Source organism: Cydia pomonella, chromosome 2 (assembly GCF_033807575.1).
Source record: "Cydia pomonella isolate Wapato2018A chromosome 2, ilCydPomo1, whole genome shotgun sequence".
Taxonomy (NCBI): Eukaryota; Metazoa; Arthropoda; class Insecta; order Lepidoptera; family Tortricidae; genus Cydia; species Cydia pomonella.
In genome coordinates, this window is record NC_084704.1 from 20611746 (window position 1) to 20683834 (window position 72089).

At 36.1% G+C, this 72089-nt stretch overlaps 3 protein-coding genes across 3 annotated transcripts; 1 reads left to right on the forward strand and 2 right to left on the reverse strand.

The window, feature by feature from the left end:
• Window positions 1–16428: 16428 nt before the first annotated feature.
• On the reverse strand, window positions 16429–37166 carry LOC133530543 (histone-lysine N-methyltransferase SETMAR-like). The gene is made up of 2 exons (XM_061868491.1): window positions 37140–37166; window positions 16429–16893 (listed from the first exon to the last, which is right to left on the reverse strand). Exons 1-2 carry the CDS (start codon window positions 37164–37166, stop codon window positions 16429–16431), a joined length of 492 nt encoding a protein of 163 aa, XP_061724475.1.
• A 6569-nt stretch (window positions 37167–43735) lies between these two features.
• Window positions 43736–48623, forward strand: LOC133530549 (ecdysone oxidase-like). Its single transcript, XM_061868503.1, has 3 exons — window positions 43736–44372; window positions 44686–44838; window positions 46963–48623. Exons 1-3 carry the CDS (start codon window positions 44201–44203, stop codon window positions 48555–48557), a joined length of 1920 nt encoding a protein of 639 aa, XP_061724487.1. The 5' UTR covers window positions 43736–44200; the 3' UTR covers window positions 48558–48623.
• A 1632-nt stretch (window positions 48624–50255) lies between these two features.
• LOC133530556 (uncharacterized) lies at window positions 50256–50915 on the reverse strand. Its single transcript, XM_061868511.1, has one exon. The coding sequence runs from the start codon at window positions 50913–50915 to the stop codon at window positions 50256–50258; it is 660 nt and encodes a 219-aa protein (XP_061724495.1).
• Window positions 50916–72089: the final 21174 nt, after the last annotated feature.

Genomic DNA, 72089 nt, shown 5'->3' on the forward strand with positions numbered 1-72089 from the left:
TATTAAGAATAAAGTAGGTAAATACAATTTAGTATCTCCAAGAAAAATCAAGTTCAAAACTGAAGCGGCTTCTAATACATACTGTACATTCTAACAAGACATTTAATGACGTACACAAACTTCTGATTTCTAATTTTTTTTTTTTGTTTTAATCTATTTCTAAATTAGTTTTCTTATCAATCCTTACCTCCCGGCCTGCTTCTCCGCACCACGCCCTCTGACGCCTTATCCACTTGGCAACCACAGTCTTACTCTTTTTATGACTTACATTTAAATCTCCGAACTTAATACAATTACAAAATTATGAAATGAAGTTTGTAATAAAAATAAAGTACGAAATTATTTTTGTCAATAGTACTACATAATTGTATGTGTGACGTTATTTAACCGTCGCCGACGGCCAACTTGATGCGAACGAGAAGTAAATTGCAACATGTAGTTAGAGATGTCTATTAGAGTACAATAAGTAACACCTACGTCAAATAATGTTTTACGTATATTTTATACGTGTATAATATAAATAAAGGTATGCGTGATTTCTAAGGCATTCCCATATTCTTCGCACAGATTCATTAAACCCCAATGAATACAGTTATCGCTCTCATTGGAAGATAATGCTGAAAGCATCAAAGAGTAATCAAGCTTCCAAATGATTTAATAATTTGACGATGGCGTATTATTTGAAGACACATACGCGCTCTTATAATGAGTTAAGCTACCTTATGTATTTATGTATTATGATTTGAACCTATTTAAAATAATTTAACTTGAGATCGAAATAGGGCTGATTTAACGTGCCGTGAGCTTCAAAAATATTAAATATTAACACATTCGCTACCAACGTTTTCGTAGCGCTACGCTCGTAGCCGATACCAGTGTCATCCCGCTTTGTAGAGGACAGCGACTACGAACAGAGAACCCGCCGAGCGGGTTCCTGGTACTCAATGTGTTGATAATGTGTTGTTAGGCCAACCAACAGCTCCCAATTTTGTCAACCTTCTCAAATGTCAAACCAATAGAAACTATAGAACTGATCAAGCATATAGCTTTTACATTTTCTAAAAAAGGAAATTAAACATATAAAATAAATAACTAAATATTTGGGGAAACTCTTACACAGATCGACCTAGCCACAAACTAAGCAAAGCATTATAGCACCAGTGAACAACTTTTGTGACTTAAGGGCTGGAATGCTGCATTTTTAAATATATTTTAAATATTATCCTGTTGTATTACTTAATCATTCCTAATTATTAGATTTTTATTAATGAATGCCGAAGGACATGTTTTTAGTGCTTAAAACCAATTTAACCTATATCCCCTTCAAAAGCAATGTAAGTATTTTTTATTGAAATTGTAATACCTACAAGGCTTAGTTGCTATTGGATGAGTGAGTTTTAAACTTTATATTTCAACCATGTTATTATTTTTGTTTAGCTATACATTTTTTTGAGAAGCCACAACATAACCTCGTTTAAATAGTTATTTTGTAATAAGTCGATTGCTTTTTGTTTTATTTGGCTATATTTACTTACTCTCACTGAAATACCAAAAATTCTTAAAACTAATTTCGCAAGGGTGGGTAAATTATATTAAGCCGTAACAATAAAGAGTTTTGTTAGAGGGTATTGAGATTGGTGCCATAGGCAATGAATCTCTCAATACATTCCAAAAGTGCCCTCGATTTTGTGAAGGTGCGTAGGCACCTAATGCACGCTTGACAGTGAAGAGTGGGGTAAAAGAAGGGTGAGTAAGGACTTAAATATTGCAATCCCTTATCGAGTACGGGCAAATTATAACATTAACGTGAACCGTTGTATACTTTCCACCATAGCTAAGCAGCTCCATTGTGTCAGTATACAAATTAGCAGGCCATTCATGTATTATGTTGGATGCATGGCAGTGCAGTTTAACTGTGACTAAAGATCTTAGTTTTAGACATATCATTTGAAGAAGCAGATATTACGGAGATTGAATGCAAGAACAATTAAAACTTTCGCGATTTGAACACATATTAAAACATATTTGAAACCGGATCTATGCCAGTTTACTTTGTTAGCACGACCAGTGAAACGTGTGTCGAGACGTCGAAAATAAAGGTACTTAACAAAGTAAATTCGCTATAAATATGTTCGAGTGTAATGTTACATTGGCTTGAGCTCCGACTCGCCTGGGTCCAGTTTATGTAGGGAATAGGAATATTCAGGCATTCAAGATTACGGATTGAAGGGTCCTGGATCGCTTTTATACCTACACAAGAGGTTAAATAATCCTACGAGATTATAATAGGAATAACGTATGTAATTATATGTCTTTTGATAGGTAACAAAGCTCATTCTTTTTATTCTAGCGTACTTCCAATATTAAATAATAATTATTTATACAGTCTTATTTCAGATTAAGTCTACAGCCATTAAAAAAAGTATATTCAGGTTTCGGGCATTAATACATGGAAATCATACCAAAAAAGAGGTGTGCCTTACATCAAATGAGGTAATTCTGTTTTATATATATATTGGTAGTGATGAAATAGCAATGACAAATCCAAGTTTTCCACCTCGAAAGCCCTTCGGATCACTGTGTATACACAGTACAGCGAGGGAAATTGTTATAACTTGTATATCTTTGATGAATCAGGTTGCATGGTCCTCTGAATCCACAGCACTCCGTTTGTGTGTTAGAGGTGGAAGGCCTTCTCATACTGTTCCCGGGTGCCCGTATTCCCCAAGTTCCGGAGGAATACGGGCACCCGGTTATAATATGCTTTGTTGAGGTGTTATCTGTTCTTAAAAGTTGGAAATAAGTACGCATTCATTGTGTTTTGTATACATTGTAATATACGAAAGTAGCTTCTTTTTTAGCGAGCTATAGTTCGTCTTCGTACTTTGTATATAGAGGAAGGAAAATATACCGATAATACTTTTAAAAATCAGGAACCGTAACAACTTATTGAATGACGAGATGCCATTTTGCAGTCGTCTATATGTAGTTTTGAAATATTTGGTGAAACAGTTTACTGTTGAAATTAGAGAGGACTATTTCCTGCCTAATTGTTTTTATTTGAGGCAAATTATTTATTTTTTGTAATTTAAATTTCAAAATTATATATATATTTAAAAACAAAAAGAAAGGATAAGATACTTAAAACTTTTACGATATTTACACATTATTAATTACAAGACGGGACTTAATCGCGTATAATTAAGTTTTAAGATTTTCCTCTGTCGTTTCGAGGACAGCGTTGTCCCCATGGTCCCGAAGAAAGACTGGTTATGGCTAAATTTACATCCTTAATCTGTACGAGTTTTCGAACTACCCGCTTTTGGTCTTGCTGTGTGATGATTTCAATAGGTTCCTGCTCTTTTATAAACCTAATATTTGACGTAAGTATCTTAAAGTTCGAATCGGACTGATAGTGTTTTAGTTTAATTTTAGGGGTTGATCGGAAGAGATCCCTTATAGGGATACGTTCGCCTTTGTGCATTGTATGTATTTTGTACTGTTGTGTCTTAACCTGCCTTATGTGCCTTATTATATACATACACATCCAAATCACTTAATATAAAATATCAACGAAAACATTCAAACATCTCATGAGGTCCTTAAATTAAATATACTGAAAATGTCTACCTATTTCAATATACTTACGCAAAATAAAACTCTTATGGGCGATATTGAATACATGTAGAGTCGGATCAAGATAACTTTGCATTTGCAATAACAAAGTATGGCAACGTCATCATTAATGTTAAATTTCTATAAAAATATGACGTTTATAATGACACTCCATCACTTTGTTCTATTCAAATCGGTGCAAAGTTAGCTTAGACAGGCTTTATTTTACATATACTTTGTAATGCCTTTCCAGTTCACGTACAATTGTTTCTTGAGAGTCATCATGATGGCGGGTTGACCTAAACAAAAATAAACAAAAAACATACCATATTTTTGTAGGTACCTAATTTGTACTATCCTTTAAAAATAATTGTACGTCCCATCACTTATTACCAAAAACAGTACACCCGCCATTCTGACTGTTAAGGATAAAGGAGGTACTAAATAGAACAAATTAGGTACATAAATATATTATGTTTTATTTATTTATTTTTATTTAGGTACACCCGCAATCGTGACTCTCACACTTTCTATAGTTGTTTTTGAATACTTACTCGCAGTACAATTACCTATAGATTTCCTCTCATACCAAGAAACGTCATAAAAATATTTTTCTGTGGTATTAATACATTTATTAATTATAATCAAAATTATTTGACTTATTTTTTATTGGGGGATATTTAAACAGGATTCATTTATAGGTAGACAGTATCGACTTATAATATCTGATGCAGGGCCACAATAAAATAAATGGCATTTTTTAAATGTATTATACCTACCTACCTATAAATTATGCTGAGTTTCTATGTCTACCTATAAATGAATCCTGTTTAAATATCCCCCAACAAAAAATAATATGTCAAATTATTTTTATTATAATTAATAAATGTATTTTAATAATTTATAGGTAGGTAGGTATAATACATTTAAAAAATGCCATTTATTTTATTGTGGCCCTGCATCAGTAGTCGATAAAATACACCCTACTTGATTTTTTCCTATAAAAAAGAATGTACCTATGTATGTATTTCTCTCAAAATATGTATAAATATCTGTCACCCGCGTCATACACTTTCCCTGACGAAACAGCCCCTCCTGCGTAAGATAAAGATAATATAAAGGGTAAGGAACGTTAGTAAAGTTTAAACTATACACTTAAATTTATCTTGCCTCATTAGTTTCAAAACGTTAATAATTTGTTTTACCTCTCCAAATATTCAATATACCTTTACCGAATAGAGGCTTTACAGACGTTAATTAACGAAGGTTTACAAACAATATGAAAACAATACAAGTCATCTCCCAACCCTGCAATCTATTTAGTCCCGTGTCCTAGGGAACGCGTTATCGAACACCCTGGGGCTTCACCGTTTGTTTACTTATATCACGAGTTGTATTGACAGCGATAGTTTATCGTTCAACTTGTGTTTTGCCTATAGTGATATATTGTTTGCTTTTACATCTTATCGGGAAATATTTATGATAAAATAAAATAAAACCGGTTAAGTGCGAGTTCGTTTAAGCCGCGCAACGAGGGTTCCGTACAAACTTTTTGATCATGTAAAAAAGTTATCATTTTTCCTGCAATATTTATAAAAAATCGATAAGTTAAATAGATTTTGAAATTGCCCCTCGTCGTAATGGGCATTTTCCATAGTTAGCGCTGGTGGCCGATTGGATATGACGTCCGACTTTCAATCCGGAGGTCGTGGGCTCAAATCCTGGCTCGTACCAATGAGTTTTTCGAAACTTATATACGAAATATCATTTGATATTTACCACTAGCTTTTCGTTGAAGGAAAATGTGAGGAAACCTGCGTACAATCGCGAAGAAATTTAAAGGTGTATGTGAAGTCCCCAATTGCCCTTGGTGTGGGACACATACCAGATCATTAACTCGGCTTCAGGGAAGATAGATTTATATTCTCTACCTTCAACTGAAGTAATTCCTGACCGGCGCGTCCCAGTCGCGGGGGTGGGCACCTTTCTCTTCAGTAGGCCGGAGTGAACAGGTGGCTTAGTTCGGTCAGGAACCCAGGCTCGCGGGGTATAACGCGAAACCCTTACCCAGGGAGACGGGCGAAGACCTCAACGGAGACTGCGAAGGCGGAGGTGGAATCCACTGGTACGGCAGAGCAGGCGGAAGGGGCAAAATCCCATCAGTAAGCTGCCCTCACATATCCGGGGTAACAGGTTTTGTTGGAGCTACGTCACCAGGCGGGGTGATGTAGTAGGGTTGACGGCAGATGAGAAATACAACTTTCTAACGGCGGCACCTAAACCCTTCAGAAGAGCTACCGTCTTGGCGTCAGGCGGCAGCCGGCCGTAAAATCTAAAGCCACGTTTATTTTCGTTGTCCAAATATGAAAGTAAAAAGAAAGAGAGTAAGCACAAATACTAGGGCGTCCCCCTCAAGCGACGGTCGATGCAACAGATGCGATTCACTGCGATTGGCTATATGGAATCTCGGATCCATGACTGGTAAAAGTACAGAACTGTGTGCAAGAAACCAGGTGGAAGGGGTCAAAATCTAGACATCAAATCGGCAACGGCTATAAACTGATTTATCATGGTACGACCAGCGGTAAAAACGGCGTCGGGATAGTGCTATCAGAGAAACTGACTCAAAGATTAGTTGGCGTAGAAAGAGTAACTGATCGACTTATGTTAGTAAAAATAGCCCTAGAAAACCAGCCTGTGCTAAACATTATATGCGCATATGCCCCACAAACAAATAGTTATGCGGATGATGAAGATGCTTTCTGGGATAACTTATTTCTCCTGACAAACAACATCCCCAAAGACGAGAACATTCACCTAGGTGCAGACCTGAATGGCCATGTTGGTAGATCAAATAATGAAGTTGAAGGTGTGCACCGATACAACGGGTATGGCACTCGGAACCTAGATGGGGACAGAATCATTCACTATGCAACCAGCTGCAATCTAGTAATCATTAACACTTATTTCAAAAAGAAAGACTTCAATTTAGTTACATATTTTAGCGGAGGTCATTCAACACAAATCGACTACGGGTTGCGGGCAAATAGAAAACAGCTCGGAAAATACAATGATAGTAAAGTTATACCCGATGAAGCATGAAGTCCATGGCAACGAGTAATTTAACAGCTAACGAGATGTGGAATGATTTCGAACCGACCTGTAGAACTATTGCCGAAAAACACCTACGTAGAACTAGAAATAAAAAAGGCCCATTCAAAGAGACGGAATAGTGGAATATAGAAGTTTAAGAAGCTGTTCACGCTAAAAAGATAGCGTTTAAGAAATGGCAGAGCACAGGAAAAGACTCGAGACGAATACAGAACAGTGAAATCCTTCGCAAAACGCATTGTCGCAATTCATAGAGCAAAATCGAACTCAAAGCTCTACGATGACCTTGAATCTGCTCAGACTGATATAGACGTCCACAGGATTGCAAGAACTCGAATTAAAAATAGTAAGGATGTTGACACTGTGAAGTACATTAAAGATGAGCACAACACCTTGTTAACTGCCGATAGCGACATCAAAAACAGATGACTGAATACTACAAGCAACTGCTAAATAAATCCAACCCCAGAGAAGGAAATAACACCAACCTACCCCATGTTTCTGGTCCAAACCCTGAAGTTACGATCGATGAAGTCCAAAAGGCAATAAAGCTTATGAAGAACAACAAAGCCCAGGGTCCCGATGAAATTCCAGTTGAGGTATGGAAGTTTTTGGGTATCGAAGGTGTTCGTTGGTTACAAGACCTATTCAACAAATTAATTAGTGGGCAGTCAATACCGGACCAATGGTGTAAAAGTCACTTAATCCCCTTTTACAAAGGAAATGGCGATGTTCGTGACTGCGGTAACTACCGAGCAATTAAACTCATGGCCCATACGTTAAAAAACTGGGAACGAATTTTAAATAGCAGAATAAATAGCATGGTGGAACTAACACCAAACCAATGCGGATTTGTACAGGGTAAGAGTACGTCTGATGCGATACAAGCCATTAGGGTTCTTCTGGAAAAAGCTAAAGCTAATAAATCCAACTTACATATGGTTTTCAACGACCTAGAGAAAGCCTTTGATCATGTACCCAGGGACCTAATATGGGAGGCACTTAGAGCGCAATCTATTCCAGGGTATTACATAGACGTGATCAAGGACATGTACAAAGACGTCACAACACAAGTAGTTTGTCCAGCAGGAACGTCCAGAAACTTTCCACTAAAAGTTGGCGTGCACCAAGGCTCAACCTTAAGTCCACTTCTATTTAATTTAACGATAGACTATCTTACTAAGAAATATCAACAGCCCGTCCCTTGGAACGTTGTATATGCAGACGATGTTTCCCTTATTTCCGACTCTAGTGAAGGCCTCTAAAACAGCTTAAATTGTTGGGTGCACGCACTGGAGCAAAACGGCTTTAAAATTAGCCGGAAAATTATGAGTGCCATTATGTGTGACAAAAAAATGCCCCTGAAGGTAAAAGGCAAAATATATAAAACCGCCATAAGACCCGCAATGCTTTACGGTTCTGAGTGCTGTAGGCTACAAGTAAATGCCATCTAAACAAGCTACACACTACAGAGATGCGCATGCTACGCTGGTTAGCAGGCGTAACCCTTCTAGACAAGATCAGGAACCAGTACATCAGGGGCAGTTTCAAAGTCGCACCGATCACAGACAAGCTGGTCGAGAAACGCCTACGGTGGTTCGGACACGTACAAAGGCGACCTTTAGACTGATCACATGGTCAAAATAGCATTGGCGATTCCAACGACAAAGCGGGGACACGGGAGACCACCGGACACCTGGTCGACAAGAACTACAGCTAGACCCAAATCTAGCACAGAACCGTGCTTAATGGAGGAAAAGGACAGCGAAGGCCGACCCCAAATAAATTGGATAAGGTCGAAGATGATGGTGATGATGTGAAGTCCGCAATCCTCATTGGGCTAGCGTGGGGACTATAGCCCAAGCACTCGCGCATAAGGGGAAACCTGTGCCCAGCAATGGCACTTATATAGGCTAAATTATTATTATTAATAAAATAACACTTGTGACACAATGTGTCTGGGTTAGGGTTGTTCATAAGCTATTCCAAATTTCAAATTTGGAAATTAGTGTAAATTAAATTAAATTATCATTTATAATTCCTTTAATACTAACTTTAATTTCCTTTAGTGTAAGAAGTACGCATACAAAAAAATCCCTTAGGAACTGCGGGTCATAAATTTTGTTTGACCTCTAGTATGCTTGTACCAAATGGCTAAACTGTACATCGATTTGAGATTTTTCTTTGAATTTTAGGCTCGTACGGCCTCAACTAAATGTGTCAGACAGACGGACGGACGGACAGAAGCGCACCATAGGGGTCCCTTTTGCATCTTTTTGGTACGGAACCCTAAAAATGAGGCAAAGAAACTATTGTCTCAAAATAAAATGTGAATATAAAATAGGTACGGGAAGTTTTTACTTTTTTTCTCTAACCTAAACTATACTATTATTTATTGATAATGATCATAATCTTATGTAATTGAACTGTACCCCTAGTGTAAATTTATTCGATAGCGAAACGTGACGTACGTGTTTGCGTTAAGTCTCATTTAGTATGGGATTTAGAAACAGCGCGCCAAGCGGAACGTTTTCGAAACTCAAAATCCCATACAAAATGAGACTTAACCCAAACGCGTACGTCACGTTACGCCATCCAATAAATTTACACTAGGGGTACAGGTTTCTGTAACGTTGACATGTAATTATAATAGTGTAAGTGTGACATAACATATATAATAATTTATCAGCGCCTTGGCTTATTAGACTGTTAGCTTTTTTCGTCAGGTGACAAGAAAAACTCACTAATTACAAAAAATAATTCAACAAAAATCAGCCTTATTTAAGTAGTAATATGGTTAATTATTGCTATAAACTTGTGGTATAAATGAGTTTTGCTTGTCACCTGACGATTTGTGTATAAATTGATTAAAAATATATTTTTATAAACGAATATTATGTATTTTCTTTATACCTAGACCTACCTATAGAGAAACAAGTTACTCTCTTATATCCTCAAGATTATCCATTACATTAATCAAACAAAAGGTCTAATTTATGTATCACCTCCGAAAACTCGAGTCGTATAATAAAAAAACGTGTCAGGTATGATATACAGCAGTTAACAGTTCGGAACGCCGTGCAAACTGCCGTCCGAGGTGCCCTTAGGCAAAACTTCACGGTATAAATACAGCAAACAACATTTACATCGGCCGTTAGTATTCCGACAGTGTTGCTAACTTCAGCAACATTTCACTGAGTAAGACACTTCTCAGACTTAATCATACGCCGTTGGGAGCGGTCACTTGCCAAAGAACGCAGAACGTGATTGTAACTTTTAGTCTTGATAATATTATACGCATGTGATGCGTTTTGCTATAGATAAACAATATTTTACAGTACGTATTGCATAAAATTAAAGTAATTGTAAAAACTATAGAATCATTGTCTTGCTCATACCTGAATAGACCACATTAATATTTAGGTACACATAGGTAAAATAGGTAATTCAATCAATAAATAATTCTAGCCTGATTTTTATTTATTTCATTTTAATGAAATATTTACAGGTAATACATATATGCAGAAATTTTACTAAAATTCCATTTGGAAATATGTAATTAGGTTACAATAAACTGTGAGAGAAACATGTGTCACACATTATAAATTTATTGATTAGTTGAAATTTATAAAATAATTCCAGAAATGTTCATATTTTTGCCACGTTGAGCGCATATAATTATAACACATAGTTATAGTTACGTCACTACGCCAACTCGGTTTTATAGTATTTTTCACATAGATTGGGTACGGTAACAGCTGTCATCTCAATGTATATTTTGCGTTTTAAAACATAAGGTTATAAATTGTATAGAGGTTACAGCAGTCACCGTACCCAAGCTATGTGAAAAATACAATAGAACTAACTCAATAGTTACTATTTTCAGAAAATATTTTAATTTGTTTTTATCTCAAGTAGAAACACTACTATTTAAATTATAAACTGAAATAAATGTCATATACTAAGAAAGAGTGACCAAGGCCTCTAGTGCCCCAGGCTGGAATCGAACCAGCGTCCTCTGCTATCGCGGCAGGTGCCTGAGCCACTCGGCCACCGGGGTCACGGCAGCATTGGTCGAATTTTTCCAAGTACCTATGTGCATTTCTTACTGAACGCTTACGGCGCCCCCTAGCCATCTCTAAGGTAGAACAGTATGGTTCATACCTTCTAACTAGATCAACTCAGGTGAAACCGAGCTAGCGAGAGAGATGGCGCTGCCAATCAATACTATTAGAAGTATTAGAACAAATTAAACTATTTTTATTTTTATTTGTTTTTATTTCAAGTAGACACTACTACTTAAATTATAAACTGAAATAAATGTCATATACTAAGAAAAAGTGACCAAGGCATCCAGTGCCCCAGGCTGAAATCGAACCAGCGTTCTCTGCTATCGCGGCAGGTGCCTGATTTTCAGAAAAAGTTCAAGTCTTTACAAATTTTTAAAATGCGTGTATGACCTATGTCAGTGTTTTCTTTCTATCGAGCGAAAGTCAACAAATTTAGATTCGAATCGCTAAGTCACTAGAGAAAAATTCTCAATATTGCTTATTACATTTTTGGAAATTGTATTGTGATAAAATCGTTTTTTTTAAACTCCGCTGTCTGAACCTACGGCACCATAAAAAAACAGTAATTAGTGCTCATGACCATTCTTTATTTCATATTTCTTGGATCCATGGTTCAAGAATTAGAGGCGGAGGCACATATTAGTTTTCTTTAGTAGTTTTTATTTTGCCGTTCTGTCGCAAAGCATGTTTGAGTAAGGTTGCCAGAGCTCAACGAGGGTGCGGAGTGTTAGGGTCGGCAATGCGCATGTAACACCTCTGGAGTTGCAGGCGTACATAGGCTACGGAGACTGCTTACCATCAGGCGGTCGTAAGCTTATTTGCCACAGACGCAGCATAAAAAAATACACAACTATTCAATCTGGTCGAGTGTAAGACGAGCAGTTTTTACAATAGCATAATGCTAACTCTGACTACAGGGTAACTCAATTTTCCGGTTACAAGGTGTCCCGCAGTCCCGCATTGTGTTGATTTTGTTACCACAACATGGATATATTATGTATACTTTAGTTGGTGGTCAATGGCATTGCTAGACATATTCTATATAGTTAACTAAGTAGACACTGTAAGTTTCAAACAAAGAAAAGATTAAAATGAATTATAGTGTAATTTCCGAAAATTTTAGTACAAATATGGTAGTTTAAGAAATATAATTATTTAAATGGGAATTTTTAATTAAGTTAATTATAATTTATTTACATAGTTTAATTATTAAACATATTATATTTTCTTATTTTGTAATTTGAGATTCCGAACATTGACCCGCCACAGGAGCCCTTTATGCTTTTATGGATGAAGAGCCTACGTAAGGAGGTAGAAAGCGCAACGCCTCTTGTAATGCGGGCCCTTCTGAAGAGCTACTTTCTAGGGAAGATACTTTTAAGAATACAAAATTGGTTATAATATACCGAATAAGCTGTATAGCTTGTTAAATAAAATGAGTAAGCACGAGATGAATTTGTTTTTATTTAAATTCCAGAAATAGCCATTTGATTTTAAATAGTATATTATTATGTTGATGACGGCCTTTTTAGGACTATTCTATATTTTACGCGTCATCATTTTATACTAGCTTTTATGTAACTTGTAACTATGCATGTTTTCACCACACCACCTGGCAAAGGCCTTCCACGATTTTTTTCATATTTTTGAACCTATGGTTCAAAAGTTAGAGGGGGGACACATTTTTCTTTCTTTCGGAGCTATTATCTCCGAATATATTCACTTTATCAAGAAATGATTGTTGAAGACCCCTATTAGTTTTGAAAGACCTTTCCAACGATATGCCACACTGTAGGGTTGAGGCAAAAAAAACGTGTAGGGGAGTTACCCTAAAAAAAAATTGATTTTATTGTACGACTTTGTCGGCTTTATTGATTTATATATCCAAGCCAAATTTCAGCTTCCTAGCACTAACAATCACGGAGCAAAGCCTCGGACAAACAGACAGACAGACGGACATGGCGAAACAATAAGGGTTCCTCGTTGACTACGGAACCCTAAAAAGTGTCTAAATCTTTGCCCTGCCACTATAGATACTGAAATGCTTATACTAACTATTAAAAGTAGTTCCTGTCAACATTTACGGACCGAACGACTTGCTTAGTACGACTGCATTTTAGGACGACAGAGGCCCTACCGCAAACACCGAGATTCGTAAAATGGCCCTCAGGTTTTTAGTCTTGTTACTCATCGCAGAGCTGGCAGCGCGCGCCGGCCTTGCCGGCAGCAGCAAGATCACGCACGTATGCGCCGCCGAAAAACGACGTGCTTGAGCGGTGAAACAACATATAGTGGTAGAAGGCATGAGATAAATGTAGCTTCCAACAATTAGGTGCATCTGTACAAAATGTTAAATTAGTAGACTGCGACAAGTATGAGCATTTGAAAAACTTTCTTTTGCTAAGATTTCCAAGCCAGAGTTGCTAATAGGTATATACATCTCGTGTATCTGTAAAGTTTTTACATGTGTCACGCTCGTCATACGCCAACTGAAAAGCCACTGCGGGTTGATGACCTCGTGTTTGTCGATATCGTTCTTTTTCCCTGAGTCGCCTCGAATTGCTCGGAACATATGGCCACGAGGTACGCCTCATGAAAGAGTGTCTTGTCTGGAAAAGATGGCCGCATTAGAGTAGTGAAAATCCGCCCATTTGTGGTGCGCGTGGTTTTTGTTCCCTTAGCTGATTAGTGCTAAATTGCGCACTATGGTGGGGACTGTAGATGTTGGCCATTTTAGGATAGCATTTTACTTTTCTACATTTTACATGTTATGATTTTTTTCTACAGGTCATAGTGTCACAGTTTATAGCACAACGGTCTCAAAAAAGACCACCTTATAACATCATCTTTTTGTATTTTTTTTCTTGTACATAATCTTTACGACGAGGTTGGCGATGAAGCTTGAATTGAGAATTTTTTTTTTTAGTATTGCTTGTTAAAAAGTTGCACATATTTTTGTAATACTTTTACGTTTTTGTTACAGAGCATGCTTCAACAACAACAGTAGGTAAATTAGTCTCATACTCGTATAATTCGGTCAAATTATGTTTTATGAAAAACAAATTATATCTAAATTGAAACTAATGCAGTATTTTACTTTTGGGTATAGTACTTTACACCACACTAGCGTCCCTTCCCCTCCCCATGACGCAACTCCCCCTTTTCGCATGAAATATTTATTATTAATATTTTGAATTTATTCAAAATTATTAATAATGTTGTAGATGCCCCCGACTTATTACATAAAATTGGTTTCCGTGTCCCCCGTAGGAATGAACGTAGTTGTCGCAGTAAGGCATTATTTAGCATTCCTAACAGGAGAACGAAATACGCACAGCATTCATATATTGGGCGCGCATGTAAGCAGTACAGTCAGCATCAAAAGTAGCGGATGAAACAACGCGCCAAAAGTATCTGATATTCCGGATAACTTTTCCAAATATAGATAAATTGTTAAAATTCGCGCTCACAAGTATATCTTTTACAGTCTGAGTTATTCTATATTAATGACATCACTTTTTGGTAAGCTGTTACAGAATGGTAGATACTTATGAAACGTTATTTGATCCGCTACTTTTCATGCTGACTGTACAATGAAAAATGTATGGACGCAGATTTGTTTTGCAATAGGGTTGTTTTCATCTACAAATCTTAGGGCAGAATTGTATCCCAATAAATTCTTAAGGATTATAAGAACATGTTAAATTACTTTTAGGGGACCTGTAATGACCATATTTTTGTAAATATTGAATTTAAAATATCTTTTGACACACGTCACGTGACCAAACTCGAAACGTAATTGAAGATTCTGATGACGTCACAACTCTCGGATTGACACTGTTGACAGTTAGGCGATAAGCAACAAATGACAAATGTCAGTTGACAGTTCGTATCTTCTACGTGCGTATGTAGTTATGTGTCAAACCGTAAACTGTGACGTCACACAATTTTCAAAGAGCGTTTTGGGCGCGAAAGCATCTGTCAAAATATATTTTGTTAATTTAACATATTTAAAGCCGTTTTTAGTATAAAAGTTGAAATATAGGGCAACTTTTAGTTAATATAGAACGTAATACGAGCATTTCAAAAAATTGGAAACAACCCTATTCATTAGGCCTTTTTAAAAGAACCGTATATTCTTTTCTAAAATAACGGTTAAAAGTTGCAGCAACCTGATAGTAGGTACCTGTTATTTAAGTATTTTCTCAGTTCTCTATTATTATTATTTTTTTATACATTTACGCTTTTGTTATGTACACTATAAAGTTTACACTATTATTATTTTTTTCAATTGTACATCGAAATTTAAAATTAGGAAACTATAGGGCTATAACGAAATCAATGTGTAGCTATTAGCTAAGTTGCTGATATGTTTATTTTAAGACTGTTTATTTCTCAATAAATTAAAATATATATATATATCCCGGTCGACAATTTTTTTTATTTTTTAGGGTAAAGCATAAATTTTAGGAATAAAGTATCAATTAAAGAAATAACCCTTATTAAATTCCTAACGCTAGTATGCGTAAAGCATCATACGCAAAGGTATCATACTACATTTGTTTCAATAATTTATTTGTCTTCTCCATACGTTAGAACATAACTTGACGTATTTTTCGCAAAACGAAAATTACAACGTTCCATATACTATTCAGCGTCGCGCACCTCATTTTATGCTTATATTTGTGGAAGTTAGTCACTAAGGGGTAGAGTTTCATGTGAATTCAGTTTTATTCGGCGAAAATTACATTTATCAAATAAAATACAGTAGCAAAGTGACTGAATTCCCTTACAGGAAGAAACCAAAGCGAAAAAGCGTTTCCGCTAACTTTCGAATACTTCTTTTAAAATATGCGGCGAAGAAAGACCAAAGCGAAAATACTTTTGAACAGATAAAGATATAATGGACTATATTACCATAAAAACATAGTTTGAATCGGAAAGCGACTGTAAAATTTGAATAAGATGTTAAATATCTATTTTCTTATTGTTATATTTATGTTGTGAAGATACTGGAGCATTTATATATAAAAACGAGTTCGTCACCTTAGCTTTTGTCATATTAACTTATAAGAGACACAGTCTTTACAGTCAATACGAGATCACAGGGTTATATTTTTAGACACGGCGTAAGTTTAAGAGTATTATATAGGGTTGTTGTATAATCATTTTCCCACTTTGAAATAAAGCTATTTTTTTGCAATATTTATTTATTAAAACAATCAATCGACAATATAATCACCATCATTATCTAGAATATGTAACCATCTGCTAGGCAAAATCTCAATATCCATGGCCCAGAATGAAAGTGGCTGAGAGGCAAAGAAGTTGGCAAGATAATGTTTTAGGTCGCCAGAATTTTCGTTTCTTTTTTACGAAGATGCTGTTTCAAAGCCCAAAAAAGATGATAGTCGGAAGGTGCTAGATCAGGGCTATAAGGTGGGTGAGGTATTGTTGTCCAACCGAGCTCTTCTAGAAATTTACGGGTTATTTTCGCCGTATGTGGTTGTGCATTATCATGAAGTAATGATACTTCAAGACGTTTTGGCCTTTTTTCTCTAACAGCGTTCACCAACTTTTGTAGTTGATTCACGTAGGCTTTGGCAATGATAGTCCGATGGTCCTCCAGTAACTACCACAGCAACATTCCTTGCGAATCCCAGAAAACTGACAGGAGAAGTTTCTGGCCATGCGGACTGCTTTTCGGCTGTGTTGGTGGCCGTTTATCGGAAGGCATCCAAAAGGCTTTTCGTGTAACGTTCTCGTACAAGACCCAGGACTCGTCTCCAGTGATGATTGACTCCAGGAAGCTCTTTCTTTGGGGGCGCAGCAGCAGACTTTCACAAATGTTGACACGTAATGCATGTTGAGCATCGGTCAAAGCATGATGCGTCCATCTTGACAAAACTTGACGGTAACCCATCGACTGCAGATGGCGATCTATGGTACTGTAGTGATAGTTCAGAGTTTTCTCTAAATCTCTGGTGGTGGAATCCGGATGCAACTCAAGCTCGCGCTGCAATGCTTCTTCGTCAAAAGTGACGGGGCGACCAGTATGAGGAATGTCTTTTAGACTTGTGTCTCCTTCATTAAAGCGCTGGAACCAATTTCGTACTGTGCGATCGGTAGTAGTGTTTGAGATAAAGGCAGTGTTAATCTTATTTGCGTTTCCCTCGAACTGGTTCCCAATTTGTGTTCATATAAGTAAATCGCTCAAAGATGTTTTTGGTCTATTTTTTCGAATTTAACTAAATCTCTGTAATAAGACCACTCTTATATACCCTACGTGAAAGATTCGAGAACATTCTACTACATACTAGATTTATTCTAGAATATTCCCGAGACTACTAAAAATATCAAGAAAATTTAGAAGTGGGAAAAAAATTATGCAACAACCCAATATAACAAAGAAAAGGATACGCAAAGTTTAACATACATTATCAATACACTTGCTCAAAACGGCGTTTTTATTCCACCGATTTTTGGCTCATAATCCTAGATATTAAACACTCGTGCTTTTTGATTATATTATCCGACTGAGTTAAGAAGGTAACTGAAACTGATTGCTAATAATATGCATGGTAACGGAGCCTTCTTAATTTGGTCGAGTAATACATTTTTTTTAACCAACTGTTAGGTGTTTCAAATGTTAGTTCAAAGAGGTTTTAACACCAAACATAATTTATAGATTAAATTATCTCGTAAATTTCATTAATGAATAAACATAACATTTTATCGATTTGGTCTCCATCCGTCGAATAGAAATACGAATATATATATATTTTTTTATTGGCTGTTTGTCGATTTCGTTCGCGCCTTTGCCTTGCGCGCGCATTGGAATCGTGCGTAAAAAAATAATGCGCCGGCCATTTCCCGTATTTGTCATAAAATTTGAATAGTTTTGCATGTTTTTTGTTTATATATTGACGAAAATGTAACAGATGAAGAACGAATGTGTGAAGAACACATAAAGTTGACGCTGCCAGTAATAATAATAGAGGCAAGAGCCAAGAACGATAGACTTTTACCATCAATATCGGGTGAAAAATAATTGGCGGCATATGAAACTTTTGTTCAATGGAAAATCAGCAAAAACGCGCAGTATTTCTTGGAAAACGTGTTGGTAGCTTACTTTAATGAACTGGTGAATAAGTGCCTACAAGCCCAGCTCGCTTTGGTGCAATTATTCGATGTTAAAACTGTAAGTCATTTTGACAAAATAAATCTAATTTATGTTTTATTTTTTCCTCGCAAGTGGACGTAGTTAAAGGAAAAGGATCCAATCCACAAAAATACCAAAACATGAGTTAAGTATACCAAGCAGGCCTTTAATGTGTATATTTTCATTCAGCAAAAAAGCAGTGAGCTCACATAGCGTTTTCATATTTTAATCGACATCGGATACCATCCCCCATGTATGAAAGATTAAAAATGATATTCACCAATAAGTATTCAATACTCTTGGTACCTTGTTGTAAAATTAGGTTAGTGACAGGACTGGTTTATATAAATTTCAACAAGAAAAATCCAAACTGCTTGGAATCTTTTTGAGAAAATGCAATGAATACTTTTCGTCCTAAATATATATCAACAAAACTGATCCAACCCATTTGGATCGTTTTTGAGAAACTAATTTGACGATGTGTAAATACTTTAGCTAAACAACAAAAACGATTCAGCAAACTTGGATCACATTTGTGGAATTCTTGTTATTCCAGCATTGGTGTATCAGTAAACAACAAAAACGATTCATGTTAAATATATTAACTTTAGGCTGACTTTTTAAATTTAAACAACTTTATACTTAACCTAAAAGGCAGTTTTACTGCTATGATAGGCTAATTTTGAATTTTTTACTATATATGTCGACTTGGATCGTAATTCATAAACAAACTAAATAGATGAGGAAAAATAACAGAAATCATTCAAACTGTTTGAATCATTTTTGCAGGTTTAAATTAACTTGTTCTTATATTCAGCGTCAAAAATCAAAGTCGATTTAAGTTAATTGGATCTTTTTTGATAATTTACTCCAGGTATAGTTTCATAGTGGCAAATTAATCAACGGAAAAGATCCAGTTTACATGAATACGTTATAGGGATTTTTTTATATTTAAAATGGCAATACAATGCTAAATTTTAATAACGATCCATGTTAATTATATTGTTCATAAAAAAATTGCTTTTAGTATTAATTTCGTTTATACGTTGCTGGTATTAATAATGTTATAGTAATTATAATTTTGAAACTTTACCTATCATTTTTGTAACTAAAAAAACTGATTTTGCTATTGCGTCATGCTGTGCATTGTCGCGAAAGACAGGCCTGTGGATTTGTAACGACAAAAATGGTGAGTAAAAGCTATTTTGGTTGAGTCCATCAAAACTTCTTCCGACTTATAAGATAAATTATTAAAGTTCTGTTCTAATATGTGTATGTTATTATTTAGCTGAGAATAGCGATCCTAAATTTTTTGCAAGGAAGGCATGGCGGGACCTTGCTCAGCACAGGGGGGATTGGAAAGCTAGAGGGGAGGCCTTTGCCCAGCAGTGGGACACACAAATAGGCTACTAAAAAAACCGATTAGTGATTATAAGAGGCTTTTATTATCGTTAAACAGAAGTGATCTCAATTTTGTTAACACTCAATACTTTGATAAGCTATTACATTGTTTTTTTAATAAAGTTTTTTTATCTTTTCTTGGTGATTTTTTCGTTTTTTTTCCAATTTATTGCCTATTTAAAATGAAAAAGGTTACATGGAAAAAGTATTTTCTCAAAATGGATCCAACCCCACATTTAGTTAATATATCTCAAGAAATACGACATTAAACTAAATCGTTTATGTACAGAATCTTAAAACACATCAAAACTCATGTTTCATCCAAATAAGTATTATGGGAAAAGTGAATCAGTAATGAGGAATACCATTTCTAACTTTAAACCTCCATAACTTTTGCTCATCTCGCTGTGGATTGAATCCTTTTCCTTTAACTACGTCCAAGTGTGTTGAAAAACGTCGTATGAGACACGTGTGCTATGGTCATTAAACACATCGGCTTTCTTATTGCACGCTCGCTTGCAGCTAGCGCGCACAATATCGCCTCGTGTGACCAACTTAGCACACTTGTATCATAATCAGACCTCGGACAGAGTGAGCCATTTTTACGTCATTAATGTCAAGTGTAGATGTTAATATAGATATGCCTCAAGATGAAATATTAAAAAGAATTCATGAATAATAATTAAACAAAAATGACAGTGCATTATGTACAAAACGAGTAAGTATTATTTATTTATTCAAATTTTTCTTTGTTATTGGTTATTGTAATAAAGAACTATAATTTTTTCTAGATTTTCAATTTTCAACGCACTTCTTCTTGAGTTTAATATCCACTTATAGATGGAAAAAGACCTTTCTACTTCCACTGAAGTGAGCGGAGTGAAGTTGTACATTAAAATACCGTCCACATCTGTTCCTTCCGAAATTTTTTCAGCATAGTCCCTAACCAGATCTAAGTCTGGGTTTCTAGCTATGACGTCTTCTAATTTCTGACTGACAGAAGCAGACGAAGACCAGCTTATAAAATAATATGCTTATCATTTAAAGAGGCTTGCTATACAATTAATTTGTTTTGCTAGTTATGTAAAGATCTAAATAGAATAATTTAATTCGTTATTCAATTACATCACATCTGCCATTGAATGACTACGTAGGTATGTCCATATTATGCAAACTCTTAAAACAGCTCACCCTGTCCGAGGTCTGATCATAATGTACTATATGTAAATAAATGTGTAAAATCAGTTTGTAAATACAGGCGTCTCCAATAATGTCCAAATAGTTTCACGTTATTGGAACCAAATTGCAAAACCCTTAGTCGTCTAGTACCCATAACACAAGTCTTACTGAGCGAGCTTACTGTGAGAACTGTGTAAAAAATGTCCTATAATATTTATTTACGATTTACTATTAATCGACATTTGAAGGAGAATTAAATAGTATCTTTACACTTATTGATTTTTCCTGAATTTTCGAGCGTTGTCTTCCTTACTTATTGTATCTACTTAGTTCCATTAATTCTTACTTCACCCTTCCCAACCATGCCAATTTATGTCGTATCAGGAATATTAAGAAGTTCTATGTTTATATATTTCTGCGATCTTGTTTGAGTCACAGCTGTAAAAGGGTAGTGTGCACTGTGCCTTTGATCCAAATATCGTCAAATAGAGCGTGCCGAAATAATGACGTAGCTGACGTAACGTACGGTTATGGAGAGTTTACACTGTTGAACACTGCAGAATATATATAAAAATCGGACGCCGCTCAAACATGAAGTCTCCGCTAGTCAAATGGTTACAGTTTTCAGGAAATAATATTTTAAGTTATTTTTTAGAGACTTAAAAAAAATCATAAAAATACACTTTTATATTTTATGAATACGTGCCTGTATCAACTTTTGCGTTTATATGTAAAACGTTTTATTTTTTCTGGCAGATAAATGAACTGAGAAATTAGAAATTTAGTATTCAAAGCACTTTATTGTTTTTTTATATAACTCCACAGGAATGCGGAATTGATAAAGTTACCAAGTATCATATTGCCAAAAAAATGCATTTTACCATTACAAAAAGGGTAGGTATAAGAAACGTGACGCGTTAACAACCATCATTTTCATGATGGGACATTATATTGGGACAAACCCAACCTGAAAGTGAAACGTATTGACCTTTCGAGAAGCTAAAAACTTAGGGTTTCTACAACGACCACATGATTTAACAATTGCAACGAGAGTTAAAATAGTTGATTAACTTCTAGGATTTGAGATGTCACCCTGATCAAATGCAGATTTCCGTTGTAATACGTTTGATCTTATTCTGTCATTTTAATTGAACGAAGCGTCAGCGAAGGTCTCCGTTTTAACTCGGGCATTGTTCTTTGGTACATAGGTACATTTTCTAAGCTTAACGCGAGGTCTACTGCTCACAGAGCCACTAGTATTTATATTTGTTAGGTGTAAAGGTGTTTGTTTCTACCACAACTTGGATGGACACACACTAGGGTACTCGTAGTACGGAAATAATGTTAGTATCTAAATATGACTGCACAAAATGCCTGTGTACCCTACAATGTGTATGTTTGAAGATAGTTACTTTTTGGTTGAAGAAATGATGTTAAATAAGCCTCCGTGCCTCGTGCGAAAACAGACTAACCATCCCTTTACAGTTGAAACAGAAAAAATATGGGTAGTCACTTACCTATATAGCCCGTAGGATACTGTCAAAACGCACTCGTGCTAAGCCTGCAGTGGTCCCAACCTACTCTCCACTGACAGCTGCCTAAAAATATTTAAATAGCTCCAGATATAGAAGGAGGTTGCATTGTAGACCAACACAAACATGCTACATACATTATGCGTGTACATACAGAGCTCAATCCGATACTTTTCCCCGCATTTACAAAAAGCGACCTGGGAAACGGGCGGCAGTAAAAAATACGGCAAACAAACATCAAACAAAATAAAGATGAGTTCTTAGTTTTAATGAACGCTTCGAACTTCAACACGTGCTGTGAACATCGTTATTTTAGGATGTTTTGAATGTAATATGATGAGAAACGTGTATGAAAAAGTCGTGTATTTTTAACTTCGGGGTTTATGGTGGTGATGCTCGTAATTTAAAATACCCATGTTTATGTTTAATTTCAACTTTTAATTAATATACGTTCCAGGCATAAACAATATTTTTCCAAGTTCGTTGAGAAAAACTAGTTTCACCCACTGGTATAATTTGACTTTATCGTTAAGTATATTATTTTGGCAAATTTTTTTGTGCGAGGGATTTGGAACTTCGTCGAAATTCACAATATTAGCAAAAAAAAGATTTCAATGTTTTTAAACAATCATCTCCAAAGAGGATGAAGGGGTTGAAAGTTTGTATCTGGTACAAATATTTTTTTGAATGAGGGGTTTGAAAGTTCGCAGAAAGGCGACAGAAACATATTACGTGTTGTAAAATTATTTAAAAAATATATTTACCCAACTTTTATTTTCTAATTGTACGTAAAGTCGCGAGCAACGGCTAGTATATAACATGATATATGAAACTTATCGTAAAAACAAAACGATTTTCTTCAACATGGACCGAAATGAATAATATCTTAGACGCTCCTGGTATTTTTAGGGTTCCGTAGCCAAATGGCATAAAACGGAACCCTTATAGATAGATAGATAGATAGATAGATAATAGTTTATTCATCACACATGGTAATAGGTACATTTAAAATATACATCATGTACATAATATCTATACTACTAACAAGTGCGACTAGTCAGGCATTTTAAAACTAAAGTGCATGCATGTCATAATTTGTAACATTTACACTTCATTAAATTCATTAATGTTATACAAAGTCTTGTTTAATAATAGGTTTTTCACTTTAGCACGAAACACTGTCAGTCTTGGTTCTTTTTTGAGATGTTGGGGTAATTTGTTATACAGTTTACGACCAATAACTCCTGGCATTTTTTTTGACATAGCGAGTTTGTGGGGGCTTAAACAGAGGTCGTTTGGGTAACGATTCGGGCGCTCAGATGCTCCTTTCTTTCGAAACATGTGTATATTCTCCCGAACAAACATAATAGTTTCAAATATGTATTGAGCCACTGACGTCATGATTTTCAGGGTTTTGAAAAATTCTCGGCATGTGTCTTTGTATCCGGCATTCATGATCACTCTTATAGCCTGCTTTTGCATTTTCAGTACTCTCTCATGGTCTGATGAGCTTCCCCATGTATAGTTTCGCCATGTCCGTCTGTCTGTCTGTCTGTCTGTCTGTCTGTCTATGTCTGTCCGAGGCTTTGCTCCGTGGTCGTTAGTGCTAGAAAGCTGAAATTTGGCATGGATATATGAATCAATAAAGCCGACAAAGTCGTACAATAAAATCTAAAAATTTTTTTTTTTAGGGTACCTCCCCTACACGTAAAGTGGGGGTGAAATTTTTTTTTCACTTCAACCCTAGAGTGTGGGGTACCGTTGGAAAGGTCTTTAAACGAATAGGGGTTTTCAAGAAACATTTTTTGATAAAGTGAATATATTCGGAGATAATCGCTCCGAAAGAAAAAAAAAATGTCCCCCCCTCTAACTTTTGAACCATAGGTCCAAAAAATATGAAAAAAATCGTGGAAGTAGAGCTTAAGAAAGACATTAAATGAAAACTATAGCAGACATGATCAGTTTAGCTGTTTTTGAGTTATTACAAAAAGTTTTCCCTTCATAGTAAAAAGACTTACTTTAATTAGGTACTGATTATGCAAATTTGCCTATTTGTTTAACTCGGCTGAAAGGTACCGTTTCATCCCTTGGTTAACAATTTACTATACTTTAAGCTCCAGTTTAGCTTATTGTGACGGAAGAGTAACTACGGAACCCTACACTGAGCGTGGCCCGACATGCTCTTGGCCGGTTATTATTTCTGTCTAGTTTGGCTATAATTATATATTTAATCCTTAGTTTATCTACGAGTATATAGATTTTTTTACTTCTTTGACCTACTATAAACAATAAAATAATAAATAAATATTGAACATTCATACACAAATCGACTAAGCCCCACAGCAAGCTCAAGAAGGCTTGTGTTGTGGGTACTTAGACAACGATATATGTAATATATAAATACTTATATACATAGAAAACCCCCATGACTCAGGAACAAATATCTGTGGTCTTCACACAAACAAATGCCCTTACCGGGATTCGATCCCAGGACCACCGACTTCATAGGCAGAATCACTATCCACTAGGCCAGACCGGTCGTCAAACTATGAACTATGAATTGTGGTGTCATGACAATGAATTCAAATTTATTACAAATATCTTGTTTATCTTTACCAAGTGAATAGTGCGAGTTATTTTTTTTTAATAGGTACTACTACCTTTGTGGATTGTGGCAAACTATCGCTTTATGTTAAATTAATACCGTAGGTATTGGCCGCCTATTAATTATAAAAGATATTTACTTAATTATTGGAGTTTTCACCGTAACATTGGGTTAAGGGGCCAATGCAAGTTTCTCGCAAGAAACACAGTTTCAAGTCGGAAGTTCTGGCATCAAATAAGCTAGGCCAGCCAGTGTTTCTATCGACATAAAAACAGTAAAAATAATAATATATAATAATTTAGCCTATATACGTCCCACTGCTGGGCACAGGCCTCCTCTCATGTGCGAGAGGGCTCGGGCTATAAGTTCCCACGCTAGCCCAATGCGGACTTCACATACACCTTTGAATTTCTTCGCAGATGTATGCAGGTTTCCTTACGATGTTTTCCTTCGCCGAAAAGCTAGTGGTAAATATCAAATGATATTTCGTACATATGTTCCGAAAAACTCATTGGTACGAGCCAGGATTTGAACCCGCGACCTCCGGATTGAAAGTCGGACGTCATATCCACTCGGCCACCACCGCTTCAAAAAACACGCACGCGTAAAAATAAAAAGCTTTAAATCACTGGTTTCGTCTGAAGATATTTCACTATAGCCATCACTGCTCTATGATTGTCGCTTGTAATAATATTGACTTTGACATTAAGAAATCTATTTCCCCACGTCTACGCCGTGTAAATGATTTTCAAATTCGGTAGTCACTATATATAGTATATCTTATACCTTTAAACGAGCAATTCTTGTATATATATATATATATGTGATCTCGGAAACGGTTCTAACGATTTCGCTGAAATCTGGTATATGGGGGTTTTTGGGGGTATACAATTTATCTAGATTAGTCTTATGTTTGGGAAAACGCGTGTTTTCGAGTTTTCATGCGTTTTTCTTTCGACGCAGAATATGGTCGCTAATTTCGTATTGCCGGCCACTGTCAGGCTGGTCCAGCGGGTTAAGACGCAGACTGCTAAACGAGTGTTACGGGTTCGAATTTCGCCCGGTGACTAACTTTTTTTTTTATATGTTCAAGTTTATATATAATTTTTTAATTTTTATTGTTTTAGACAAGTTTAATTTAGTAAAAAAATGACCTATGTAATAAAAGAAATTGACAACAGATGGCGTTACTATGTGACAAGTGCTGTTAGGTTAAAATCGATTGTAAATAATAATAATTGTCAGTTCACATTTTACTTTTTAAGTTTATGTAGATTATCACCTATACACCACCATATTACAATAAATAGTTATAACCGAGCAAAGCTCGGTCGCCCAGGTACTATATATGTATATTGCAAGGAGTCAGAATCAGAAAACTTGGAATGAAGTAGGTAATTATACACTTAATTTAATCGGGTTCTCTTATTATAACGCAAATCACATAATGTAAAGAAGCCTAAAAGCGATATAATAAGCACCATGTTACGACTAATGTGTTCAAAAATATTTTGCTACATAAACAAACCTCAGTATCTTGTTGCAGTCAGAACTCTACAATGGTTTCCTTCCGGCCGTGTTCGTGCTCGCTGAGCTACGCGACTTGACAAACATGGAAACACTAGGACAATTTGCTACTACAATTTTATTTAAGGTTGCATAAAAAGACATTTGCACCAAATAATATTTGTTTTTTGTTGTGTGAACGGCAGATAACAACCAATTTTAGATGGAATTTTATTAAATCTAAATGAAAAAAAGAACTTCATGCGAGATTCATCGTTAAAATTGCATCGGAAACTAACATCAAAATCCAGAGTAGGTACCTACCTAAGTAGGTCAATGCGATGCGATTTAAATAAAACTGATGTTTAATTACCTATTTCATAATAGTTTTTTTATCACAGCCTTATTTTTTTAGCATCTCGTTCAGTCATTGTTGCCAAAAGCTTTGTTTTTTTTTTGTAAAAGACTTCGTATTCGAAGCATGTTGCGCAAGAAAATCTAGATTTTCCTCCTGTCTTTAAGAAGCCAATCCGGGGACGTAACATGTCAGTAGATAGTACACAAGCTGCACTGAACTACTTCCTTCCGTTACAATGTTGTGTGAAGCATGAACCTACCTATAAATCAACTCAATCGAGGTTGTTTACAACGCCATATAACCACCACGCCTATTTATGAGATAAAAAGAACTCCAATTAAAATATTTATAAAAAAACGTTCATTTTCAGCCGGATATCGAACCATCGTATAAATCAGTAAAAAATGGATATCGTTTTATGTCGGATATTTTTTACTTTGGGTTAGACTAACTAAATAAAAAATATTTGTTATATGGAATTATGTTTCTCCGACCAAAAAACTGCAAAATATCACCGTATTGTTTACCATAATGACACTTCAACGCGACTGCGCGATAGACTGAACCTTTTCATACAAATAAAAGTGTCATTCTTTTGAATAGTTACGTTTTTTTTTTTCAATATCTTGACTCCTAGATTAAATTAACAAATTCACTGCCAGCGCGAACTACGCACTATGAGTTTAGCCGATAAAACGGATTTTCCCGTATGTAGTAAAAAGCACCTAGCCAGTTGCTAGCAGTGATTGTGTTAAGCTACATACATATATAGCCTAGTTTCTGATTTTACCTTACTGCCACATATGGATGGAGAGTATTTTGTAATTGGTACACAGGTGTATCAGGCTGGTAAGGTATATTCGACTATATCAGTGCACGTTCGAACTGGCCTTTAAGTCGACCGTGGCTACATTTATTTTAGATTTAAAGTAGGTATTTTGTACATTCAATAAAAAATGGGTGTAATATTTGGACTACTGTATTTAGGGAGGCAAGCGAGGCAACAGATAAAATAAAAAAAAACCGGTCAAGTGAGAGTTCGTTTTACTCGCGCACCGAGGGTTCCGTACAAACTTTGAATTATCTTGCGTCACTATAAAGGCGAAAGAATTTTGATCAGAAGTACCTATACTAAGTATAATTGTGTACAGCGCCATCTATCGGCAAATTGTCTAACTAATTTGCGCGATGTACGTATGTTGGTTTTTTGAGGATAATTCTCTATCATGTGAACCAATTCCAAACTTATTTTTTTATTTGAGAAAAGGTGTATTTAATGTAATCTCATAGAAATTTTAGGTGTAATAAACACACGTTAAGTTGGTTAAATTACTACAAACTGAATTCGGAAAGGTTTTTTAATTAAAAAGAAGTTACCAAGATAGAGGTCTGATTATATTTTCCTGTAAAATTTATAGAAATGTTAATATTAAGTAAAAATTTCATAATTTCTCGTCGGTAAACTTCTGAGATAAGGGGGGGGGGGGCGGTATTTTTTTTCACATTTTCCTTCATAAATCAATTTTTTTCCTCTACGAAAAAATCACTGTTTTGGAATGTACAATTTAAGCTCTTTCACATCGCGCAAATTAAACAATTTGCCGATAGATGGCGCTGTACACAAATATTCTTAGTGTAGATATTTCTGATCAAAAGTCTTTCGCCTCAAAACAAAATGTAATACGTTACGTCACATTATTGGATATTATTATTACATGGTCTGTGATCAGCGACGCAGGTTTCGTCAATTGAAAATAAATAGAAATTAGCTACAGATTTGTTATTATCAGATAGTAGGCACTTATTTAACAAAAAAAGTGATTTATTGTCAGTTTAAAGAAATTTAGAAATTTCCAAATCTTACCAAAATAACATACTTACCTCAATTTTTTTTTCAACAACTATCATTTTACTCTAGTGTTAGTATAGAGTTTAAATAGCCTAAGAGCATTGCAATAAAGTTTACCCACATAAAATAAAAAAAATATGTAAGTCACCGAAACCATAAAATTAAAACGCGAAAGAAGAAATCATAGTTCAATTCTTCATGTTGCTAAATAATTCACAACTCACCGATGCACTGTTCAGCTAGGGATTGTATATTTTTATTTATTACCAAACAAGTTTACTATTCAAGCAGCATTCAGTGTTTAAGGAATATTTCTTGGATATTAAAATTTCTGCTCTGAAAGTAGAATACATGTGTTTTAGCGCCGCGATTTTGCATTTAAGTGTTGAAATAGACGACAAGACGTCTTTTTAGGGTTCCGTACCAAAAAGGTACGAAAGGAACTCTTATGGTGCGACTCTGTCCGTCTGTCCGTCTGTCAAACCGCTAAATATCTCGAGAACCACTTAAGCTATTGATTTGAAATTTGGAGTAGTTATGAACAACGCTAACCCAGACACATTGAAGGTATTATTTTGTTATTTTATTTTTAATAACTAGTTAGTTTCTCAGGGCCTTTCTGCAACTCGACATCCATTGTGCCTATTTTGCGTGAAAAAAAAAAGAGGTAGCGCTACTCTAGCCACCTCAGCTCCACTGTTTTCAGGTTGTTAAACACCTCTTTCAGTGTGTTCGACGTTCGTAGGTATTTGTTCCTGTATACTTCTACCTATTTGCATTCTAGAAGAATATTTTTTGCTGTTTCCTCCTCCTCCATGCACCCTCTGCACATGGGGCTGTCTGTCCTACCTATGTTATGCAGGTGTTTGTTTAGTATGTTATGTCCTGTAATTAATCCTACTATTTTGCATAGTTGTTGTCTGGATGTTTTCAGTAGTGTTTTGGTGAGCTTGTAGTTCAGTTCCGGGAGAGTTTCTGGGAATAGCTATGAGATTACATTAAAGACTTTTTTCAAATAAAAAAATAATTTTGAAATTGGTTCACATGATAGAGAATTATCCTCAAAAAACCAACATACGTACATCGCGCAAATTAGTTAGACAATTTGCCGATCGATACACTGTACTGTACACAATTATACTTAGTATAGGTACTTCTGATCAAACTTCTTTCGCCTTTATAGTTACGCAAGATAATTCAAAGTTTGTACGGAACCCTTGGTGCGCGAGTAAAACGAACATGCACTTGACCGGTTTTTTTTATTTTATCTGTTGGCTTGCAATATCGGACAGATTCCAATTTTCCGGAACTGGTTTTTCGATATTGGGTCTCAATTCAGGAATTCCGGAACTGGTTCCGGAATTAGGGTTCATCATATTTTTATTTGATTTTTTAATATAAAAAAACCACAAAAAATGTGAAATTCTGATACTTTACGTATATTAAAGGCAGTATTGTTTTAGTGAAAATTAATTTGAAGTATTACCTATCAATCGAGAAATATCAATAAATTGAGTACTGCCGTCTTTGCACTTCTTATTGCAGCACCTTATTACTATCGTCACTTTTATTGACTTGAATGATACGGCGTATTTATTTGGGGTAACTACAGATGTTTGTCAACCATTTGATGCCCAATTTTATACAATGTCTAAACGGCTTTGTAGCCTAGTAGGTAGTGGCTCTGTTTACGAAGATGAAGGTCTTGGGGTGAGTGGGGTTCCGATGTCGGTAAGGGCATTTATTGTGTTTATAATGATTATTTGTTCCTGAGCTAAGGATGTGTTATATGTGTTAAAGTATAGCAGCAGCTGTACCTATTACTTTTATGTATTGCTGACTAGTGCCTAAAACGCAAGCCTTATTGAGATTAAACCAAATAGGAAAAACGATTAAAATTATTTTATTAGTGTTTCATTTCATTACAGCCGGATGAGAAAAAGAAACCCGGATTGCTTTTTATGAAGTGTAAAATAATAATGCAAAACATACTTAAACGTTAAGCTTTCCAAATTTGTTCCTTTTGTACCTTTTTGGTACCGAACCTTACAAAACCAGCCGACCCTTATTCAATGCAAGGTGGAATTAAGCAATTAAAAGGTTTAACTTAGTATTACAAAACGTTCAAAAACCAAACACGTTTGCAGTGCCTAATTTAATTCGTTATCAAAACTGTCGTGTCTATCAATAAAATAAATATAATAATCGAAAATCACAGTCACTGCTGTAAAAATTCAATGCAAATTGAAATTAATTGCCACCCTACTTATTACTTCGTTTGTCTTGTACGGGATAATGAAGCAGGAAACAATTTCACAAGACTGAATAATTATTTGAATTAATTAACTGGGCAAGCTGGGCAACAAACAAGTGTCAGATGGTTCAGGCAGGGCCCGAAGGGTTGCTTGCAAATTGAAGAACGCATACGCGAGAAATCAAGCCAAGTTGACCCTTTTGTGGACTGTTTAAGTATTCCGTCATTCGCAAATTTATGGTGGTCACGAATGTCACGATGTACTAAAAGGATACTTAACGTAATTTACTTATGTAATTTATATTTAATTGAGAATCGTACTCTAGGTACTGGGACATCTATTAATAATTGTAGGAAAATAAAAATATTTTAACCACACCCGTTTGTAAAGGACCCCTTTATTATTTAAATAACTTATTCGAAAGTAGTTTTTTAACCACAAGAGTGGGAAAATTAGTTTGACGCAAATTTTGAGTTGTTTTCTCATGTTAGCTGGTTGAATTGACTTTTAAGTGGTAGAAAAATGTAATGATAAATATTGAATAGCAATTTGGATTTCATTTGTAATATTTTAGAGTTCGGATTTTCCTCGCGTTGGTGTGGTTAAAAATGTTGTGTTTGACAAACTCTGTAGTAACCCTCGTACCTTGAAACCCTCGCAACGCTCATGATTCCACTTTTAGAACAATTTTGGAATATTTTGCTTACTCGTTTATCAAAATTTGTACGTGGACTTCAACAATAAATTTGCCCCTGAGCGTTTAAAACTTGACAATTTCAGAAATGTTTCATGATGTATAGGTACATCTGTAATAGTGTCATATTGCAGTGCAAATTTCTAAGCAGGGTAGAAAATATTATTTTCCTACTCCTCTACTGTTATCTGTCATTTATGCATTCATTAACACGAATATAAGAACATACATAAAAGATTTCAAGAAAAGTCTATATTGTCTATTCCTCATAAACGCTCTTGTGCTTTTATAAGCTATAATGTTACTGCGATTAATGGCTACCAACCTAACAAAACCAAAACGAATACAGTTTTAAACTAAGTGCATTGCTGCCAACTTACAAAATATTCATTTGGTTGCATAGTAAAAATAATTACTTCATAAGTCAGAAACACGCATGTGACACCCGTAATATAGCAACACCCATAGACTACGAAGACCGCTTAGCGTTGCTTGTTAGTCTCCGTAGGCTACGGTGGCCAAAATTGAGAAAAAACTGTCCAAAAAATTAATTTAGCAAGTAGCAAGTACCAGGGCCTCATGAGTTACGAGGAGGTGTCGCCGACCGGCCGGCCGCGGCCCGGGGCGGGCCGGGCGCGTAACAAGGTATGCTCGCGCATCTTGGCTATATACTTTTGCTGTAATTTGTTTACCTAAATTAAGATTTATTTTTGTTGACTCGTAGGAAAAATATTGTATGCAACGTTGTATAAGTAGGTCAAAAAATTCTCGTGGCGTATTCCTTTACAATGTTCGCCTACGCCTTCGGCTCCGGCTCACATTGTAACTCACGCCACTCGCCTTTTTTGACCCTTCTTATACAACTGATGCATAAAATACTATTATAAAGCGTTATTAATTATAGATATTCCAATATGAAAATAATCATATATTAAAATGAGTCTAGATAGGTCATCAACATAACAAACTGAGACATATCTACGTACCTACTAACTAGATATAATTTTATTGATATTATGTCTTACCCGTCAACTCGCCTCACGGCATTCAAGATTCTATCCGACTAAATTACGACTAAATTAATCTAAACAAAGTTGTTTAGCTTTATCCTTAGTCGTTAATAACTTATTTACCCAACAGAATTTAAAACAAAGGGCTTTCTTCATAAAATGTAACTGATAAATAGATAATATAAAATATGAGAAGATTTTATTACGATATTAGAGGCAGTTTAATGGTACTCCGCTTGCATGTCACGTCTCGTCTAACCTTTAAGGCTTTAAGGGTTCCTTTGTAACAAAATATGTAGTACCCATAATTCAAATTTACACAATAAAAGCTCACTTAGCAACTCTTTTTTAACCACAGTGCGATATTAATGTTGCGTAACATTAGTTACTTATATTTTAGCATTTAGAACAAAGAAAATCTTACAACGGCACTCGATTTGGTGATTTAGGTTTGTGTACTGTGGCTGCATCACTTTCATTTGTCAGGTAAAGGAAAAAGATGTTACACAAATGTTTGGATTGATCCTAACCACGAAATGAAGTGGCAACATCAGTAGAACCTGCTTCAGATCCCAACCTCTATTATAAAATTATATATCACTTCCATATATTTGCCATTATTCAAAGCGAAATGAGACTAAAAGACTTAAGACGAGACTGTTAATAAAGGATTGCGACATGTTATTACTCTTATTACATTATTAACACATATTTTAGTGTTACCTATCCATTGACTGTCCTACTTAAGGGAAGTAATTAAGGTAAATGTCTCTTTGTATATTGATTAGGGTTAAGTGCGAGATTTTATATTTTCTACTTGAATAAAGTAAACAAGACTTAAGTGTAGGTACGGCTCTAAAGCTATTTAAGCGGACACCGCAGTCCTTCAACTTTGGCGAAATAACAAGCAATTGCCGTCGATTAATAGGCATAGTTACTTTAGGTTTGACTACATTCCTTCTTATCTTCGTTTTTTTTTCAATCGCTTGTAGCAATCTAATCACAATTTCCAAATTCGAACCGAAAGTACCAAATTAATGCAAGTGGCCACTCCAAAACCTGGCTCCTACATGCCACTTTCACCCTATTAATAACCACAGTGATTAAACATTTCTGTCATGCTAGTTAATTTAATTTTAAGATTTTTAGTACGAATGTTTACCAAGGTACTGAATATACTAAATTCAAAAGTCATAACGTATTCATTCATTCATTCATAACATGACGGTATGAATTTAAATTGAAAATTATCCATTCGCGTTAATTTGTACTAAGGAGAGTCAAAGACAACAACAGGAGACGGGCACAGTTGTGTGATGAATTAGGAGGCAAGCATTTTGAACAAAGTATGTATGAAATTAGCGTTAATTTTAAAATAAACTACGATTAAGAACCAATAAGTGTGTTTGCATTAAATGTACAGTGTAGGTTTCTGAAATAGGTACACATGATGATCTTGTTTGATAACGTAAGTAGGCTCAATAAATGAGATAAAATAATTCTATGTTGTCATGTTACTATGACTAAGTCTAATTTTAACTTCGCTGGACATATAACAAAGAAACCTGTATAATTAGGCCAACGACTTGTAAGTAACCATAATTGCAATTTACAGATGCACCCGTACCTTATCCTGATTCAAGCAATCTAAGCGCGATTGGAGCGTGCCACACAAATTTAGATCACGTAAAAATTGATCGTTCCTAACGGGATCTAAAATCTAAATACGTGTGGTATGTTTCGTTTCGATAGCGTTTGGATCGCTTGGATCAGGCTCAGGTGCGGACGCATCTGTACATTGCAATTATGGTTACTTGTAAGTAAATCCCATCTTACTGAATTCCATGAATTATTCTATAGATTTGTAATTTCTAGTAAAATACTACTGAAAATAAGAGTGCTGGTTTTATTGTTACCAAGCAAACTATTGTAAATTTTAGTAAAGCAATTAGTAAAACCAAGAAACAATACACTAGATAAAACTTGTCGGCTTAATAAATTCCATGACTTTTATTTATAATTCCTAGTAACAGGTATAATAAAACCCATAAAAAAATACTAGAAAAAAAAACTATTCTTGTCTAATATTAAAAACAAGTACATATGTTTCATTATTAAATTCAAATAATAGTTTGCTTGTTTTTAGTAAACAGTATTGTTTTTTCCAAAACGGACAATTTTTTTGGTGTTAATAAATCCTATTAGTAAAACTGGTTTATAACCGTTAGCATAGGTAAAATCTCCTTGTCCTGGGATTCACTAAAATTTCAAGGTCAAACAGCCAAAATGTATGAAAAAGCAATTTTTTTGCGATTTCGGGGTTAGTCCTACAGTAAAATTTACTCAGTGCGACCTATATATTCGCCCCGTATATGATTGCAGATGACTAAAGAAACACCCTGTATATTATGAAGATAGTAATTATTAACATGTGTCTAAATAGATCATAAACATCACAAACTGAGACATACGTACCTACTAAGTAAATTTAATCTTATTGATATTTTTATCGGTCACTTAACTCCCCTCACAGCATTCAAGATCCTATCTATGGTTACTAAAGAACACCACTAAATAAACCTAAATAAAGTTTCTTACTACTTTGCCCTTAGCCGTTAATGTTAACAACTTGTTTAACCAACAATAAGTGAAACAAAGGACTATCTTCATAAAATGTAACTGATAAATACGTATTATAAAATATGAGATTTTATCACGATGTTAGAGGCAGTTTAATGGTACTCCACTTGCATGTCACGTCCCGTCTAACCTTTAAGGCTTTTAGGGTTCCTTTGTAACACAATATGTAGTACTCGTAATTCAAACTTACACAATAAAAGCTCTCTCAGCCACTTTTTTGTAACCACAGTGCGATGTTAATGTTGCTTAACATTATATTTTAGTATTAAGAGTAAAAACAACTTACAGCGTCACTTTATTTCTACTGGATAAAAATAATTAATGGAACTAGGGTTTAGAATTCGAATCCGAAGTGAATGAATTTATCCGTATCTGGATCCGGATACCCGAATCTTTCCATACATTTCAGATCCGTCGTGCAAACCCTAAGTGGAACAGATTCTCATATACATGCTTCAGATCCCAACCTATATTACAAAATGCACTCAAGTTAAATCACTTCCGTATAACCATTATTCAAAGCGATATGAGACGTTAGCTAGCTGGTACATGTGTAAATAGTTATAAGATTTTTAATTAAGGATGAAATAAATAAATAGTGATAATATATTTTATAGGAAATTATCGCACATATTAACTAAGTCCCACAGTAAGTAAGCTCAATAAGGCTTTTAAATACTATGACAACGACATCATTATGTAAAACATTCATATTTATAAATACTTAAATACACAAACACTCATGACACAAGAACAAATATCTGTGCTCGTCACACAAATAAATGCAAATACCAGGATTTGAACCCGGAACCATAGGCTTCATAGGCAGGGTCACTACCCACTAGGCCAGACAGGTCGTCAAATTGAGTCATATATATATTAAGAACACGTGTTCGTAATTTTAATAACAAAACTTCCGTGGGACACAGACTTATTATAGTACATTATGATACAAGTGTGCTAAGTTGGTCATTACACACGAGGCGATATTGTGCGCGCGAGCTGTAAGCGAGTGCGCAATAAGAAAGCCGATGTGGGTAATGAACAATGCACACGCGTTTCATACGACGTTTTTCAACACACTTGCGAGGAAAAAAACAAAACTTATAAATTAGATTTTTTCTTGTCAAAACAGTAAAGGTACTTACAATTTTCAAAATGGTGGCTCACAGTTTTAACATAAAATAATTGCACCAAATTGTGCTGGGCTTGTAGGCACTTATTCGCCAGTTAATTGAAGTAAGCTACCAACACGTTTTCCAAGAAAGACATTTTCAAAGACAAAGGCGTTTTGCTGATTTTCCATTGAATAAAAGTTTCATATGCCGCCGATTATTTTTCACCCGATTTGATGGTAAAAGGCTATCGTTCTCGGCTCTTGCCTCTATTAGTATTACTAGCAGCGTCAATTTTATATGTTCTACATTTTCAATGCTGGAAAATGAAATTTTCGTCAATATTATAAACTAAAAACATGCAAAACTATTCCAATTTTAAGACAAATACGGAAAATGGCTGGCGCGTTATTTTTTTTAAGCACGATTCCAATGCGCGCGCAAGGCAAAGGCGCGAACGAAATCGACAAACAGCCAATTTAAAAAATGTAAAAAAGCTAATATTTTCGTATTTCTATTCGACGGATGGAATTCAAAACGATAAAATGTTATGTTTATTCATTAATGTAATTTACGAGATAATTTAATCTATAAATTGTGTTTGGTGTGGTAAAACCTCTTTGAACTAACATTTGAAACCTAATAGTTGGTAAAAAAAATGTATTACTCGACCAACTTAAGAAGCCTCCGTTTCCATGCATATTATTAGCAATCAGTTACCTTTTTAACTCGGACGGATAATATAATGAAAAAGCACAAGTGGTATAATATACTGAAAAAGCACGCGTGTTTAATATCTAGGATTATGAGCCAAAAATCGGTGGAATAAAAACGTCGTTTTGAGCAAGTGTGTTGAAAAATATATTAACACGGGTCTCTCACGTATTTTATGTCGAAAAGACCCGTTCCTCCGTCCTGTGACCCGTGGCGAGTGACCCGTTTAAATTTATTTAAATACACTTTTTAATATAATAACATGACTCATAATACGTATTTTAGTCACCTATCCATTGACTGCCCCACCTAAGGTTACTTACCTCAGTAAGGTAAAGGTCTCTTTGCATATTGATTAGGGTTTGATGCGAGTTTTTACATTTTCTACTAAAGTAAACAGTACTCCTAGTGTAAATTTATTCGATAGCGAGACGTGACAGCCGCGTTAAGTCTCATTTTGTATGGGATTTTGAGTTTTCAAAACGTCCCACTCGGCGCGCTGTTTCTAAATCCCATACAAAATGAGACTTAACGCAAACGCGTTACATCACGTCACGTTTTCAAAAAAATCTACACTAGGAGTTCTGGAATTAAGTGTAGGTATGGCTCTAATGGCATAGTAGGTACGTAGAGTGGGGAAGTAGGTTATTTTCATACAAACGCACCGCGCGCGGCTTGTATGTGTGTGCCATAGTATCTTTGCGTCTCCGCACGGAACTCAAACAAAATTCGACCCGTTTCTCAGTGCGCCAGTCGGGGCTTTTGTTTGAGTGTGCATGCAGCGACGCATAGATACTATGGCGCACACATACAAGCCGAGCGCGGTGCGTTTGTATGAAGATAACATACTTCCCAACTCTTTGTACTATGCCATTAGAGCCATTCCATGCCATTGGGTCCATTATTTAATGTTTGTTGTATGGGAGCCCCCCTTAAATATTTATTTTATTCTGTTTTTAATATTTATTGTTATAGCGGCAACAGAATTACATCATCTGTGAAAATTTCAACTGTCTAGCTATCACGGTTCATGAGATACTACAGCCTGGTGACAGACGGACGGTCGGACAGACGTACAGACGGACAGACGGACGGACGGACGGACGGACGGACAGTGAAGTCTCAGTGATAGGGTCCCGTTTGGCCCTTTGGGTACGGAACCCTAAAAAACAACTCGTATGTTCCTTTTAATGAACTTATGCCTGTTTGAGGTTTATTCTTATCTTTCTGAGCCGTTTTAAACCTATTTGGTACTATTGCAATGTTTAGTTACGAAAATAGTATAGGTACTTATTCATTGCGCCAAAACATAAAAGTACCTACGTTTTAAAAGTGCGTCATTTGTGCTTCATCGCAAATGTACTTTATTGGCTAACGGCTGTAATGTACAAATGCGTAACGTCAACACTTATCTACCTTGACTAATCTCTTACATTGAATTCCCAAACAGTTGTATAAATATATACCACTGTCCGCGTGTTGCTAACGTATATAGGGTGTAACTTATTTAACGATTTTTTTAAAAACAATAACGCATACCCCGTAAATATGTTCTATTAGCCCGAAAACACAAAAACAATTTCAGGTCATTCTTGTAACTGCAACCCGTGCCGAATTTCATGAAATGACCAAAAAAAAGGAGATCGTCGGTTTTCTTAAGCTTTTGGGCCCCATCGTCAAGTTGAACGTATACATTGTCGCGTTCGGTAAGTTCTACCTCCTAAACGTCTCGTTAGGTATGAAGAGGCAGAAGAACGGTCAAAATGTTTATTACCACAACCAGCTCAGTTGGTAAAAATGGGTATAATAACGTGGTTCGCGCCAATACTTTATAAGGATCGGATTCCGCAAGTCGTTCGTAGCCAGAGTACTCCCCTGACGGTGCCGAGGTGGTAGGCGCCGATTTTCCTGGTCAGCGCTGAGTTCAGCGCAGCTGCAAACTACGTGGCGCTGAGTCGGGGAAAGGGCCAGAAGCACGCCAGTAGCAAAACGGCAAGCGGGCGGCAAGCAGGAAGCCAATAAAAAGTCACTCTGGACTTTGGACCCCAATTCGGGGTACACTTAAAAACATAATTAAACACCACAGTGATTTTATAATAGTCGAGGAACACGTAGGGATGAAGTTAAAATTCGATTACGGATTCGTTATTTCAAACCGTAGCAGAGATCGATATTTAAGCGACGTGCGTTCCACTCAACTTCAAAGGTAGAATCAATGAGCGAGCGGCGGCGCGCGATGACAAAGCGCACCGATCAGTGCACTTCATTCATGCACTCGCGAATGTGAACATTATTGTGAGTGAATGTAATAACTATGGCGCGACATATGCAAATTAATCAGCGTGAAGTTGATTTTATAATCTTAAATACATAGTTTTAAGACAGTATTGTTGTATATATTAGTGTGTAATATAGTTTAAAGTTGTAAATATATTTTTGATTAGGTAAGTAGTAGCTCTTAAGGTCTATTTATTAAACATGTAACGTATTACGTTACAACATATATATACATAGCAAATTAATCATTATAATTGCTAGATTATGGTGAAAACAGAATGACGAAACAATACGAAAATTTTGAGAAATCCTGCAAAAAACTTGAACATGACAAGAAAAACTTTTATACACAAAAGCGTATATATACTACTCACACTGTTATGTAAAAATAGTATGGCTTTTTAAAAGAAAATAAGACTAATTCTGAGACGTAAATGAAACTGAAATCGTATCCTCATACAATAGAAAGTTATATTTTGGTCTTGTTTGGAAGTTCATTGTTACTTCTAAGGAGAGTGAACAGATTGAAAACTGACCATTTTAAGCACTTCTTTCAACAAAATGAGATTTTATTTAAGGTTGGTGTTGCATGTAAATACTGGACAAATTTGAAAAAAAAATGTTACGTTCGTTTAATAAACGTAACATGATAATGTCGTATTCTAAATTCGTTTAGATCTCCAAACTTTGATCATATAGGTAGAGTCTGGCTAACTGTTGACAGATATTTCCTTGTTGTATCACCAATTGTCTATGATTTAAAAAAAAGCTAAAAGTCTGTTGTTAATTTATGTCATTCATTTAAATTGTTCGCGGTTTATAAAACCCCCTATAAATTTCAATTTATTTTAAATAATATTAATAATGACTATACCGAGTGAGGTCCGCAAACTATTATTTAACCTCGTAAATAATTACTACAATGTGCGAAGTCGACGTGAAGCGTTGTATAACGAAAAACTGCAATGTTTACAAGTCGTAAACAATTTAGTAGGTTGGTGCTCTATTAATATTTTGATACTTTAAGTACTAGTTCTAACATTTGCCTATAACTTTGATTAAGAACGTGAATTTCTTAATACCTGAATCTCATGAACAGGAAGTGTGTAAAGAAACGGATAAACTAGAAGTTCTGAAAAAATATCAATAAAATCAAAACATTGGAACGTAACGAGTTACTGAAAACCAATATTTAGAAGAAATATGTGGAGTGACTGGTCAGTAGTAATTTAAATAAAATAAAATAAATAAATAAATAAATATTATAGGACATTATTACACAAATTGACTAAGTCCCACAGTAAGCTCAATAAGGCTTGTGTTGAGGGTACTTAGATAACGATATATATAATATATAAATATTTATAAATACTTAAATACATAGAAAACACCCACGACTCAGGAACAAATATCCATGCTCATCACACGAATAAATGCCCTTACCAGGATTTGAACCCGGGACCATCGGCTTCGTAGGCAGGGTCACTACCCACTAGGCCAGACCGGTCGTAATTTGATATAAAAATATAAAATATATAAAAATATCTGGGCGAAACATGTCTATACATATATGTCTTTGTACTTTACATAGTGCACGTCAACGTATACTTAACTCATTTCCTTAGGTACCTTACGTGCGCACAGAAAATCAAAAATATTTTCTAGTATCAAAACTATAATTCCTACTACACAAAGTGTGACCAAGTTGTTATTTTTTGAATTTCCCGCCAAAATAGTGTGTAATATTTCAGTAGTCAGACTCTATATACTCGTACAGTCAAATAAGTATACTTATTTTAGGCATTTTTATAGTCGATTCGTAATTAAAGAGTAGGTTAAATAGATAATGAATGACACTACTGATATTTTGAATAGAATCGAAACGCACTTATGTCAGCTCTGTATGACTAATGGCTACCCACCATATAGTTTAGTGCAAAGAGAATGTAACTCCTTAGTGAAAAAGCCTCACTGGTCTGGTCAGGTGAAGTTAAACCTTTTGTCAATGCTATAAAGACGTTGACTACGGCAAAGCTGTTTTTGCTGTATCCGTATGAAAATGTATCTTAACCTATATACCCTCCTTACGCATTCAATGTAATGTATTGAATTACGGAATGTATTTTTATTACGTATAAGTATTTCTAATTCCCGTTTCAATGAACCCCAATATTATGATTATTTTGGGTATTAAAAAAATCCAAAAAAAAAAACACAAAATAGTTTATTTGGTTTAACTAATACTCGTAATACACGAAACATAAAAGGGATGGAATCTCCCATTAAGTATAACAATACTTGTGTGTAAATTACTGGAATTTGTCGAAGTAGTTTCAGAGTATAGGATGATTCACGCTATACCGGGCCGGGGCTGGGCCGGAGCTTCCGGCGCTTCGTTCTCTATGGAAAGCACCACGTGATCACCGATCAGCCGCCATAGGAAATGACGTGTCGGACGCCTCGGCCCGGGCACATAGCGTGAGTCATCCTTTAATGTCAAAAAACATTTTCACGTCAGCAGCTCGAACAAGGATAATTTTCTGCTTAATGACAGTGAGCAAAATCGCATTTTGCAGTATTAGTACTCTGACATCGGGGCCTTTTTACATCTCCACATAATAACTACAATATTTGATTTATTTTATTTTAGTATATGGAAAACCAACAGAGCTATATATATATAGAACTTACAATAGAATTACAGAGCCAATTACGGGTTCTCACTTATAGGATTCTCTCACTTATATATCCGTTCTCGGGCCTCAAACTATCTCCATACCAACTTTCATGTACGGATCAGTAGTTTAAGCGTGAATAAGTAACAGACAGGAAGACAGAGTCCCTTTCGCATTTATCATATTAGTAGGGATTATCATTATTTTGATTTTTAACGGTTTTTGTCATATTTGACAGTTCCTTTCTCGGATATGAACCTAATTTTTTTCGAACACTTAACTCATTTAAATTAATCACTCTGTACACACATTATTATATTGACGACATCTAGAAGAGTATATTATTTAAGTCAACATTAAATCTGCCTATGAGACTATACGAACACGTATTCTACATTTCTAGTTCTGTCGCGAACAAGTTACCAGCGGAAAAATAAACAAAAGTAAGATTCCTATTGGATTTTTTTGTGCTTTCTAAATTATAAAGACTAGAATAAAAAAAAAACATTATTATTATTTACGGTTTGAAAGTTGTTAGGTGCCCCGGCCCTACTCATGCGATTTAATAAATTTAATTCAATTCAAAGAAAAATCATGTCGATCCAATTTGTTTAGTACCTATTTCCTACTTGTCCATCCATCTGTTCTTTTGTCAGCGGGTTGTATTTCGTAAACCGGAGTAGGTAAACGGTATACCCCGTTTATTTAGATTAGAATTTTTCTATCCACAAAAGTATAACCCTAGGTTCCTATGATATCTAATGTTGCAGCACATCTAATATGTACGTAAACGACACTATAATTCAGTACATTGTTGCCACTACTTTAGTGGTTGTAAAGTTTCTAATATGAAAAAAAAAAACAAACGGACTATAGATAGTGACCACATCATAGTTATTTTTCGTATACATATTACAAAAGTACGGATTCCTTCATTTTGCGTGGTCCTACACGCACTCGGTTGTTTTTTTTTTGCATCTGCTGCCTGCGTTGACTAATGGGCGGTCGTTAATCACGGGCTTTTCTTACAAATGTATCATTTCCTCTGTAATTGAGATTGGTGCTAGAAAAAGCTGTATCCTTAATACAATAAAAAAAATGTCCAAACTGCAATCATACAGGCCAGTTCGGGTTAAAGAATACACTGAAAAAAATAGATAGCCGAACTGGTTTTGTAACTTTACTAAATAACTAAACTACGGTTATAAGAAAATAAACTTTGCATAAATTTACAAACTTATTTTGTAGTGTATACCCAGTACCTGAACACTGATAGCCAAACACGGTTTTGTAACATATAACACATAGTTCGCAAGTCCCAATTTTTGTGTAAACAGTAACCAAAATTTTGTTACAGTTATGCAAACATTTCTTTCAGTGTATTTTTATTTTCTCAAAAAGAAATTTACATTTCACTGATGTGAGAAACATTTTTCTATAAAATTTGATGATAGTATTTATACATTGCGTAGATAAACTATTTAAGTTTTACAAATGTTTGGTTCAACAAACATGCATTAATATAATACGATAAACGTAAACAATAATATTATAGATTTATTTATAAGTACTAAAGCATGAAGTATCACTAAAATTACATGGTTTGTAATTAAAGTAATAATCATATTAAAAAAATATAAGATCGAGAGATCCAGAAATTACACATTAAAAATGAGGTAGACGTAGAATTTCAACGGGCAAGTTGCACAAACAAGGTGTACATAGTGAAACAGTAAAACAGTAGGTCAGTTATAAATCAGTAGGCTTTCGTTATTTAGGATATAGTGTTCTAAGTAATTTTTAAATATTTTAAAAGTGCGTGCATTTTTTATAGTACCAGGTAATTTATTATATAACTGTACTCCTGCAAAAGTTAGCTCATAGCTACCTATTCGTTTTCCCTGAGCGCTTTTTATTTGTGGCAAAACAATGTGATCCTTTCTTCGGCTATTGCGTTTGGATATTTGGTGTTTTTTTTAATAAAAATAGTTATAAGATCTTATTCCAATATGATACTGATCTGATAATAACCTATCAATGTTAAAAGTAACGTTTTTGGTTCAAGGTTGACATAATGCACAATTCAGCAGGTCCTCTAAAGGAAATTGGAACCATCTCATATTGGAATGATGTCAGATCTATGTTAGATCAGTTTCACATTATATTGTTGGAATTGGCCTGATAGACTTTCTTACTTATAGAAACATTTTTTTTTCAAGTACGTTTTTCTCATACATCACCATCACGCAGTTAACTACTTTTTATATGTTGTCCATCCGTTCTATTGATACAATAAAGTCAGAAATGGGACTCGTAAATTCTGACTTTCGTTAGAAATGCATTCATTTGTACATTTTTAACGGCTACGGTGCAGACGAAGTGGCGGGCAGTCTATTAGCAACATAAAAGATACACGAATTATTTAATACTAAATGATGCTATGTGCGTTATTACTTAAAAAACAGATGGGCGCATCGGAATCTATATCCGCATTGGAGGTGGCAGCAGTGGAGCCTACAGTCAAACTGATACAGACGGCATTACTCGCTCTGACCGTTCTGCATCTAGGCGCCAACAACTACCCACCGCAGGCTACAGTATCCAGTAAGTTTATAAAAGGAAGATGATTCATGTTTATTTCTATCCGCCTTGTAAATAACTACAATTGAGATGATAGCAACCGCTTTGTACAGTGATAGTATAGACTAAAACAAACTTTTTTAATTTAATATAGATATTCCCTACAACAACTACTTAGACAATTTCTGCAGAAAGTAAAAGGGAAGTGAAGTTATAAGTAGTACAAATTTTAATACAGTTATATGGAAGTAATACTGCGTGGAATCTCAAATGGAAAACATGATTGTCATAAACCAGGAATGTTCCGTAGATTTCAATAACATTTCCTTTAAAACAGATGGTGAACAGTTTGACTTCATAGTGGTGGGCGCGGGGTCGGCAGGGGCGGTAATTGCCAACAGGCTCTCGGAGATAAGCGACTGGAAGATCTTACTCATCGAAGCTGGCGATAACCCACCTATTGATTCAGTGGTAATATGTCATTTCGCTAATTGATCTTATTCTTATAGTACTACATAATAAAATAACAAGAACTGTCATGTAGGTATATTTAGGAGCAAAAACTTTAGCACGACCAATAAAAAATGGCCAAGAGCATGTCGGGCCATGCTCAGTGTAGGGTCTCGTAGTTACCATTCTGTTAGAACGGGCCAAACGGGGGCTACTCGTATTCTTAAGCATCATGTACTGGTGATCCCCCCCCCCCTGCATACAATCAGTCTATGCAGGGGGTCAGCTCTCTCTGCAGCTGACTGTACATTACAAGCATAAGGGACTAAAATAACGAAACCTTCAAGAAATGAGCGTACTCCCATCTTAAAAGCCGGCAACGCACTTACAACCCCTCTGGTGTAGCAGGTCTCCATGGGCGGCGGTAATCGCTTACCATCAGGTGATCCGTCTGCTCGTTTGCCTCTTCTATCATCGAAAAAAATAAGTACCTTCACAGCGCTTTGTACATCTTTTTACTAATAAGCATTTACATTTCATGCCGTTGACGGAAAATAGACGTCACGCTACATAGAGTATGATTCCATTTAGTATTTTCGTAATGATTATCATTAAATTTGTCAACTTCTTTAGTTAACTGATATAGATACTTGAAAATCAGTTCGTAAACGTCTAACTGACTTTCATCTTATTGTCACTCAACTAAATAATAGATTATTAGTTTATTAAATTATACATATTTATGATTTTTAACAGTGTATTTTTTTAACGTAACATGTATTTATTTTTCTACGCGTCAATAGGTAAGTTATTTGAATTGTAGTGTTGTAAAAAACTCCCTGTATGTTAAATTACGTCATTTTTGCGTCAGCGGCATGAAATGTACGGGGTCTGCTAATAAGAAAAGCTTTTTTGCAATAACTCACCGATCATGTTCGCTATAGGTTTCATTGAAAGTATTTATTCAGATTTTGTTTCACGTTTTTTTTTAATATTTTTTGGACCCATGGTTCAAAAGTTAGAGGGGAGAAACATATTTTTACTTTCGGAGAGATTATTTCCGAAAATATTAACTTTATCAAAAAATGGTTTTGCATACCCTCATTCCTTTTGAAAGACCTATCCAACGAGATGTATAGACATGGAGTTATCTAGAACATCGTTAGAACTTAAGTCCCATTATTTTAAAGTAAATACCTTCTTATTAAAAACAAAATTGTTAACTACGTATTATCACACATTGCGTCTCACTGATGCTTACCATTTTTTCAAAAATTAAGCGTTCTATATGCTTTTTATTATGTAAATATTACTAAATATACGTTAACACTTTTCAATAAAAAAGTAATTATATCTTAAATCTCATTTTTTTCATATTTTATTAGCAATCATTTTTACTCACTTAAATGAGTAAATACGGGTATTTAACAGGTGCTTTGAGTAAATACTGAGTATTCATCACTACCCATCTCTAGATACCACACTATTGGGTCAAAGCAAAAATAACTAACAAAAGCATTTCGTATGGGACGTAAGTACCTTATTTTTTTTGCATTTTTTTTTACCGATCTGTATTCATGCCAAATTGCAGTTTTCTAGCACTAACGATCACAATTAGGATGCATTGTTTTATCATATAGTTCCTATGGCAAACTAATGTGTCCATCGTCAGACCAGCTTGATTACCATCATACCATCATACCCAATATTGTATTGTCACCCAACTTAGTACGTATGAATGTGAAGGTGCAGCTCAATCGAATAAAAGAAAGTGGATCTAATTTAGCTTCCTAGATTTAACCCGCACAAATGATATATTATCAACAAATTTTGCAAGTTCTTGAAGCATGTTAAAAATAGGTTTTTAATTTAACTTCGATTTCGACTGTTGCGGCAGTAATGCAGTCGGCTTCATTGCTGCAGGAAATGTCAAATTTAGTATACATTTCGCCATAAAGTAACCTTTCTAAAGTTTCCTGCAGGAATGCAGTCGGAAAATTACTGCAACAGTAATGCAGTCACCAGATTAATGCAGCCGTATGGCGATGAGTCATTCTGCCTAATTCATTCTGGTCTCATGTGTCAAAATCGATAGTTCTGCTCGAATTTTCGATATATGCGGCATGCAGTCGGTAGTAATGTTGCGCTGCAACACTGCAGCAGTAATGCTGGTGTAGTCTGAATCTGAACGGTACTTTTAATACGGTAACACAATGTTATATATTTCAGATTCCTGCCTTGTTTCCTTTTGTGGACTATTCAATGGCTGACTGGAACTATTATAGTGAAAATGACGGATACTCTAGTCAAGCTCATAAGACAAAAACAATCCATCTAACCCGAGGAAAAATGCTTGGAGGATCTAGTGGTGCAAACTACATGTACTACGTGCGAGGGAACAAGAATGACTTCGAAAACTGGGTAGAAATGGGAGGCAATGGGTGGGATTGGAATAATGTCACCTACTACTTCAAAAAAAGCGAGGGTCTTAAAAGCCTGGAGGTTCTTCAAGCTGGATCAGGTGATTTGCATAATACTGACGGCCCTTTGGGTGTTACACGACCAGTTTGGGATAATGGAACTGAAGAATATCTAGAGGCATTCGGTGACAAACATAAAATTCTTATCGATTCGAATGGATATGAGCAGCTTGGATACTCACTTCCTCAATATACCATAGCTGATCATAAACGACAAAGTACTGCAGTAGCTTTTTTAAGGTCAATCAAAAATCGAAAGAATCTGTTTGTTCTCAAAAACACCTTGTGTACAAAAGTACTTTTCAATGAAAATCAGAAAGCAAATGGGGTAGAGGTAAAACTACCGAATAAACAAATAATCAATCTTTATGCTACCAAAGAAATAATACTTTCAGCCGGTGCAATCAACACCCCTCAGCTACTAATGTTATCAGGTATTGGACCTCAAGACCATTTGATGGAAAATGGTATTGAAGTACTGTTAGATTTACCTTTAGTTGGTAAAAACTTACAAGATCATCCCACATTGCTTGTTATGTTAACAGGCAGAAAAGGCATCAAGTCAGCACCTCAGAACCTTAAAGTGTTAACGAATCTGGACCAATTTCCTACTCCTACTATAATGGGTTTAGTTGCTCTATCAGAAAACAGTTCGGTTCCAGATTATCAAACTTTAGTTTTCCCGTTTCCAGCGGGTACTGTGCTATCGACGCTGATATGTTCCCACGTATTTGGGCTTGAAGATCAAATTTGCACTGCCGTTGCAAATGCTGGGCAAACGCAAGAGACGCTTTATACGATACTAACTCTGTTGCATCCAAATTCCAGAGGACATATTGAGTTGAAAAGTAATAATCCCGAAGACAGTCCAAAGATTTTTCTTAATTATTATTCAAATGATGCAGATTTAGATAAACATGCAAGTAGTATTGAAGATTATATGAGTGTTTTAAATAACGATTTTATGAAAAACATAAACTCTAAGGTCGTTAATATGCAGATACCTCAATGTGCTGACATAGAATTTAATACTCATGACTATTGGAGGTGCCACGTTTTAAATATTGCTACAACTTTGTGGCATCCAGTTGGAACGTGTGCAATGGGCGTTGAGGGTAATAGCGTAGTAGATTCTGAACTAAGAGTACGAGGTGTTACTGGATTAAGGATAGGAGACGCCAGCATCATGCCGAGCATTACCAGTGGTAACACTAATGCACCTTGTATTATGATTGGAGAAAAACTTGCTGATATGATTAAGCGGGCCCATGGTTATTAGTTAATAATTACGAGTAAAATTTCTGGGGCCGTCCTTACCTACACAATAAAATGTAATAAAATTGCACATTTGTTTTATTTTGAACTATAAAAGCTTGGATTTCGCCTAACGGTGAGAGCACAAACGAAATAGAATTTATTATTACATCCTCCCCAAGTAAACAAATTGTACAGAACCTTGAAGTTATTAACAAAATATAGTATAAGTTCAGATCATGGGTCCGGTCCGTCCGAATCCGGCAAAAATTTACCGCATAAGATAACGTTAATCACTTCTTTACCCAACAACATTTGAAACAAAATACTTTCTTCATAAAATGTTACTGATAAATAGATACTATAAAATATGATAATATTTTATCACGGTATTAGAGGCAGTTTAATGGTACGAGTACTCCGCTAGCATGTCACGTCCCGTCTAACCTTTAAGGCTTTTAGGGTTCCTTTGTACCAAAATATGTAGTGCCCATAATTCAAACTTACACAATAGAAGTTCACTTAGCGTCTCTTGTATAACCATAGTGCAATATTAATTGTCACTTAATCAGATCAAAGAAAAATCGTACAACGGTACTTGATTTTGTGATTTAGGATTGCGTATTGTGGCAGCATCACTTTTATTTTTCAGGTAAAGCTGTAACAACATCTCAACCAAGAAATGAACTGGCAGCATCAGCGGAACACACGTGCTTAAGATCAGATCCCAACCTTTATTAGAATATGCACCCAAATTACATACCACTTCCGTATATTTGCCATTATAAAACGCGATATGAGACTGAAAAACTAAAGACGAGATTGTTAATAATAAAGGATTGAGTCATATTTTTACATTACGAACACGTATCCATTGACTGTCCCACCTAAGGTAGGTAATTAAGCTAAACGTATCTTTGCTTATTGATTAGGGTTTGGTGCGACTTTTTTATATTTTCTACTAAACGAAAGTAAACAAGACTCAACACATCTACTGCCAAGAACACGTATGTGTGTTCATTTTGTACTGGAAACGAGGCGCCCGCCACCGAAATTGTTAAGTGTAGGGCTCTAATGCTAAGCGGACACCGCAGTCTATTAACACTTTCGACTTTGGCGAAACCACAAGTGCGTTGCCGGCGATCAATAAGCATTCCCTTCTTTTTATCTTCGCTTTTTTCCGCTTTTAGCAATCTGACAATTAGCAAATTCTGTATATTCCTAAAATTGGTTCAAACCTCTTATCTGTCAGTGCTATGGTGAAAAATGGCTGCACAGTAAACTTACAAAACAGTTTGTTCATTTTGAATACACACCGAGAAGTTGTCTTCAACCTGACTTCTTCTGCTAACATTGGACACATAGGACATTTAAACTTTACAGATGTTAGCAAGCTGCCGGAGTACGCCGAGGGAGTTGAATCGTTTCTTGAGAAAAGTATGAGTCCTGTTACCTGTACTACCTGTCTCACGGGAAAGCAGGCCCGACTGCCCTTCAATAATGTAAGCACGAGAGCTATAGACTCACTACAGCTTGTCCACACCGAAATATGTGGACCGATGGAGCAAGAGTCTCTTGGAGGTATGAAATACTTTATTGAAAAATGAAAATGAAAATGAAAATGAAAATATTTAATTCAGACACCAAGTATCCATATTTTTGTCTACAAGACTGTGTTAGTAAAATAACAAGAAAAATCTTAAAAATAAAGTTAACATTAATGTTAGTGGAACACATAATGCTCATTGGATCTAACATGCATTGTCATCCAGTGAGTTATAAGAGGGCTGTCCACCCTTTCCGCAATCACCCTCAGGAGAGTGTTGGTGCTGCCCCGCACGCGGTCCCACAGGGACGCCACCCTCTTACGCAGCACTGCGTGGAAACCGTCTGTGCTCCACTCAGCGAACATTGCTGACGCGCTGCAGCGCCAGGGCAGCCCCAATAAACCCCTGAAAGCGTTGTTGTACTGGACACGCAGAGCACTAAAGGTTTTTTGGGTGTAGTTGCTCCACAGGTTGCACGTGTACAGGTTTTGGCAGTAGGTTTTAAATAATGTAATTTTTACCTCACGGGAACAGCGAGCAAACCTGCGTGACAACATGTTACCCCTAACCGATAGTGCTCTGCGTTCCCTCTCCAGGTCTTCATTATCTTTTAGAGTGTCTGTGACCCAATGGCCCAAATATTTAAATTTTGTAACTGTCTGAAGAGGAGAACCGTCTAGGTTAATAGGTGGTATAGAATACGTTTTAGTACCAGACTTAAAGACTAAGATCTCACTCTTCTTGACATTATATTTGAGCCCGTGGGCCACAGAGTATCTCTCACATATACCCAGCAAGACTTTTAATGCGTTTATTGAGGGGCTCAGCAGCACCATATCGTCGGCATAGCTAATATTATTAACAAAACTGCCGTCCACTGAACAACCTACACCAGCGCTGCTGAGCTCCTCAATCAACCCATTTACATACAGATTAAAAAGTGTGGGTGACGTCAATCCGCCCTGTCTCACACCACATTTCATTTTATATGGGTCTGAGTATGCCCCAGCCCATCTCACAATATTTATTTGATGATCATACCAATACTCAAACATATTTGTTAACTCAACTGGTAAACCAGTCCCGCTGCGCAACTTGTGCCATAACAACTTATAAGATACAAGGTCAAATGCCTTCGACAAGTCCAAAAAACATGCAAAAACTGGCGTGTTCCGCTTAGTGTAGTTATTACCTATGTAGACGATTTTACTAGAAAAGTTCATGTGTATCTCTTGAAAAACAAGTTGAATTTGCTTAAAGTTTTCAAAGAGTAGAAGAGCAGAGTAGAAAATTAACTCGAAAGGAAAATAAAGGCAATTCCTTCAGACAATGGTTAAGTGTACTGCAACAAAGTCTTTGAAGGCTTCTTGCGCAGACATGGAATTGAACATCAAACTAGCACTCCGTATTCCCCTCAGTCTAATGAAGCGCTTTTCTGGGGTGACGTGCTGGCTACTACAGCGCCACCAAACACCGATGGAGATGTGGTCTGGTAAGAAGCCCGATCTGTCCAATTTGAGAATTTTTGGCTCCGTTGTTATGGTACAGATACCTAAAGAAAAACGCCAAAAATGGGATTCAAAGTCCAGAAAACAGATATTTGTCGGCTACTGTGAGTCTACCAAAGCATACCGAATACTTGATCCTGAAACGAATCAGATAACGAAGAGTAGGGTTGTGGTATTTTTAGAAAATGCAAAGAAATGTGATAACAACATTTACATACCTTGTACATCCGACAGCAACCCGGCAGCAGGACAGCCACCTGAAAAACCCTGCAAAGGTGAAGGAGAAAGCAACGTGGAACCGTCTTCAGGTGACGACTATTATTCTGGCGACAATGATGACTCATCCTACATACCAGAGGATCCAATAGAGCTTGATTCACCAACACGTAATTATTACTTAGATCCGCGAAAAGCAGTCCAGTATGCCGAGAAGGATGAAGTTGATACAAGTTACTTTTGTTCAATACCTAATTTAAATGACCCTCTGACTGTTGACCAAGCTCTCTCATCTCTTCAGGCAAACCAATGAAAGAAGGCCATGCAGAAAGGACCAAAGGGATGGGGGCGGCTGCCGGCGGGCACCGTCATAATGATCGGGGGCGAATCTGTCCAGGTCAGGGCCCACTTTAAGTACTTGGGACTTGTCCTGGACAGAATGTAGACCTTTAAGGAGCACTTCACGAGAATGGCTCCTCGTCTCGTTGGTGCTGCCTTGGCTTTGGGCCGCCTACTGCCCAATTTGGGGGGGCCTGCGCCATGCAGACGGCTGTATGCTGGGGTCGTCCGGAGTATGGCGCTGTACGGAGCGCCAATCTGGGTCAGACGACTCACGGAGGGTGAAGCCGTTAGGGTGAGGTGTTGAAGTAAAAGCACGGAGTTTTAATACACTTTTAATGGTAAGAAAACACGACAGATATAAACTCAAAATAAGTCCAGAAAACAACATATGTAACTGAATATCACGTGACACATTTTTGCACGACTACGTGCGGCCCCGTTCGAGGAGGCATACAGACTGGTGGGGCGCAATGACGTTTTACTTAGGTAGCAATTTGCCTATGTATTTTTATATATAGCTATACAGATACATTTGGTTTTAACAATATTTGTGAGCGCGTCGCTAATAGAGGGCCTTCGTGCTGTTCTGTCGGCCGCAGAGGGTAGTGGCCCAGATAATGGTGAGGCCTACCGCACCATCTCTCACGCGGCGGCGTGCCGCCTCGCCGGTACCCCGCCTTGGGAGCTGAACGCGGAGGTGTTGGCAGAGAGGCACGGGCTGAGGGCGGAGGCCAGGAGGCGTGGTGAGCCCCCAGACGCGGAAGAGGCTGAGAGGGTGGCGCAGCGTGTAGCCGCGGAGCGCCTACGAGCGTGATGAGATTAATGAGTGGGTGGATAGAGGGAGGGGGGCCTTGACCTTCAGGTTAACGCAGGTGGTGTCTGGACACGGCTGCTTCGGGCACTACCTGTACAGAATTAAGAGGGAGCCGGGGCCTCGGTACCACGAGTGTGGCGCGGTGGACTACACGGCCCAGCACACTCTGGAAAAGTGCAATCGCTGGGCCGTGGAAAGGGCTGCCCTCGGGATGGCAACAGGGGTGGTGGATCTCTCGCTGCACAGCATCATAGCGGCGATGCTGGGCAGCCCGAAGCCCAAAGCGGGTGTCCTGGCGCCAAGCCGGGGCTGTTGGGGGGCGCTATAGTGGAGTGTACTCGATCTCATAGCGCTCTCGCAAACGGCAAAGAGGGAAAAAGGGAAACGCCGGAGTGGGTTTAGTAGGTAAAGCCAAGTTCTCCCCTCCTCTCACTAGGAGAGAGGGGACAGGAGCGGCGAGTCCCACCCCCATTATGGCCTTTCCGCAGCTGGGGGACGGTGCTCAGAAAAAGGGCACTGACTATGACGAAGTTTATGCTCCAGTGATAATGATAAGGTACACATCAATCTGTTACTTGATTGCACTAGCTGCGAAGTATGACCTAGAGATTTCACAAATGGATGCTATCAGTGCATTTCTTAAGGGTGATATTGATATCGAGATCTACATGTCACAGCCCGAACACTACAAAGAAACCGGTAAAGTGTGTCGCTTGCATAAATCGATATATGGACTCAAGCAGGCTAGCCGGCAATGGAATCTGAATCTGAACGATGCCTTACTGAAAATTGGACTGATAAGGTCGAAGATAGATCCGTGCGTTTACCATTTAGTAAACAAAAGTACTATGATATTTATAGCAGTGTGAGTCGATGATTTTTTAATCTTCACTTCACAGGACGAAAAAATATTCTGAAACATAAGTAGTCTATATAAATTTTCTATAAAAAATTTAGAACTGTTTTCTCTGGGATCAATATTTAATAGATATTAGAGGGGAAAATTAATTACAATGAATCCTCAGGTCTCTTTTTTTAGTTTTTCGTAAATGATTTGTATAGTATGACCTATAGCAATTTTTTTTTATATATAAAAAGATTTAAAATAAAAATTTCAACAAAGACATGCGTAACACTTTTCCCTAGGATCAATATTCATTAAGCTTTTAAAACGAGAAACACAAATAATGTGTAGTATTGTTTCAATTAACTTTCTTCGTTTAATATCTCAATAATATTGATCCTAACGAAAAAGTGTGAGAAATCTTTTTTTGTAGAAAACTTGATGGTAAGTATTTGTTTAACATTTTTTTGCACTGGAGCACCGTTTACGAGTTATTTACGAACAACTAAAAGAAAGGACCTATGAATTGATTATAATTAACTTACCCCCTATAATATCTTCTTACGTATTGATCCTAGAGAAAAGTGTTTCGAGTGTTTTATATAGGAAATATTATGTGCATTATTTATGTATACGAACGTGTTTTGCTACGGGCTACCGTTTACAAGTTACTGACGAAAAACTAAAAAGGGACTGTAAAACAGATTATTATTAACATTCCCGCTGTAGTATTTTTAAATATTGATCCTAGCGAAAAGTGTTACTTATACATGTTTCTTATAGAAAATTTTATGGTTATTATTTCTGTATGAGACATTTTTTTTGCTATGGGTCATACTTTACAATTTTTTTTACGAAAAACTAAAGAAAAGGAACCTTAGAATTGATTTTAATTAATTTTCTCTCTTTAATATCTTTTTAAATATTGGTCCGTTATTAATTTTTGGGGGTAATTATGTATAATTTATACTGTAAATTATCTTGTATAAAATATGTTATTTAGCCTAAGGATCTTATACAAAAAGCTGCTGGTCAGAACCTATTTGTTCGAGATTTGACGTCCTGGGATCATTTCGGCGGTATTGCACTAGCTTAGCGTAAAATAATCTTGTGTACCCGAAACAAATCAACTGCACGAGGCTTAAATGCTGGGCAGCCACCGCATTGTGTGGCCGCTGTAAAACGACGCGACACAAATTTCTGCAGCAGAATAATACTCTGACCAACACCACAGTCACAGTAATTACCTATGGTCATATAATAAGTGGTAACGCAAACTACCGGGATAATTATTAATGTAGAATAAAATTATTACAAATACATACCATACCAAAACGTAACTAACTAAATGCAACTTACCAACTGTGAACGAGTAAATAATGTTAGTTATTGTACGAAATATGGATGTATTCTGTGTAATTGGACCATATTATAAGTCAGTTAAAATTTAAAATGTTATTTAGAATAACAAAACGTACTTATACGAAAAATATAGGAAAAAATAACCATAATTAGTAATTAAAATAGATAAAATGTGGGTGCGAAAGCATTTATGGAACTTTCTTGCATTTCCTCGCATTTTTTTAATTCTTCGGTGGAGCCTTAATGTCTAACAAAAGTTCTACGTTTATGATATTCCCGATGAGACAAATCAATTGGGGATACATTTAGGTCGTTAGGTGGCCATTTGAGGTTACCTTTTTTAAAGATGAGATTTCCAGCGATTTTTTTCAAAACTGCTTAAAGGTCGTTGGAGGAGTAGGCGGGGACAAAAAACTTATGGCCTATATTTTAAAGATTACATAATTTTCTCTGTACCTGGGTTACATAATCGTGGTTTAAGTAATATTTTGCGTGCACAAAATACTCATTGTTCTCCGGGCTATGTGACCATGTTGCTAAATTCCTAATCTTTTGACACAGCCTGCATTAATTATAAACTGAAAATAGATGAAAAGCGGCCAAGTGCGAGTCAGACTCGCGCATGAAGGGTTCCGTACCATTTATGACGTATTAAAAAAAATCTACTTACTAGATCTTGTTCAACATTTTACCACTTTGGACACACATTTTACCACTTTGAAAGTGTCTCTCGCGCAAACTATTCAGTTTAGAAAAAAATTATATTAGAAACCTAAATATCATTTTTGAAGACCTATCCATAGATACCCCACACGTAACACACGTAACGCTTTGATATATTTTTTTTAATTTTATGACGTATTAAAAAAAAACTACTCACTAGATCTCGTTGAAACCAATTTTCGGTGGAAGTTTGCATGGTAATGTATATCATATATTTTTTTTAGATTTTTCATTCTGTTATTTTAGAAGTTACAGGGGGGACACACATTTTTTCACTATAGAAGTGTCTCTCGCGCAAACTATTCAGTTTAGAAAAAAATGATATTAGGAACCTAAATATCATTTTTGAAGACCTATCCATAGATACACCACACGTATAAGTTTGATGAAAAAAATTTTTTTTTTTAGAATAGAATAGAATAGAATAGAATAGTTTATTGCATATCACATTACAAGCATGGATGGAATGGAACATATAGGTATACATGTGACACCCTGTAAGGGCACAGCAATATAAGAGGGCTACAGTAGGTAATTAAATTACAATTATTTCGCACATCATTAAAATAATATTACACATACATTCACGCATGATCATTTGATTGTATTATAACATTATTTCCTTACATAAACGAAGCACGGTAATATTTTCATTTACTGACTTTATCAAAATATTCATTAAGATTATAAAAACATCCATTAATTAAAAACAGCTTCAGGTGTTTTTTAAATTGACCTACATTGTCCAGATCTTTGATAGAGTTTGGGAGGTGGTTGTAGATTTTCATAGTCATATAATGTGGGCTACTTGTGACAAGTTTTAATTTTGAAAAAGGCACTTTTAGTTGATTTATGTTGCGATTATTTCTTTTGATTTGAGTTGTATCTTTGAATGAATATAAGTTTAAATGTTTCCTAACGAATTTACATGATTCGAATATGTACATAGACGCAACGGTCAGTATTTCATGTTTAATAAAATAAGGTTTACACGACTCCATTTGATCAATGTTTACTAGAATTCTGATGCACTTTTTTTGCAGAATAAATATTTTTTCAATATCGCAGCTATTTCCCCAAAGGACCAGGCCATATGATATTCGCGAATACGCATATGCGTAATATGCCGCAAGGGATGTCTGTAGGTCTGTAACTCGCTTTAGATGCTGAAGGGCGTATATAAAAGACGATAATTTTTTTGACAATTTTAGAATATGGTCTTTCCAGCTCATATTTGAGTCTAATTCTATTCCTAATAGTGTGGCAGAGCTCACGTTATCTAATTTTGAATTATTATATTTAAAGTCTATTGGCAATGATGATTTTTGATGTGGTTTTAAATTTTATGACGTATTAAAAAAAAACTACTTACTAGATCTCGTTCAAACCAATTTTCGGTGGAAGTTTGCATGGTAATGTATATCATATATTTTTTTTAGTTTTTTCATTCTCTTAATTTAGAAGTTACGGGGGGGGGACACATTTTACCACTTTGAAAGTGTCTCTCGCGCAAACTATTCATTTTAGAAAAAAATGATATTAGAAACCTCACACGACATAGACATAGATACCCCACACGTATGGGTTTGATGAAAAAAGATTTTTTGAGTTTCACTTCTAAGTATGGAGAACCCCCAAAATTTATTGTTTTTTTTTTTCTATTTTTGTGTGAACATCTTAATGCGGTTCATAGAATACATCCACTTACTAAGTTTGAACAGTATAGCTCTTATAGTTTCGGAAAAAAGTGGCTGTGACAGAATCGGATAGACAGACGGACATGACGAATCTATAAGGGTTCCGTTTTTTGCCATTTGGCTACGGAACCCTAAAAATGTGATGAAGCCCTCCAGTGGTCGAGGCGTATTTATGTATGGCTTATATTATATTTTTATCCACAATCCAAAATTTTAAACACCGTGGGATTAAAAGAGACGGGCGCTGTCGTTATCTAGATATAAAGTAGACAAATGCGACACGAATATCCGCCGGTTTCTTATTGTGATAAATATGTTTACTGCCGCATTATTCGAGCCAAACAGCCGTGGAACTGGATTGCTATACTCGTACCTAATGGTAACCAGCGAACACGTTACGCAAACCAGTATAATAGTTTTGATTGAATGAGGAAGTCAAAAATACCTTTACTTCACTTAACTAAAAAATTAACTAACAATATGAAAACAAGCAATATTAATAAGTTTTATTTATGTTAATTTACTATTTAGGATTTCGTTTAAAAAATTATGTTATTAAAAAAGATATTGGCACTCTAGTCAAATTAATGTTCTTAGGTGGGGTGATACAATGTCTGATGAATACGGCCTTGACTGTGGGGTAAGACAGGGTGGGTTAAGTTCTTTCCCCTAGACTTTCCCCCAGTATTGCTCAATGGCGTCCCTTTAAAACAGGTATCTGTATTTAAGTACCATGTACCATGTAGTGTGTGATAACATGAAGGATGACGAGGATATAAAAAGGGAGCGTAGGGCGCTGGCGACTAGAGCAAATATGCTGGCACATAGATTTAGATAGGTGTTGCACCGCGCCAGTAAAAATAACATTGTTTCGAGCTTATTGCACTACTTTCTATACATGTGCACTATGGACCAGCTATACGCAAAGGTCGCTAAGCGACCTACGCATCCAATACAACAATACCTTCAGGTCACTGTTGCGGTTGCCTCGCTGGTGCAGCGCGTCCGGGATGTTCGCGGATGCGCGCATGGACGGGTCCAGGCCATCATGCGCGCGCACTGCGCGGCCGAGCTGCGCCGCCTACGGGGCAGCCGCAACAGTCTCCTGGCAATTATAGCTGACAGGCTTGACAGTCAGCTTCTTGTGCACTGGACCAGGGTACACTCAGTGGTAGCTACATACACATGACTCACATGAGTGTATGTAGTTATTATTGGGTGTTCCAGAAAGTATAAGCACAAGATCTAAATGATAAATAATAACTATTTTTTGTAAATTTTAAGTGATTTATTGGTTAATCCAAAATTTTAACTTATTTCGAAACAAATACGTACCATATTTTGGACAACGTCAATTGTAAGCCAAAGATCGCACCTTGGATCGAACGGTCGACATAAGCTTCAGCACAGATTTATTTCCGATGACTTTAGAGGCTTTCGGCCAGTTTCTCTTGAAAGCGTCTATGGAATCTGCAGGCTTAGTGTTTTTTCGGAGATATGCCTTAGTCAGAGCCCAAAAAGTCTCGATTGGCCTGGCTTCCGGGCAGTTCGGCGGATTCATTTCCTTAGGCACATAATCGACTCGGTTGTCTCTATACCACGATAACGTAGCCTTGGAGTAGTGCACCGATGCCAAATCTGGCCAAAATAAAACAGGACCATCATGCTCACGGATCATAGGCAATAAGCGGCGATTCAAGCATTCCTTCGGCTTTCATTGTTTGTGTGGTGACAAATGGCTTGGACAACTTCCCGCACTGGCAGATTGCCTGCCAAACCATTGCTTTTTTGCTGAATTTTTCGATGGAAATAGATTTTTCGGCGTTATCGACTTCCTGATTTTTTCGTACAGTGTAAAACTGGTCAGCTGGAAGCATTTTATAGTCGAATTTGATGTAGGTTTCATCATCCATAATAACACATGCAGATTTTCGGCACAAAAGGCTATCATAAAACTTTCTCGCCCTTGGTTTCACGCATGCGGCCTGTTTAGTGCTCCGCTTTGGTTTTTTCTGCTTCTTAAAGGTCTTCAAACCAATTCTTGCCTTGGCACGTTGGACATTACTAGCCGATGTTTTAAGTTTTTTGGCCACATCCCTAACCGACAAATCTTTTTTTCTGCGAAACACCTGTGCAATCTTACGGTCCAGATTTCGGTCCACAGGCCGCTTTTTTCGGTCACTTTTAGGTGCATCGTAAAAGGTGAAATCATTACCATACTTTTTAATAGCTGTACGTACGGCTCCGATGCTAACTCCTTCAGAAATCGCCAACGCTTTTAAAGTGATGTTGGGTATCGTACACCATTTGTGCACAATCTGTTTTCGCCTTTCTGGAGAAATGCCCCGCGTATTGTGTTCATACCTATGAAGGTACGATATTATCAAATAAATCCATGTGTATTTTTTTTTAACTAAACAAACTACTGGATTTAAGAGTAGGTAATATGAGTGAATTAAGTGTACTTTAAATGAATAATCTGATGTCAAAAAATACCCCCATTTTCGTTTCGTTTCTTATCCAGACGTTTCTTACCTTACTATATAGAGATAAAACACCGTTCACAATAGTGATGTTCTTCTTCGATATATTGATGTATTTTTATTTGCTAACAGTAAGAACTAGCTTTATAATAAAATACGGTGTATTATAAAAGATATAGCGCAAAACATATAAACAGTCCAAAATAAGGGTAGTAGAATATGGTACTGGCAGATAATACAAGCTTGGCCACCCGAGAAAGGGTCGGAAACTGATTGCGTTGGTAAAGATGCGAACACATTGAGATACTAACAAGAAAAAATCGCGATAAACGTCCTCGCGGCCGTGTTCTGGTTACGTGTACCCGTCGCCGAGGCCCCGTGCTCGTGTTGTACGGCACCGGATTTGTGGTCCGTTCGGCACCTAACAATAAGGCTCGCGTTATTTAAGATCAGTGTACCCGTATACCAGAATTCACGGATCTGGGGGCGCGGTAGTGCCCCCACCAAGACGAGCAAAGCAAACCGCAAGGGCACTACCTACCTTTTCTCGAGGCGCTTCGTCGTTTTTTGAACCCTCATAACTTGGCTTTGGATTATATCAGATATACAAAATTCTCATTTTTTAAATTTTTCAGCTTTCATACTTTAGATTTTATTCAAATCTAAAAACCCCACTTACGTCACTGACTCACTCACTTACTGAGATAAGAGATAAAGGTAGTTTATTATTCAAGTAGGAATATTACAATGCGCTTATGAACGTCAAATAAAGCTACACCGGCTCCAACCCTACACCTCTGACCCGAGAAGATTTAAATCCCCCCTTAATTGGAGGAGGGTATCCCAATATGGACCGGCAAGAAACTGATGTCAAAACCCTTAGGGTACTTCCTGAAGTCCTAGGAAGTTGAAATTTGTATGCAATATAGTATTAGTACACAAACAACAACAAAAAAAAAATCAAAATCTTGAAATTTTTTGTCCCTAAGGGGGTGAAAAGAGGAGTGGAATTTTGTATGGGGAATCAATAACCGCTGACCCAAATTTTGTTGAAATTTAGTATGTAAATAGTTTTTGTTATGGGGAAGGATAATAGTGTTTAACCCCAAAATCACCCCGTAAAGGAGAAATCTGAATGGGGAATCAGTAAAAAAGCAGATTGTATAAAAGAGGCCCCCAGATCCGTATTTCAGGATTTTTAATAGTAAATCACCCCCAACCCTTTAAATTAGGGCATGGAAAATTGTCAAAAGCAACTTACAATAAGTAGTGAAATCCCATCAAAAACATTTTCATGTAAAATATTGCCAAGACGAGACCATAAGGCTCGCACTATCAAAAAGTTATCAGGTCTCTTGTATAGCCAAGCTTCTAACTCTACAAGCCCTAACTTCACAAACTCTACACCAGAGTCAAAATATATGGCTTGGCCGTTTCGTTACTACAAGAAGTAAGTAAGTAAGTAAATACACTTTTCCTTCTCCTCTACTGTTATCCGTCATTTATGCATTCATTAACACGAATATAAGAACATACATAAAAGATTTCAAGAAAAGTCTATATTGTCTATTCCTCATAAAAGCTCTTGTGCTTTTATAAGCTATAACGTTACTGCGATTAATGGCTACCAACCTAACAAAACCAAAATGAATACAGTTTTAAACTAAGTGCATTGCTGCCAACTTACAAAATATTCATTTGGTTGCATAGTAAAAATAATTACTTCATAAGTCAGAAACACGCATGTAACACCCGTAATATAGCAACACCCATAGACTACGAAGACCGCTTAGCGTTGCTTATTAGTCTCCGTAGGCTACGGTGGCCAAAATTGAGAAAAAACTGTCCAAAAAATTAATTTAGCAAGTAGCAAGTACCAGGGCCTCATGAGTTACGAGGAGGTGTCGCTGACCGGCCGGCCGCGGCCCGGGGCGTAACAAGGTATGCTCGCGCGTCTTGGCTATATACTTTTGCTGTAATTTGTTTACCTAAATTAAGATTTCTTTTTGTTGACTCGTAGGAAAAATATTGTATGCAACGTTGTATAAGTAGGTCAAAAAATTCTCGTGGCGTATTCCTTTACAATGTTCGCCTACGCCTTCGGCTCCGGCTCACATTGTAACTCACGCCACTCGCCTTTTTTGACCCTTCTTATACAACTGTTGCATAAAATACTATTATTGCACCACAGAAGAAAAAAAAAAATAACAGATTTACAATGTAAATAAAGATAGCAACAGGCGGTCTTATCGTTGTGAAAGTAATTTATAACAAAAAATAATGAATAGTGAATACATTTTTCACCTTACGCCCATGTGACGATAGCGAAACGGCCAAACTATATAATGTTGACTAAGGTGTAGTGTTTGTGAAGTTAGGCCTTGTAGAGTTAGAAGCTAGACTCTGCAAGAGATCTGATAACTTTTTGAGAGTGCGAGCCTTATGGTTTCGTCTTGGCAAGATTTTACATGAAAATGTTTTAGATGGGATCTTAATTACACGAGGCCCTGGCCTATCCTCGACGTACAGTAGCGATCAGATGCATTGTATATAAGAGCGACGAATAAAAATGTGTCTAAAGGACAAAAAATTATTATCATAATAGGCGAGAAGAAATAAATATTACAATTTATTATTAAACTTATTATTATTCAATACCCGAATGGAGCTGAGAACCGCGAATCCGGAGCCGAACGTAGATTCAGAAACATATTCGGATTCTTGTTATTCGGGGCCTTAGTACCGGCGGGGCTTACTATACGGGTGGTTTACCGATATATGGGCAAAAACATCCAGTAAGTATCACATCGCAAACTCTTTTACCAAAATTATCATTTGCCAAAAAACTAACACTAGTCAAAACAACTATGATTATTAGTACGAGCGGTTAATCAACAATTCAACAACTTTGCCTCCTTGTAAAACAAATAGACAATGTAGCGCAGGTGTGCTCGCGAGGTGAGAAGAGATACGAAGGCGGTAACGTGGAAGGTGTATTATAATGAGAGACTAAAATTACAACCGTTAAGTTGAACGAAGACGTGTTTCCCCAGCCAGTCAAAAATTAGGATGAACTCCAGTTCCCCTCCAGGGTAAACACGTAATAGAGGTATTGCCTAGTTATGCGTAGTTCCATAAAGGAAGCAGTGGGCTATATCTAAGGAATATCAATCCCTAAGATTGGATACAAAACTAATTTTTAGTTGGCGGACCTAACCAAATCAGGGAAAATCTTAACACCGCGATAGATCGTATGGAACCTTACTAGTGACATCTTCCGGGATATTCAAATACTATTGTACGTTCGCACTCGCTGGTGGGTGTCGTTAGTAGTATGCGCTGTATGCGTGTGCGCTTTCTGGGCGGTGTGGTATTTATCGGTGTTACAGACCCCCCCCCCCCCCCCCTACACGGGGATATCAAATCAGGGTGAATAGGTCATATAAAAGATTTTAAAATATCTAATAAGGCCTATTCACCCTGATTTGATATCCCCGTGGGGTTCCTAAAGTCGACCCGGCGAAGAGAACCGCATTTTATTTTGTCGCTTTTCTTGGTCGGTTTATTTTGCGAATCGGCCGTAATGGTATACCCCGATGATGCATGTCTGGTTCCCCATTCGGGACAAAGACTGTGCCGTTAGTCTTGATAAGCTTGCACTTGATTTTTGGAGTCGGAGTCCGGGATAGCGTCGAATGCGCAGATTAAGGAGTCTGGGAACAGGAGTCGCGGACTCAGGAGACAACGTAATTTCTTGAGCCTCGATCTGGCAGCACGCATCTTCGAAGAGGGCATCTTCTACTACATGATGCCCGTCGAACGCTACGACGTTCCTTTCGTCGTAAGTTTTCCGCTTCGCTGGTGCAAGGTCGATTCTGTATAGAGTCCATATGTCTGGTTGACTTGGGCCGTCCGGCTGGCTTCGGGTTTAGCAGGAATTTTCATTCCAGTCGGATAGCATACAGTCGATGGTTCAAAGGAAGTGAAGTCTTCGCTGTAGAGCTCGTGTAGCTTAGTCTCGTCACGTCTCGCCGCCTTGAAGAACCACATGAACTGAGGCAGGTCCAAAACTATGTGCCCATCCTGGATGAACCCTACTCCCAGAAGGGTACGATGGTGTTGGGACTCCGGAAGTGCCAGGAACTTAGTTGAGATCGTCTGGCCACCTAGCTCGACTTCGACGATAGTCGTCAAGACGGGTCGAGACTGAGGAATCCCTTCTCCTAGTGTCATGATGGCTCATTCCGAATTGAAAACACATCCCGCTTGCCGCATATGGCGGAAGAGCTTTGGAAAGGCGAGGTTCGATGTTGCACATGTGTCTATTAGTGCCCCCTCCGTTTTCACCAGTCGCCCTGTATATTAAATAATTCAAAGACAAATTACAAACATAATTATTATACAAATAAAGTAAATCATTATTAGCGGCACTAGTTAGAAATCATTTCTTTGTTTACCATACTTGTTTCGAAACCCTCGCAACGTTCAAGAGTCTAATTTTTAAACCCCTCCCTGCGCTCAATGTTAAATTTTTGTGTCTTTCGCTTCCTCGGGTATCAATATTAGAACAAAGAGTTTAACAACAACTTTGCTGTAGAACAAATAACTATTGTTGTAATAGTTATTGTGCTGATAACGACCTTACTTTTACCTTTTTTATCTTTCACCGATGTATAGTGGTCAAATATGGGTACTAACTTACAAGTATACGTCATAGCGTTAAGAAAGTTCTCGGTTGACCTCTAAACTGTAGTTCATCATTACCATATTATTTTGCTAAAATTTGACATCGTCGGGCGTTTACGTGATTCAGCTTTCTTAGGTAATCCAAACTTAACCTATATGACATGGTTTTGATTACAAATTCATCCCGACTCATCGTGGGGTTAGAATATTAATACGGGTTTCAATCTAAGACGGTAACGCAATTATAGCTCAAATTTGGCTTAATATCGGTTGGAGGCTTATGTTTTATATTTAAATACCTACTTACATTTAATAACATTTATAGAATATAAATGTTCAAAGTCTAAGAGATTTATTGAGTATTTAAATTATATGATATTTTTATTCTATATTCTTCAAATTTATCGGTGCGTACACGTGAATATAGTAAGTTTAACTTGTCTGCGGCGTCGTAGTGCCCAAACCCGTGTGTTATATTATGCTCTCGCACTTTGAATTTCTTATATTAGGTATGTAATCCGTATTGTAATGCTGTCACAATAATAGTACATTGTGATACAAGTGTGCTAAGTTGTTCATTACACACGAGGCAATATTGTGTGCGCGATCTGTAAGCGAGCGCGCAATAAGAAAGCCGATGTGGGTAATGACTAATGACCAATGCACACGCGTTTCATACGACTGTTTCCAACACACTTGCGAGAAAAAACAATACTTATAAATTAGATTTTATTTTGTCAAAACAGTAAAAGTACAATTTTCAACATGGTGGCTCACAGTTTTAACATCGAATAATTGCACCAAAGCGTGCTGGGCTTGTAGGCACTTATTCGCCAGTTCAATGTAGTAAGCTACCAAAACGTTTTCCAAGAAAGACTAGGTGTTTTTGCTGATTTTCCATTGAATAAAAGTTTCATATGCCGCCAATTATTTTTCACCCGATTTTGATGGTAAAAAGCTATCGTTCTCGGCTCTTGTCTCTATTAGTATTACTTGCAGCGTCAATTTTTACTATGTGTTCTTCATTTTCAATGCTTGAAAATGACATTTTCGTCAATATGTAAACTAAAAACATACAAAACTATTCCAATTTTATGACAAATACGGAAAATGGCTGGCGCGTAATTTTTTATTACGCACGGTTCCAATGCGCGCGCAAGGCAAAGGCGCGAACGAAATCGACAAACAGCCAATTGAAAAAAATGAAAAAAGCTAATATTTTCGTATTTCTATTCGACGGATGGAGATCAAATCGATAAAATGTTATGTTTATTCATTAATGTAATTTACGAGATAATTTAATTTATAAATTATGTTTGGTGTGATAAAACCTCTTTGAACTAACATTTGAAACCTAATAGTTGGTTTAAAAAAAAAAGGATTACTCGAACAAATTAAGAAGGCTCCGTTTCCATGAATAGGAATCAGTTACCTTCTTAACTCATAATATAATGAAAAAGCACGAGTGTGATAATAGACCGAAAAAGCACGCGTGATTAATATCTAGGATTATGAGCCAAAAATCGGTGGAATATAAACGTCGTTTTGAACAAGTATATTGAAAAAAATATTAAAATATCACGCTGCATGAACGAAAAGTGCACATATGTTATCGCTATCTAAATATTTTAATAAAGAGTATTATAATAAGAAGTATTTTTCCAAATGAAAACACCCATTAGGTAAGTAGTATAAAAGTATCAAAATAAAAATATTGAGCTTTATTTGCACAACTAGCAGCTGTAGATATGTGTATCTCAAACTTTACACTGCGTAATCGCTACCTACACTTCACTGAACATCTGCTCTTTTTAACCCCCGACGCAAAAATAGGGGTGTTATACGTTTGACGCCAATGTCTATCTGTCTGTGGTATCATAGCTCTACAACGGATGAGCCGATATAGATGTTTCATAGAAATTGATCCAGCAGTTTCGTGAGTTTATTTCAAAATGATGTTAGGCATTTTTGGAATAAAATCAATTAGCGAAGGGACTTTTTATTTATTTTTTATTTAATAGCTAATTATGTACATATAAAAAAACCTATTGAATTAGTTGAGAACCGGCCTTTTTAATTTGTATTTAAGAATTAAACAGTACTTAGGATGAACTGTTAAGTATAAATTAGATTAGAGATCGCTCGTACGCTATAAGAGCGCCTGTTGTCTGCCTCTACATTTAATCAATTGTTTCTTTTCTTGTATCTTTTTACTGAGGTGTGCCAATAAAGTTTATTCCATCTATCTATTTATTGTAAGTAATAAAAATAGAAACCTGTCATTTATTTTTCATAAACAAAAGAGCTTTCGCTATTCCATAATAGAACAAAAATACAGAGCCTTAAATTTAATAATGAAAATCAAACAACCACACAAAATATGGTAGTACGCATGGCAAAGAGATTATGTAATAAATTTCATTCTAGTTTTTAATGTACAAAGTGCATATTTGATGCGTATAACATTGTGCACATTGGATGAAATTTACTGCTTTATTGTTCGCGTAAAACTCAAAATGCGAGGCAAATTTTGTTCCCAGCAACTACTTTGTTGTAAGCAACTTGGCGGTAATATTCGTCATATAATTCACAGGTAAGAGTAGTGTTATGTATTATTACCTAACTCATCACCATCATTATAAATCATTATCATTATCTTTAATTATAACTGCTTTTTGTTAGACGTTTACTTGATGGTTTCATAAAAATGTCTGCTACTCGTATATTTTAATGAAATTTGAAATTTTATGAGCCAGTACTTAGTTGTGAAAAAAAAAAATAGGGGCACTTATACATATAGGAACTAAAATTGAAAAAAGAAAATGTATGTGTAAGCGCGGGGTTTGCAGATTTCTTGACATCTTGTCACACAATATCAATGGCTGCATTTCTGTCTCTTCTGCATAATCTCCGACTATTCCTTGCAATTCACAGTACCACTGTCTCTGAGGATCTGAGTTGCAGCTCTGGAACAGGGCTAAGCTTCCTTCCTTCGTCAGTGAACAACCAGGTTTCTTTTTTTAACCAGTCCGCTTTTGGACATACCCTCCTAAACTTGATCGCTACTTCTGTGGCCATTACTAGAGTAACAGTTTATAGTGTCACGTGTGCCGATTCAAAGGGATCAAGTTCCAACCCTACGCTACTATGTTTCTAAAAGCGTAGTAGCGCTTTCTTTCGAAACTATTCTTGAGCCTGCATTGGCAAGTTAATAAGCTTTTTAAGCGATTTTGTGTTGGCAGCTTATATACAAACTTTTATAGTTGCTGCGATATTCATCCTCTTCAATCATATAAGTAATATTGAAATCGTAAAAAATGACAGATATTTCGGGATTCCGGAATTCCCGTATTCAACTCTAGTTTAAGAGTAATAATTGACGATATTTAATTGCTTTCTGTCTCATTTAAGAAGCCATTTGGGTCCGACAATTAACATTATAATGGCAGGGAGTATACGACAAGAGGATTACCCTAAGAAGGCGCCACTAAGTGTTTCAAAGAATGGCATCGAAATTTTAATTAAGGCATTATTACTATGGCTTTGTAAATTACGTAATTAGAAACTCCAGCCTCGTACTAAGGCAAAAAGGAAGCTTTTGTTTAAAGATTTCCAATTGGATTTTTATTATACCCACTTATTTAATTTACAATACCACTGTTATTTATTAGAATTATGACAAAACCAACTATGCTTCTCTTTTTGGCCTAAAGGTTGACTTGTAGAGAACGCCGTGTAGTATGAAATCCGCCTTTTATAACCCAACCAAACTGTATTTTTTTACTTTGCGATCAAAAATACCGTAACTAAGAAAAATATAGCGCGATATGTTTTATAATTATAACTCTTGTAAGGTATTAGGGGTCTAAGTTCTAAAAAAATCTTTATTGGTACTTTTTGTAGTTCTAATAGGATACTTTCATGACCCTTTTATGGTCAAGTTCTTATGAAGTCTTAGTAAAAGTTATTTTAACAGAAGTTCGCGTCTTCAGTTTCTAATTACTTCGCCTTTCATTAGCATAGCAATTTCCCAGTTTCGCCGCAAAGGAGCGAAATATATCACAGTTCCGATCAATAGATAAACGTGAACTATTTGAGCCGGGTAACCGCAATTACTGTGCCAAATGAAGCGGCCATTTTAAATGAAGATTAACGATCGATCACTAAATGCTACACTTAAGTCTGGGTCACATCATGCGTCTTCGCCTGCAGCATTATTTTTTCATCCAGCATTACGCCAATTGAATTTTTTTTATACATTCATAGTGTATGACTTATGACATAAGCATAATATGCACATTTAGGGGCATGTATAGGGTGACTCATGAGACGTGAGCAAAATCAACCCTACACACTCAGTAAGTATTAATTGATTGTTCACCTTTATGTAAAATTACACCTTTAAAAAAAATACATTTTTCCAAAGAATATATTTCTTTACAATCATGGTCACCCTACAACACCTTATCAATAAAGTTAAAATGGCTTTACCCGTTATAACAGCACTCTGATTATGAAGAAAGTTAATTGTCACTTGAGTAAGAAAAGATTGTTCGAAAGTAACCAGAGTCTGGTGGCATTAAATTTGGCATAGATAAAGCAAATAGTATTGTTATTTGCCGGAATTAATCTAATTGTAGGGTGACTATGCATGACGTAAATAAATTAAAACTTTTTTGAACACTAACAAACTGCACTTAATCTTACTAATAGTGAAACAGTTGCTTATAATTTACTGAATGAGCTGGGTTGAACCTGCTCACGTCTCCTGAATCATTCTGTATATCCAAGTGTCCGTCAATTTGTTCGAATATTGTAATGCCCTGATGTTGTAAAGTGTAGATGTAATAATACCCAATGGACAACCAGTCCGGTTGTTATGATGCGCTAATCGTAGTTCCACAATGTTCAAAATGTCAAAAGTTCTGACACTTGAACATAAGCCCCTAAATCAAATCAGGTAGCCAATTCTGATTTAACAAGTTAATATAATTTGATCTTGTTTTCACACGGCCTATACGATTCTTGTGTTGTTATACGAAACCGCTAGCAACTTGTCAGTCTCTTTTAAATTACATATGTTACTATTTTCAAAGAGTGTGATGTGCGATATGATAGTTTCGCAGTAAACACAATCCTTTTTTTAACACTAAATTCATCAAATACTCTAAACCCAAGCTTCTCTAGTTTCCTAGCTAGTAAATTTGTTTAGGTAAGTCTGTTTACTTATGCCTACATTAGCTTTCTGATTAGGTGTGACCCTTTACGTTAGTAGTGTAGGTATTACAACTAGATTCCTCTTTAGTAGTTACGTCATATTATTTATAATAGAAAATAACTTCTATTAATCTATCTTAATGAAATGAATACCTAGGTAATATTTATCTAAGTACAATAAAATTGGCCAAGTGCATTGGCACTATACCTCAGGCTTGCTCTAGCTTACTCAATAATAAGTATTTTGGAAATGAAATGTATAAAAGATGAAATAATCACTCACGATAACAATAAATTGCTTTAAAATGTGAAGGAATAAGTATAAATATTTGGATCGTGTAACTTAAATATAAATCGCTACTTAATTTTTTTTTGTGAATGTTCCATGTGCGACAATACAATACAAATTCATGGTGACAGCGCAGCTGAATACATTTTTAAACCCACATTCAAACAGTGGTCCAGATTTTTGAAGTTTATCAGATTTGTTGCCATTGAAATCACAAATCACTCGTTCTAAAGTGAAACCTTTTCATGGATTTTAATGAAAAACAAACCCATAAAACTCGTATTTACGACAATGGTCGTTACTGAAAGCAATTCAAACATTTAGTTCAGGGCAAAAACACGGCATCCAAAGCTCAGTGTTAATTAAAATAAAGAAATCGAACGGTAAATCGATTAGTTCAGTCATTCATTCTCATTCAGTGTTCCTAAATGTTACTCATACGGTTAGTTTCAGCGTTGTCGCTACACATCTACAAAGTTTAAGTATGTAGTCCAAATTATGTTCGTCATGTTGGTATCCTGTTTTATCCGTGTTTTTTTACTCGAAGTAAAATTAAATATCTTAAGTGTTGTCAATCTTAGTCTATACCCAAACATCCTGTCAAATTTTTTGACGTAGGTTCAAGTAACCTAAAGTATGTTTGTCGAGTTGGTATGCAATTTTATCGCCGTTTTATACTGTAAGTGAAATCAAAAGGACTATCAACCTTAGTCTATGCCCATACGAGAAGTGTGGTAGTTTGTGGAAGATATTAATTCCTTCCGATGTAATACCGCCTTTAATGGATGTTTATACAACTGTACATTAAAAATCAAAAGTGCTATCAACCTTAGTTTATGCCCATACGAGGAGTGTGATAGATTACAAGTATGTGGATGAAGAAATAAAATCTCTCTTTTTTCCCAATCATATCATTTATTGACAAATTTGCAAACGAATCCCCTTATTCATAAAACTTAGCAAACCTCTGTTAAATTTTCCCACTTTCTAACAAACAATATTGCAGACAGGGACAAACGATCATCAACGGCATTTTAAATTTACCAGACGCTTATGAATAAGCCATAAGAAATAAGAATAAGAAGTTAAATAAGAAGTATCATACAACTGTTACAATAAAAATAATTATGCCCCCCGAATAATCTTAGTTTTTATAATCCTTGGTGGGGTTGAATTCAAAGGTTAATTCATATTTTTTCCAAAAAATAACGAGCCTTCAAACAAATAAAGAGATATTCTATTCCTAACTTTGTGGCAATTGTGACTATATATCTTTATCGCCTCTGAAAATCAAGCTTAAATCAATATTATTTACTTAAAGATAAATTTACTTATATCGCTTTCCTGGAAAATCATACCCAACGTAATAACCAAAATACTATATGTTTGTAAACATTCCTTCAATTATACTTTAGATAATAAGGTTGGTATTTAAACATAAGACAAACCCTTTATTTCACTTACGCGAGCGGAGCCGCGAGCACGTCTAATATAACATAAAAAAAAGGAAAGATGCCGAATGATCTTCAGTATTGTAGTCAAGTAGTAGTATTCGCAATTCCGTACGTTCCTTAAAAGTTCTCGACTGTTAATTGAAGCTCATCATTTCCATATTATTTTGTTCTATTTCTTTTATTTTTGTGTCTTTATTGGTAACTTAATTAGTAGAATACCTCAAGAAAACTTTATTTCATTAACAATACAGTATTGTGTTTGAGTATTTTACATGCTAATTTACATTAATTGGTTAGTCATACAGTACAGTACAATACATTAGGAACATACACAAAATAAAAAATAATACAAACATCACTAAAATGTCAAAAAGC

What these genes read in the sequence shown, in the direction of transcription:
- LOC133530543 (XM_061868491.1), bottom strand. Translation starts at nt 37,166, where the DNA reads ATGCAAAGAGACCTTTACCTTACTGAG. An exon ending in GAGACCTTTACCTTACTGAG is followed by an intron (nt 16,894 to 37,139) that starts GTAAGTAACCTT and finishes AATTGGTTCCAG; the next exon opens with CGCTTTAATGAAGGAGACAC.
- LOC133530549 (XM_061868503.1), top strand. Translation starts at nt 44,201, where the DNA reads ATGATGCTATGTGCGTTATTACTTAAAAAACAGATGGGCGCATCGGAA. An exon ending in ACCGCAGGCTACAGTATCCA is followed by an intron (nt 44,373 to 44,685) that starts GTAAGTTTATAA and finishes CCTTTAAAACAG; the next exon opens with ATGGTGAACAGTTTGACTTC. An exon ending in GGTAATATGTCATTTCGCTA is followed by an intron (nt 44,839 to 46,962) that starts ATTGATCTTATT and finishes CACTGCAGCAGT; the next exon opens with AATGCTGGTGTAGTCTGAAT.
- LOC133530556 (XM_061868511.1), bottom strand. Translation starts at nt 50,915, where the DNA reads ATGGTGCTGCTGAGCCCCTCAATAAACGCATTAAAAGTCTTGCTGGGT.